Raw genomic sequence first — 72,089 nt, 5'->3', positions numbered from 1 at the left:
TCAGCTCTTCAGGGTTCAAGCCACACCCAGCCCTCGCCCCACTTCGATTTGCACTCTACCGGGCTGCAAAGTCTTGATCTCATAGTGCAACTCTCTAATCAGATAAGCTGACCACACAACCTTCTTTATTCTCAAGACCACTGCTCTATTAAAGCCTCAAACTGTCCTCAAGCCATCTCAGGGTAGCAGCAGCAACCTTCAAGAGTTACACAGAGACTGGTAGACTCACACCATCAGTGCAGGTTTGCCAACCTTCTCAGGTCACTGTGAATGATTATGTGTAAAATCTGCTTTGAACTTGGTGGAACAGGCAGACAAGTATAATGTATTTTGCTCAGACAATTCATTTTAAAGGATTTGGTTCCCCAATTTCCTGCCGTTGGAATCATGGCCCATTTTCACACTCACTAGACCATTAAATCCTGTGTATACAAAATAAAGAACTCGGAAAAATAGTAACCTAAAAATCTTAAATGAAATGATTGTACAAATGTTATCTGGGAGCCAATAAATCAATATTCAGAAAAATCTTCTTACTGTCAGAAGCTAACTAGAACACAGACTGTTTTTGCCGTGTTTCTAGATAATGGCAGAGATTAAGTCCAGCATTGTTTAGAAATCACAGGCTTGCAGATCCCTTCTTTTCAGGGATTAAAGAAAATATAACCTCCACTGCTGCATTTAAAATAGAAAAAAAAAAAAAAAAGGACTTTCTTGTCTTTTGTCTGCACACCCAGCCTGGGGCAGAGTTATTCATCAAAATAAGGTTTCTTGTGTTTTAGGGTTTGTTTACAGAGTGTTCTCTAACACATTTTGGTTCTGAAGAGTTTTTTTCCATTTTGCTGAGTTCATCTTCTAAAAAGGGAAGTCAAAAATTAGGAGCTGGCTCCGCCTGGTGCTTTGGTTAGAAAACTACACCTCCATTTCTACAGATAGTTTGCCCTCTAGTGCACGAAAACAATAAAGATACTAATTAAATACTAATTTAAAATACTACAAAATACTAAAACTACCCCAAAATATGGCCAATTAATGCACCTGCCAAGAACTGTGCTAATGTACTAAATGTGCTAACATACACTGTACTAATGTACTGTATGTATTATTGTTTTAGTGTCTATTGCTATGGACCAAATTATCCTAAAACAGAGGAGCTTAACACAACAGTCATTTATTATATCTGTGAGCTAGGAATTTGGGAGCAGCTCAGCTGGATAGTTCTGCCGGAGGTTTCTTTCTCACAAGGATGTGGTAGGACAGTGCCTGAGATCATCTCAAAGCCTCGTTCATGCACATATCCGGTGGCTGAGCTGGTAAGATGGAACGAGCAGGGTAGGAACATCCAGCACCTCTTCCTGTCTCTGTGTGGTCCCTCTGTATGCTTCCTCCACTGTAGCCAGACTTCTTCCATGTTGGCTCAGGGCATCCAAGTATTTATAAACCCAAGTATTTATAGGAATTTTGCATATGATATAGCAGGTATTTTAGGTCTGTAGAAAAATGATGGATGATTCAATAAATGTTTTGGGACAACTGTGTAACCTTCTAGAAAAAAATCAGGATCTCTACTGAACTCCTTAAATTAAAAAAACTTTCCTTCCCTTCCCCCATCCCCCCCCAAAAAATTTCAGGTGGACCAATGTTGTAAACATAAAAACAAACAAACAAACAAAGCATAATATTTCTCGAAAATACATAGGCGATTTTAAAAAAATCAAAAATGAGAGAAGGGAATATACTTTAAGAGCATGAGAGAAGCCTCAGATATCATAAGACTGACAACATAAACATCAGAAGTTCCTGCATGACAAGAAAAACTTTGTTAAAAAAGTTAAAAGACAATTGACAAACTGAAAAGATTCATACTAAACATGTCACAAATGGTTTATTTGTTAAATATATAAAAGCGACTACACGTATTTTTTTAAAAGATAAATTACCCAAAAGAAGAAAGAGCGAAATTCATAAAAAGTCTCTAGAAAAGGTAATCTAGTGTTCCTATACACATGAAAAAAAATGTGTAATCTCACTTAAAATCAGTGAAATACCATTTTCCCCATTTTGTTCTTAGAATAGGTTTCCTTATTTTAGCTCAATAATTAAATAATTTACGAATCTAATCTAGTGTGGGTTATGTATCATGAATATTCAGGTGGTGTTTAATCAACCCTTACTTTACGTGAGGCCTTCTAGCTGTAATACAACCAGGTTCGATGCAGGGTAATTTTTAGAGATGATTTTTTTAGGGGAGAAACTTAGTCTCCTATATTGCCAAATACAGGATTCTCTCTGTGTGTATGATTTTCTTCAGAATCTTTTTCTTTTTATCCTCACATTCCGACTTCAGAGTATAAATTCTCAGGATTCAAATGGCATTATGTGTTCTCCCTTTTTGAAACCGTGGTAATGGGCAAGGAGCTATGTTGGGCAGAGGGAGTGGTAGCTGGCAGAAGATGGAAGGCTAGTGTCTTGCACCCACAGGTAGAGAGAGGGCACAAGAAGGAAGTGGAAAACGGAGGGAGAGGCACAGGCTGTCCTTCCATCTCGAACATGCCCCTGTTCCCTAAAAAATTTATGGAGAACAAGAAAAATGCTGACTTATGTATGAAGGGCATGTAATTATTCATTCAACAAATGTTTACGGAGCATCCTGTACCAGGCACTGGTCCCAGGTTCTGAATGTTTAAAATGTATGCTATTATGTTTTAAATAATAGTGTGTAATCATTAGAACCCCAATCAACTCCATGTAAACTAACTAAACGTTCCTGACATGAGAGATTAATGAGCTCCTGCTCAGAGAGTTTGCTATGAACCTTTCATTGACTGTGGTCATATCCCCTAACATCACTAATCATATAATGATGCCAAATCCCTTAATGACACCATTAGATAAACTGCACCTCTCCATCCAGAACCTTAAAGTTAGGAAGTTAATAGTGAATTAAGAAAGATAGTATGGCTGCTAGAAAGAATAACAGACTAGGAATTCAGAAACTAGATTCTGAATTGCTATAGTATCTGTCAAGTCACTTAATTCCACAGTCAGTTTTCCTATTGGTAAAATAAAATGAATCAGAAAAATGTTAAATCCTCTTTTATGTCTGATATTCTATAATCTTTTTTATTGAAAAATAATTTATTATACATATTTGTGGGGTAGAGTTGAATATCAATACCAGGGTACAACGTGCGATGATCAAATCAGGATAATTAGCATCTTCTGATAATCTATAATCTTAACACATCTAATTAAATCTAAATTATAGGAGGAAGACAAACTCTACATTATGAGTTTTGGCTCAGTTCCTATTAATGATGAAAACATTTCCCTTTCCTCTGCTGTGACATTAAGGAGACAACACATATAAATTTAAAAAGTATATAGTATGAGAGTATAATTATTTTTTAAGTGATCACCAAAAGTACCATTTTACAGGAGATTCAACCCTTCAGTGCTTTGCCAAATATACTTGATGATATGGCTATAGGATGTATTTCTTCACTTCCCTTTGCAAATTTTCTTACCAGATGCCAGAAGATTTGAAAAAAGACAGAGTTGGGGCGGGGCGGGGAGCCGCTGGCCAGTGCATACTTATGTTATCGCCAAAACTTAATTTTTGTTTCAAACTTCAAGCAGGAGTGTAACTTGCTGTAGTTGGATTTTAGACGCTTCCTCGGGCGTTGGACATAAAAGACAGCAAACCATGGGGGAAAGATGAGTTTAAATCCTGGGGGTGGGGAGCAGGGGAGATAAGATTTACAATTTAGATAAGAGGAAGACCACGCTAAGAAGAGCTAGAGCCTGTGATGGCGCTGAGGATTGGGACACCGGCCCAGTCCTGCGTCAACAGACGATTTCAGACCCTGGAGCCACGGGAGGCCCAAGTTCTTGCTGCGGGAAGAAGGACCGGTTGAATGGTAAGGTGCGTCCATTTCTGTTTCAGTGGCTTTAACATATATTCTGCAAGTAAGTGACCTATCCAGATCACTTGACAGACTTAGGAAAAACCCGGAAATTAATACATCAAAATGTTGAGATTTTTAAACCATTGAACAAAGTTGTCTGCAAACATCCTTATCAAAAGCGAAATGCAAACATCGGGAAGGCAAATATCTGAACTGATACAACATGCACCTCACCACGGCGGGTCACGACTGCCCCCGTCACCTTGGGCCTTCCGGCGTGACCTCGGCCTCCTAGCGTGTTCGGCCTCCGCGGCGTGGCGCTGCCCCTGAGAGGGAGCGGCGGCAGCGGCCTCCTCCGCCCCGAGTGCTCGCTGGGGGGCCCCGCGGGGACAGCGCCCGGCCCCCTCCCCTCCCCCGTCCGCTGTCCTCAATGTCACCCCGGCTGGGAGGGGGCAGCCTGGGAGACACGCTGAGCGGCTCCCCCCTGGAGGCCCGTCGGCGACAGCAGCAGCGCCCAGCCCGGCGCCTCGCAGCCTCCCCCGGAGGCGGCGGTCTGGAGGAGCCGCGCAGCCCCCGCCGCCCCCCGAGGGTCGCAGCCGCCGCCGCCGGGGCCCGCCGGGGAAGATGAAGGAGGAGGGGGCGACTACTCCATGATCAACCTGTCGGTGCAGCAGGTCCTGAGCCTCTGGGCCCACGGGACGGTGCTGAGGAACCTCACGGGTCATTGATGCGCCCGGGCTGGGGACCGGGGTGCGGTGCCGCCCCTTGCCTCCTTTCTCCCTGCAGAGGAGGGGAAGCGCTCCTCGCCGCCCCAGCCCCGTGCGCGCCCCGCTCGGGAGCTCACGGCCCCAGGTCCTGGCGAGGAAGGAGTTAATCGCCTCGACTGTGCGCGTGTTCCGGGGGCGCCGGCGCCCGCCACCCTCTTACCTGAATCGCGGGGGATCGCCCACAACCCCTGCCTCCAGCCCTGCACGGGGAGGGCTCCAGGCGGCCCTGCCCCTGTAGTGCGCGCGGAGTAGCCTCAGTGCTAAGACTTGAGCACAGTTAGCTTTTATTTCATTACACTCCTCCCCTCCCCCTTTCTCCCTCACACACCGCTCCTGGCTGTTTATATCTTTTACTGGTTTAGCTCTTTTTCTTTCTCACAAATCTGAAACCAAATGCAGGACTTACATTCCCTGCTCACAGTGATCGGTTTGCTTCGACAGTTAATTTTTTGGCAATAGAGATGACTGCGTAGATTATAGTGGGTCAGGAGCTGGGCCAAGGTCTAGTTCATTCTAAGCATTTCAGCGTCACGTATCTCCTCCCCCTCCCATTTCCTTTTGTCTGTCTGTCTCCTTCTGGCCTCAAGCTGCTGCTTCCGTGACATTTGATAATTTTGTGTATTTCCCTTCATTCGTCAAAGCTATCAGGAATTGGACTTAACTACATTATAGTAACATCAATTTCTGTTTATTAAAGTGAGCACTAATGTAATTTTTAAAAAATCTAATTTGTAGCTTTGCTTTGTGAAGAAACTTCTGGTTTTGCTCATATTATAGTCTTGAGTTCTGAATTTTAAAAATTTCTTCTAAAGAGTAGAATTTTCAAGAAAGATTCGGTTGCAATTTGGTGACTCCTCAGTGCCTGCTTTTCAGCAAAAATACTTAATATACTCAGAATTTAATTCTTGAAAATGTGCAAGGCAGTTAATTTCAATAGAACATTAATATTTCAAAATGCATTTTGTCTGATTGTTAGGAATATTTTACAAATACAATCTGTGTCGACAGGATATACAAGGGCATATAAACTATATGTATAAAATATGGCATGATGCAGAATTCAGATGTTCACAGAGAAAAATTTATGGAATGATATACCACAAGGACAACATTAAGGACACTGGTTTCCATGACTTTAGAAATTACAGTTGAGGTAGATTCTGGATTGATTCATGGTATCTTCACTTTTAAGGTGTGTTTATTAAAGCAAACTGACTTTATGTGATGGTTGCAAGTCAGGGACATGTTTTTATAGTTCTGAAAAACTAAATATAAAGAAAATTCCATGATGTAGTTGAATTTAGACATCGATTGCTTTATCTTACTTGTGTATTTACTTATATCTATCCACTCTTTCATATTTCAAAATTATCAGTTATGTTTGTTAAAGTGAAATGAAAAATAAGGACTTAATAAGAATATTTATTTGTGAGGGCCGACCAGGTTGCTCACTCAGCAGAGTGCGGCGCTGGGAGCGCCGAGGCCGCGGGTTCAGATCCTATATAGGGATGGCCGGTGCGCTCACTGGCTGAGCGCGGTGCAGGCGACACCAAGCCAAGGGTTACGATCCCCTTACCGGTCACTCACACACAGACACACACACACAAAAATATTTATTTGTGTATAGCTCATCAAAGGTTATTTAGAGAAAGTTAGCTTTGGGTGCCATAAAGTAAATGTAGCTTACTTTTTGGCCAGATTTAACAATATTTTAATCATTATAGTGGCTTACAGTTCCACAAGTCAACCATTACATTGATAATAGCTGTTATTAACCCAGAGTTAGCTCCAGTTATCTTCCATTATGATCTTACTACTTGTCAGTTGCTCATTGGACCTTGCCATTTCATAAAGGATATGCCAAACATCCAAAACTAGGACTGATGTAGGACTGCGGTAGGACTAAGGAACAAATAACTAGCATCTGAATATGCGAAATTCTATGTGTCAGGGTAAAGATACAGAAAGAAACAGATTAGAAATACGCTTCCCCAGCAGGTGAGTGTACAACGTGAGGAACCACATCTTTTCTACAACGTAGCTGTCTAAGTGTTAATAATCTGATGTGGTTCACTGTGGCTTTATCCATCCAGTGACCTTAGTGATCCCATATGTAGCTTAATCATTAGTTAAGACATGCTACCTACAGTGCCATTTACATCTTAGTCTATTAGAAAATAAGCAAGCAAACACAACTCTTTCTAAAACAAGACAACTACCATGTATTGAGGGCCTGCTATGTATTAGGCACTTTACATATATTGTTTCTCATATTCAGAATAACTCTTCAAAGTACGTTTAATGGATGAGTTTGTTATTCGGTGGGTTCAGGTGATCTAGATCACTTCAGACTCCGTTATGACAGAGGGTGGTTCAGTTAACACAGACTCGAGACACAACAGTAAATGAACACGGTAGTCTATCCCAAACAAATGCAATCTTTTCCTGATCTTTTTTTTTTTTTCTTTTTCCTAATCTGGATAGAAAAGGCCACATTCACCAAACTGGTGATCACATACCATGCACCTGAGGCCTTGTGAATCTGCATTAGCCACCATCCCACCTCTGGTACAGCAGCTGCAATCAGGACTGCTACTTGGTTAAACTGATAGTAGTAGTCTGGTGTCCTTCTCCAGAGTCCACCCAGTTCCTGCAGGGGAAGACTAGCCATTAAAAAAGGATATGATACTAAAATAATGAAACATTTTGGCTTTAGTTATGAATTGCTTTAACAATACAATTGGTGTAGCCATACAATTGGTGTACTCACCTAGCAATACAAGTGGCCTCCTTGTTGCCCACCCCCCTCCAGGCTTCCCAGGGGTGGGGGGGTGCTGTGCATCAGGGCCACTCATCCTTTATACTTAAGTCCAATAGCCCAGCACACCTGGGTGCAAGTCAGACAAGCCAGGAACACCTACGCACCGATGCGCATCTACATCAGACAATAGCCAAGGAAGACCTGGGTGCGCAGGCATATTTACATCAAATGCTCAGCAAGGTTCTGAACATCTGAGGGGCCCTGACCATTTATATTTCATTTTCCCTACAGCTGTATTCCCTAAGAAGCACTATTATGAGCAAATATATATAATAATACATTAAGGGATTGTATTAGTCCATTTCTGTTGCTTTTAACAGAAATATCTGGAACTGGGTAATTTATGAAGAAATAGAAATTTCTTAGTTTCAGAGGCTGGGAAGTCCAAAGTCCAGGGAACATGTCTGATGAGGGCTTTGGTGGTGGCTCTACAATGATGCAGGGTATCACATAGCAAATATGACAGGAACAGAGAGAGAACTCACATGCTCTCCTTTTAAAGCCATCAGAACCATGCAGATGACCACTAAACCACCAATAGATTGATCCAGTCACTAGGGCATCGTCCTCACAATCCAATCACTTCAAGGCCTCACCTTTCAATTATCATAATAGGACTTCCCACCCTCTTAACACTGTCACAGTGGGGACCAAGCTTCAATGAGTTTGGGGAGACATCCAATCCACAGCAGGATAACCACTTGATTTGCAGAAGGTTTAATATAGGGTTCCTGTGAAGAAAGGATGAGCTAGGGAAATGAAGATATATTTACTGGTAGAGTTTGGATGTGTTGTCCCCACCAAAACTCATGTGGAAATCTGGCCCCCAATGTGGCAGTGCTGGAAGCTGTTTGAGTCAAGGGGGTGGATTCCTCATGAATGGATTAATGCTCTCTCTGGGGGGTGGGGTCCTTAGTGAGTTCTCGCTCTATTAGTTCCCATGAGAGCTGGTCATATAAAAGACACTGGCACCTCCCCTCTCTCTCTCTTGCTTCCTCTCACATGTGATCTACTCATACCCACCAGCTGCCTGCCACTTTCTGCCATGAGTAGAAGCAGCCTGAGACCTGAGCCAGTTGCAGCTGTCCCAGAATCATAAGCCAAATAAACCTCTGTAATTTTATCAATTACCCAGTTTCAGGTAATTCTGTTATAGCAACACAAAACAGACTAATACATTAATGAAAAAGTCAATTTATGCTTTTTTTCACAGATGGCTCAATTCTATTGCATAAATAAAACATTTTACTAAAATCCAGTTCCAAAGAACACTGAAGAACTGAAAGAACTTAAGGGTTTTTGTCTTTTCTTCGCATATATTGAATACTTCTAGATGCCAGGCAATGTTCTAACTGCTGGGGATGCCACAGGAAATAAGAAAAACGTACTTGTGCTCAAGATGCTTATGTTATAAGTTAGAGCATATAGAATATAAGCATCAATGGGGAAGCCTCAGAAACAAATACCTGTAATGAAAACAAGCAAGATCGTGTGATAAAGTTAGTTAATTTAGATTTGGGGAATCAGGGAAGGCTTACCTGAGGAGGTGACATTTAATCTGAGTCCTGAATGGCAAGAAGGATCCAGCCGTGGAAAGACCTAGAGGAAGAGCATACCAAGTAGTAGGAGCAGATAGTGTGAAAGCCACAAGAAGCAAACAAACTTGGCCATTCCTCTAAGACTTGCCACTTTCTCAACCCTCAGTGCACATTTTGAGTCACCTAGGGAGATTTAACAATTACAAATGGCCAGACCTCATCTCTATACCAAATGGGTCAGAATCTGTGGAGGTAGAAGCCAAGCACAGTGGTCTTTAAAGCTCCCAGCTGATTCTGATGTGCACTCATGTTCGAGAACGTTGCTCTAAAGCAGTGGTTCTCAAAGAATGGTCTCTGGACCAGCAGCGTCAGCATCACCTGCGAACGTGTTGTAAATGCAAGTCCTCAGGCCCTATCACAGACCTATTGAACCCCAAAACTCTGGTAATCTAAGTAAAAGGTAGTGGCTTGGTTTAGGGTAATAATCAATGAAGTGAAGTGGGTGAAAAGTGGACAGATTTGGAAAAGATTTTAGAAGGTGAATCATCAAGATTAGCAGACAGGTTAGATGTGGGGCAGATGAGGAAAAGAAAGGAATCAAAAATGACTCCCAGGTTTTTAGCCTGACCTTCTAGGTGAATGGTGTGCCATTTCTGGAAATGGGGAACACTGTGCAGACATCTCCTCAGAATGCTTTAGGAACTCCGATCTTCACAAACTGATCTGTAGAAGAGATCCTTAAATACCTGCCTGTCCTGTCGGGCTAGGGCTCACAGACCCTTCAAAACGCATTGTACAGGCTGGGTCACCAGATCCCTCACATGCAGGTCCATGAGCTAGGTAATTGGGAAAGATCCTGGGAGCCATTGGCAGGTTACAAGAGCTCAGTATTCAGCTGCAGCAGCAGCAGTGGTGGCCTCTGGGAGCATCCCAGGGACCCTGGCAGCAACAGCCTCCAGCAGCTGTAACGGCCTCCCTGTGGCCCCCGGGGGCATCCCAGGAGCAGGGGGCCCTGCGGATCAGAGCCACTCATACTTTATACTTAAATCCATAACCCAGGACACCTGGGTACACATGTGCAATTACATTAGACAATAACCAAGGAACACCTGGGCACACATGCATATTTACATCAAATGCTCAGCAAGATTCTGAACATGTAAGGGGCCCTGGCCACTTTCCTTCACTTTCCCTACACTACCTTTGAGGAAACTAAGGGTAAAAGATATTGTGACTGGGGCAAAGTCACACAGTCAGGAACCAAAGTCTCCTAACTCTTGAAAGTCCAAGATCTTTACTGCTAAACCACCTTGTCATGTCTTCTCGTTCACTCTATTAGCATAGGTCATTTGTCCGTGGATATATTTTGTGAGCGTTTTCAAGAATAAGGTCTTGAGGTTATTCTTGAGCCACGGTTATTTCTGGACTCCTGCTACTTACTACTGTTCTCTTCCCTGTATACTGTTCTGCTCCCTCCTTTCTGACTACCTCAGTCCTATTTACCCTGCAACCTCTGTCCACTTTCCTTCTCAGTAAGACTTTCCTGATTGTTGTTCACGTGTCTGTCTAGCTCCTCTGAGCCAGTGGTTTTCAGCCTTACCTGTACATTGTAACTGTCCTGGGAGCTTTAAATACAGATTTGCAGGTTTCACGCCAGGCATACTGAAGGTGGGGAAGGGATATAGATGAACTTTAATTTATTAATGTCCTCCAGGTTTTGCTACACAGACTTGAGAAACACTAGCATAAAGTACATTTAGCAATTATGTACCTTCCTAATGATGTTCCTTGGATTATTTTTGTTACTTAGTACTTCATATATACATCCAAGGGGTCTTCAAAAAGTTCATGGAAAGATTCATATTATCTTTTAATTCCATTTTTTAATGAACTTTTTGAAATACCCTCATATATGTAAATATCTTCGAATGTTTGGGCTGCAGTAACAAAATACCGCAGGCTGGGTCATTTATAAACCACAGACATTTACTGCTCATAGTTCTGGAGGCTGGGAAGTCCGAGATCAAGGTGCCAGCATGTTCAGTGTCTGGTGCCAGCTCTCTGCTTCACAGATGGTGCCTTGTTGCTGTGTCCTCACACAGTGGAAGAGGCAAAGGAGCTCACTCGAGCCTCTTCTAAGTCATGGAACCTTCACGACTTAATCACTTCCCAAAAGATCCCAGCTCTTAATACTAAGACATTGGGCATTAGGTTCTAACATATGAATTTGGGGAGGACACCAATTCAGACCATAGCAGTATGTCTACATACATGTAAATGTAAATATGCATATATGTCTCATTTCCCATATGCTATGGTTTGAACGTCCCCCCAAAGCTCACTGAAGCTTGATCTCTATTGTAACAGTGTTAAGGGGGTGGGAAGTCAGAGTATGGTATTTAAAAGGTAGAGACTTTGGGAGGTGATTGGATTGTGAGGACTCTGTCCTTGTGAATGGAGTAATCCGTTATGAAGACAGAGCTTTATAAGGACAGAAAGAAAGCATATGGAAATGTTCTCTTGCTCACCCCTCGCCATGTGATGTTCTGCACTGCGTTGGGACTCTGTAGAGAGTCCCATCAAGAAGAAGACCTTCAATGTGCCTCCCCAGACCTTGGACTTTCCAGCCTCCAAAATTGTGAGAAATAAATTTTGTTTCTTATAAATCACCCAGTTTCAGGTACTCTGTTACAAGCAACAGAAAACAGACTAATACACCATATTGGTTCTTAGGGGAGACACTTACTCCCCCTGTTATTTCCCTCCACGAGGGAGGAAGCTCAACCGGTAAAATATGTCTGGTCTCTCTCTGCTCTTTCATCTTTTATCCCTCTGTCCCTGGTCAGGAGACGAGTGATTTATATAATCGTGTTAGTGACAGCATGTTAAAATCTTTTCACTGGGGCCATCCCGTGGCTCATGGGGGAGAGTGTGGTGCTGATAACAGCAAGGCCCCGGGTTCGGATTCCATATAGGGATGGCCAGTTAGCTCACTGGGAGAGCATGGTGCTGACAACACCAAGTCAAGGGTTAAGATCCCCTTACTGGTCATCTTAAAAAAAAAGTGTTTTCATTGATCAATAAATGGGAATTCATGTCATATTTATTTCAGGACCCTTCCAAGTTATATCAGTTAGGGCACTTTCCTACTCTTGTGTTTATAGAGCTAGAATCACTCCCTTTTTCAATTTAATGAAATATTGGTGAGAAAAAAAAACTCTCAGGCATTTGTTCTCTCTTATTCCTTTTTTTGCAGTGACAGAAAAAAAAACATGAAATAATATCTTAAGAAATAGACGAGATGTGATGTGACTTTTTAGATCTCCTTCTGACTGTGGGTTAATGTATTTTTAGATAATAAAAGGAAAATAAAGATTATCAGGCTAATTGGTAATGCAGAAGAAGAGGGATAATTCAGAGTCTAACAGTTCCTTCTACATGTTAACCTGGTGTGCTTTGCAAAGTATAGATCACATCAGTGACACAATTCCTGTAAGCAAACAGCAGCAGAGTGCTTGGAAGTCAGTGGTCACTTTAAACAATTTTGTTTTCCTTTGTGTTGTCAAGAAAATAGACTAAAACTTTCCCTGAGTAGACGATGGACTTGTGTTTCTCAAAACAAAGTCCATGGGCCACCTGCCTGCATAGCCTCATTTGTGGCATGTGTTAAAAATTCATATTCCTGACGTGTACCTGAGACCACTGGATGGGTCTCAGGTATCTGTATTGTTTTAAATCCTCTGCTGCTATCCATACAGAATAACGCCAGAGTCACTATCTGGATAAAGAACCCACATTCTACTACACCAGATTAATGACAACAGGATTTTCATAGTTCAGTATAGGAAGAATTTGTAAGTTATTTTTAGAGCTTTAAAGATAAAAATAATACAAGTAAAATTATGAAAAATAAAGAGAAAATATTTTAAAAATAATTCTGTCATATTTTTACCCCAGGAAAAAACACTTAATATCTGGTGAATATTTGAGTAAATTTCCTTCCAGTCTCTGGATGTCACAGATCATCACAGGTTCTGAAAACTCCTAATGGCAGGGGCTGTGTTTGTTTCTGTTCATCACGGTATCCCCAGCTCTTACCACAATGTCTAGCACATAGTAGGCACTCAAATATTTGTTGAATGAACAAAGTGAATAAATGAAACTAATATCGAATAGTATATTTGATTTTGGCCCTCTGGGCACTTTTTATGAAAATATGCCAGCATTAAATAGAATATCACTTTCTGATTCTCATAGACATCAACTCAACAACCCATCAATAAGTAGTGCTTTTTCTAGTATTTTACTCATGTTCATTTAATCCTAACAACAACATATAATGTAAGTGCTCTTTTATCCCCATTTTATATATCAGGAAACGGGAGCACAGAGAGGTTAGGTAAGTAACCCAATACCACACAGCAGAGCTGACTCCTGAGATTTTAGGAGTCTTGGTTAACGAACACCTACTTGTTCATGAACTTTAGGTGATTATAGGACAGTTCAGACGCAGCCCCGGCTCCTATGGTTTTGCATTCTGCTACTTTCCACAACTCTGCAAGTACGGCCGCACCACTCGGCGGTGGAATGCTGGTGCACGTTGTAGGTACCTCCGTGCACACCCAGACCTGCTGTTCTCGACCCCAATCAACATGTTCGCCTTCGAGTGCATTTCAAGCTTACCACGTCCGCCAAATAAAAAAGCAAGCACACGTTGTTAAGGCTAAAGAGGAGGGAAGGTCATGCAACACTCACACAATTCTGCGTTTTCAGACACCTTTCACTCTGCCACACCAAAAATATAAAAAAACCCAGGATCTAAGATCCCATACATTCTGGTCACAATGAACTGTTGAGTAAACTAACCATTGGTGGCATTCGCTGAGAAGCCCGTGGAATAAAACCCTCCGGAGGAAGCGACGCGTGAGACACAATCTCCTGCCCAGAACGGTTGTGAGTACTGAGCGGCCAACGACCCCATCTCAAAAGGAACCCACCTCATTCCCTATACCCAGAAGCCCGACATCCTGCAAACCCACCTGAGTAAGATCCACTCCCCCTTAAAACATGCTTCAAAACCACGGAGACCAATGAAAAGCAGGCCCAGTGTCTCGTCCTCCACGTCGCTGCTGGCTCCCCAGGCTCCCGGGGTCATCGCTGCCTCCCGGGGCCGCGGCTGGGCCTGCAAATCGCCGCCCGGCGGGCAGGGGGCGCAGCGACCACGCGAGAGCAGCCGTAGGCCCGGGAAGGGGCCCGCAACGCAAGGCTCCGGGGTCGGGCTTGGGGAGGGGCGGGAAGGCGGAGGCGAGAAGCCCCGAGGCTGGGAGCGCCGCGCGAAAGCGGCAGGGGCTCGAGCTCGAGGGGCCGGGGAAGCGCGGGCGCGCGCGCGCCGGGCGTGGGTGCGGGTGGGGTGAGTAGAGCGGGCGCCGCGGGAGCGCGGGGAAGAGAGACGCCGGCCACTCTGGACCGCGCATCGCCGGCCGCCGGGTCGCCGCGCCGCAGCCACCAGGGTCATGGTGAGTGCGGGCCGCCGCCGCCGCCGCTCTTTCTTGCTCTCCCTCCTCGACCCGCGCGCTCGGCGGGAAAGGGTCGCGCGGGCGGTGGCGCGGGCGCTGCGGGCTCGACCGCTGGAACCCGCCGCTCTCGAGGGGGTGGGCCGGCCCGCGGGGGCGCGCGGCGGGGCTCGGGAACTTTGTCCCGCTCCCGGCTGCCGCCCCGGCGCCTCGAGGTGGCCGCTGGCGTCCAGCCCCCTGTGGCGGAAGCCCGGGATGCCCCAGGAGCCGCTCCTGCCCCTGCCTCGGCGCGGTCGGGGTCCGGCCTCCTCGCCCCCCTGCACGGCGCCCGCACCCCGGGGGTGTGTCCCGTGCCCGCCCCAGCCTCCCTGCGGTCGCACACTGGGGTCGGGGCGGGTTCCATCGCGCTCCCGCGTGGAGGGGCCTCTGGCTGCTCTTTGCGGCGACTCCTCTCCCTGCCGGGACTCCGGCTCTTGACGCTTTCTCCTGGACGTTCAGCTCTGTTCCTGGAGAGCGTGTGTGCGTCCCTGTCCCCGTGTGTCCTCTTGTCCGAGGAACCGTCAGAGAGTTTCAGCAGCTGAGCCGGGTTCTTTGACTGCAGAAGAGAAAATGTGCTTTGGCAGCTCAGAGAAGCCATCGTAGGCGAAGTGCGCGCCCCGCGTTTGTCCCCAGTGGTCCGTGTCCTGTCTTTGCCTCTCTGCTCTCCCATACGCTTCCTCTGCACTTGCTGAGATACGCTGAGCTGCTTTCTTTTCCAGATCTCGGGACACTAAGCCTCGATCTTGCCCTGGCTACTCTTTGAGGCACACACTGTCCACCTGATTCTGTGTGAAGCTGTTTCTGACCACTTCGTCTAAATTTTCAACCTTTCCCACCCCCACCCACCACAGCTCATATGCCCCTGGTCCGCTTCATTGTGTTTCGTCTTCAGCATTTATAGTTTGGCACACTACATATGTCGTTTATTTATCTTGTGTAATGGACGTCTTCCCCACCAGAATGTAAGTTTCAGGACAGGGATTTTTGTCTGTTCAGTAATGTATGTCACGCACCTAGGATGGTGCCTGATACTGTCTAGTAAGTACTAAACAGTAGCTTGTTGAGAAACTGAGTGCCAACTCTCCTGACTCCCAGTGCACGCTTTTTTTTCTCTTTAGATCACACTGATCATCCAAAGGGATGTGTTAAGAAATAAACATTGCTTTGCAAAAATACTCAGTATAATTCCTTCAAATAGCAATCTCTGTTAAAGCCTTTAAAATTATTTAATTTATCACAATTCAGTTTAGGTATGTTTCAGTAATATAGCTTCTTTATCAATGCACATATGCCTGTGTAGCCTTTTAGTAAATGATAATGTGTATGTATTCCTCCAACTTTATTTACCAACACAAGTGCACATATATGCATATATTTACATTTCCAGTAGTTATACTATATACAGTATATTGTTCAGTAATGTCTTTTTCCCATAATATATTTTAGACATCTTTCTAGCATCCTTTTTTTAAAAAAAAAATTTTGTGGGGGGGATGCTGTCTGGTACTGGAATCTGAACCCTTGACCTTGGTGTTAGAAGCCTCTGTCGTTCTTTGGTGCAGTATACTTTTTTTTTTTTTTTTTCGCACCTGGCTGGTATGGGATCTGAACTCTTGCCCTTGGTATTACCAGGCTGTACTCTAAGCAACTGAACTAACCCATGAGACCAATAATTGTCCATGAGACCAAGCATGGTAGACATGTTTTTAATCTCTAGATTATGACCAGCAGGTGACTATTTCTGCAGCATTGTGTAGACTGATGACTAAAAAGTCAAGAGATGACCTGGCTCATCAGTGGTTTGAGAATGATGTCATTGCTGAGGCTTTCAAAGAAATTAAGCATCGAGAATTTGAGACGATGAGATTCCTGGTCATAAAAATTTCTGTTCAGTTAGTATTTATTAAACTTTACTTTTATAAGAATAGTTGTAGGTTTGCAAAATAGTTGAGAAGATGGTACAGAGTTCACGTATGTTTGGCACCCAGTTCCCTCTGTTATTAACATCTTACATTACTGTGGTACATTTGTTAAAGTTAATGAATGGATATGGCTGCATTATTACGTATTTTATTCAGATTTCTTTAGTTTTCACCTAATGTCTCTTTTATTTTCCAGGATCCCATTGGGGCTATATTGCACTGATTCATCGTGTCTCCTTAGGCTCCTCTGCACTGTGAGTTTCTCAGACTTTCCTTGCTTTGGTGGTCTTGACAGGTTTGAGGAGCACTGCTCAGGTATTTTGTAGAACATCCCTCAGTTGGGATTTGTCTGACATTTTTCTCATTATTAGACTGAGGTTTCATGTTTTTTGGGAGGAAGGTCACAGAGGTAAAGTGCCCATCTCATCACATCGTATCAAAGGCACATGCTACCAACACGACTCATCACTGTTGATACTGACCGTGATCACTTGGTCACCTTGATGTTGGAGGTAGGGTGCAGGGAGCCTGGTAGTCAGCCTCAACCCACCCAGTCCTCTTACCAGGTTCTTGACTCCACCACAGGAAAGAATTAAAGGGCAGAGTCACAGTGGAAAGTGAGAACAGGTTTAATATAACAGATAAGGAATACAGGTTCCACAGAGAGACTGCAGCATGCTCCAGAGATCGAGCAGGGTCCACACCAAGTTTAACACAAAAGTGAGTTCAGTACAGATGTCACTTCTAACACGAAAGCAAGAAAAACATACTTAAAGTTCAGTACAAAGTGTAGGCTGGCTCAAGAGAATGAGAAGCTGCCTGCTGAAAGTAAGCTAGATGCAAAGTAAATTATACACACTTCAGCCAGCAAAGTGCAGGTTGTCACCAGGAAAGTGAGCTGCGACAACCCTGCCTAGTGAATATTCAGTTAAGGGGGGTGAGTCCCACTTGTATGCATCAGACTGTTGTGTGCTCTCTCTTGAGCACACCCAGCCACTGGATTGCACAAGCCAGGCCCCTGTGGTCTCATTTTCCCGTTGGTGCTAAAAATAGGTCTAACTGGCAACAGTTACTTTCCTCCAGGGGAGAGCTCAGAGGAGGGGGCCTGAGACCTCAGGGAGTGGCTGGAAACCCAGAGGCCTGTCCTGAAACCCCAGCCCAGGGAAACCGAGCACCTCCTGTATCAACCTGGCAGTGTTTGTCCACTTTCTCCACTTAAAGGTCCTCCCCCCACTGCCTACTTTCCACACTGTCCTCACTGTCCTCTTTTGAAGGAAGTCACTCTGCAGAGCCCATACCTGGTAAGATGCTGTGAAAAAGAACAGAAAACAGTAAAAGTAAAAAAAGTGTGAGACATTAGAACTTGGACATTTAAGGGAGGAGTCTACTTGGAACTCCCCTCATGAAAATTATTTAACACAAATGTAATGGTCTAATAGCATTATTTTTTCCTTTATCCAAATTATTTTCATGTTAACCCCTAACTGAGGACAAGCACTGAGGATCTGAGAGGTAGAAAGCAATGGAAGCAATCCTGAAAAAGTACATATTGCTTGAGAAAGGAATGGGAGAGGAAGCTGCCCCCAGTAACATGCTGGGGGTGACAGGGGTTGTTTGTTATCAGGAAGTTGGAATAGAAAATTAGAGGTAAGAAGGTGCCAGAAACAATCAGCCAAATTTACCATGCCTAAACTGCCTTGTGGGTCTGGTGGCAAATACACTGAGCAGATCACATGATCGTCCCTCTTCTTTTTTGCTTTGGCTTTGACCATGTGGTGAAGAACAGGACTTCGAGGCAACAGATTTCATCATAGGTTGTCTGGATTTCTTCCTGACCAGGATGATGCTGAAAGTTGACCTGCTCTGAGACAGGATCCAGACATTTGCTAGTAAATTACCCCAAAAGAATTGCCCTAAAAAATGGTTCCATTTGATGACTTTTTGTTAAAATCAGATTTTTTTTTTTATTAACTCAATTCAGAAATGTTAAATGTCCTGACAGTTTTGCTAATGAAAATAAATGGCTAAGAAATGTTTGTTTGTAGTTTTTGATTTGCTGGCCAGAAAAGATCATACCTCTCTTTCATCTACTAAGAACCTGGGTTTTGATCTCCCCCCAAAAGATTATAACCAGATCATATGGCTCATGAATTAAGGTGTTAGAAAGCAGTATAGATATAACCACATATCGACGCCACTGCACCTGTGAGAATTGTGCATTTGTTTGTAAAATAGGTTTCCCCAGGCTTGCAATGATTTTATAGTTTCTCAGTTGGTAGAAAACACATCATTTACTGAAATTGAATTGAAGAATGTTTGATTTGAGCTGGGTCACACAGCTAATTAATGGCCTGCAGCAAGACATGTTCCCAGGAGTCTTGATTCCGGACCAAGTGTTCCTCTAAAGGCCAACATGTCTGACAGAACAGAAATTTTCTTTGCTTTTTAAATTCACCATTAGCATCAGGAATAAACTATAGATGCAAATGTCTGCCTTGTTTAAACAATATGTCATACCACCATCAAAATATTCTGACTGGATGCCTGTTAATTGACTCTCTCATCATATGATGCTGCCTAATTTTTATGACTACAACTAAAGTCCTAAGAAGCTCAGTCTATAACAACAGTGGGCATGGCCTTATTCAGTAACATCCACAAAATGTTAGGAGGGAGCTGAATACGTTTTGTAAATGCCAATAGCGTCTCTCCGCTACCTTGACCTGCAGCACCACTTTTCTTATCTAGGATGGAAAGCACAGAACCTAGCTCTCCTCCCAACCCCCCATTCTGCACCTCCCCCCAAGCCCACCTCCAAAGCCATGGGAGACACTCGTCAGCCTCAGCCCTCTCTCCTGCTGGCTACAGCTCCACACTCCTTAGCAACACAGTGCTCCAGGAAGCCCCTAAAAATGAAATGGATTTGGCAAATGAAGGGAAAGTTGTTTAAACGTCCTAGTACTAAGCCCCTTTGCTGACATCCTGACACTTACTCTTTTCTTCTTCATACCTCACCCTCTTTATCCAGAAAGGCAGTGAAGCATTTATTTTCATAGTTTGGTACTTTCTTAATTAGAGTGTACAGAAGCAAATTAACTATTTTTTGACATAAAAATTTTACAAACAGCCATCCTGGTACTATGTGACAATAGAATGTTGAATTTCTAGGTTTCTTTTCCTCTGTCCATTGTTATGACTTCATTTCTTCTGCTACCAACAGCCTCCTGTTCCCTCCATGTCTACCCCTCATCCTCCAAGTCTTTGCATCTAGTATCCCATTTTATATGCTGAAAGCTATAAAGCGGTAGACTAAATTCATCAGGGGTGTATGTGTAAAGTTAGTATCTGTAAAGCTGTACAGGCTCCAGGTGGAAAGAATGTGGGACTGCTGTGGTTGCAGCTCATAGTCCCTTTTGTTAAGATCTGGGTGTGGCTGGATTGTGACACCTAGCACCAAAGACTGGGGCAGATTAAATGGAACCACTTAGCTCTGCTTCTTTCCTGCCTATGTCTGTTACATTTCCAACATCAATTCCCCTGATGCAGCGGTTTGTTTTCTTTTTGTGATGTTAGGTGAAAGCAGCTCTGACCAGAGGTGCAGCCGATAAGTAGGTTGTTCCTGAAGTGTATAGAGTGACTATGGACAAATCGAGTCTCCAACCTATTTTCAGAAGGAGAAGCCCAACTTTGGTAGAGTCAGGAGCTGGATGAAAGGGGTGGGGGACAGATAGGGGCTGGGGTGTGTGGCCTCAAGTGGAAGCAGAGTCCAGGTGTTGTAGAGAAGATCTCTCAGCAATCAGAGGACTTCAAGGGTGGAGGTCTGGTATGAAGGGGTTGTCTCTGAATGTTCACATTGGGCTCTATTTATTCTATCAGCTGAGTCTGTTTCCCAGTTAGTTTGGAATTCTGCTGTGATTTTCCCAAGTGTTGAGGAGGCCTCATGGAGCATCTGTCAACACAAGTCCAACATTGCACCCTCCCCAGCACCTGACTAGGAATAAGAGGTGGGTTGTCCTGTCCCAGGCTGGGTTGAGAACCCTCAGTCCTTCTGCACAGCTGTACCCCACTTTCCTCTGCTGAAGGTGAGCTCGTTATTGGGCTTGACTTTCCCTTCTTGGTTCCATTCTTGTTTAAAGTTAGGCTCCATTTCAAATTCATTAAAGAGTGTAATGACACAGCCACTCAAGACATCTCCCTGGAAAGTCATCAGAGCTGACCACGGCTGGTAAACGTGCTGACCTCCTGTCACTCCTCATCCAGCGTGAGGAAGCTCATCACCTCCTCCTCTTTGCTGGTTGTCACTAGATCCACGGACGTTCGCTGGTTTTACTGAGAAAATCCTGACAGTTACTGAGATTTTCCAGCCCTGTCCTGAGAACAGTCATGGACACAAGAATCACGTTGTCCGTCTTGTGAAAGTTGAGAACATTGATTGTGGCTCCTAGAGATGGTTCTGGTGCCTTTAAGAGTTGGTGTGGACGAGGAGACTGAAGCCTCTTTTATTGCCGTGAGTCAAGTCAGGGGCTCGTTTGGAAGTGCAGTGTCTTCTGGACGCATCCAGAGAGTTCTTTGCTTCCTGTTTTAGGCATCAAGGAGAATGTCAACAATATTGGGGGAGGTTCTAGAATGATTCTGAGTAGAAAATGGCTGTCTCCCTGGTGTGTGCTCGGAGGGTGTCCTTGAGGCTCCCTCAGGTTGAGGGCATCCCGTACTCCAGGGCTTCATGTGTTTGTCCTCATGGCAAGTACTTTGCTTCCATAGCCAGACGGACACCATGGACCATGTAGGACCGGCTATGACAGGCTGTGGTCACGGACCACTGGAAAGTGGTGAACTGGCTCATAGTGGAGTGAACAGCAGTTCAGTGCTAGGATAGGATGCCCATCATTAGGGGGCAGGCACAGAATTTTAATCTTTTTTATAATTACGTCTTCCAGGAACCCCCATCTGCAATTTTAAAGTGTCAGCCAAGGTGAAAGGCGCCCATCCCTCCTCTCCACAGGGTATTTGCTCACTGCAGATGTTTCTTATTCCAGTCTTACCACAGCTGCCAGACAACAGAACAAAGAGCTTAGACAAGTAGGTCCTAGATCACGTGGTGTACTTGGCTTGCCAAACCCAGAATCGACTCCTCAGTGTGGTTTGCAATCTTGGCAAACCCTGTCTTATCTTAAAATGGAAAGTATATTCTTCAGGAGGAGAAAGATAAATGATAGAACAGAGAGGAATTCAGGGAAGCATTGTTCTTAGACACCCACCCCGGCCCCTTGTGCTCAGGAGGTAGAATGTTGTCTTCTGCACGAGTCCAGCTCCGGCCCAACAGGCCCCTCTCTCCAGAGCTCCAAGCCCTTCCTTTCCCAGATGTCCAGGCCAGGGAGAAGCAGTTCTTGCTGAGCAGGGATGTGCAGCAATACACTTCACAAAGACACGAGGTAATTACTGGCCAGAGCTCTGCGTTTTAACAGACATCTCTCTTCCCGGACTGAACATCTGGATGTGGCTGCTCCTCTTCACCTTCCAGCTCCCTGGAGCTGCAGCCCTCAGGCCCTCCTCAACCCTCTCCTGTGCTTCACATGGGGAAAAGAATCCAGGGCAGCGAGGTGGCAGCCCCCCACTGTGCTGGGCATTTTTTACTTCAATGCAGGTGGTGGCATGGGGCAGCCACACCTGGAGGCAGGAGCAGCTGGGCTGGAACCATGCTGTGTCAATCTGCAGCCTTGTCACTGTAGAGAAGGCTCTTCCTCAGTGTGATCTTAGGGTCCTTGTTTATAATGCTGGGGACATCCAGTGATGGCCACCTCCTCCCAGGCTGGTCTGAGTGTGATCACACCGTGTAGAGCAGGCTAGGAGCTACCAAGTGCTTTGACTGAAGAAGTTGGCCTGGCAAGTGGTGCAAAGGGTCCTGGCCTTGGATACAGGACACCAGGGTAGTGAAACTGCTGATGGCACATGCATGTCCCCTTGGCATGCCTGAGTTCACCTGACACTTGGGGCAGCAGGTCCTCTGCAGGCCTATAGCACCTTCTCCCCAGACAAGTACACACACACACACACACACACACACAAACACACATACACACACCTCTGCACACCCACACCTATGTGCACACACACACGACTGCACATAAACACCTACAAACACACAACCCTGCACACACACACACACACCCAAAGACACAAACCTCCACACACTCACACCTGCACACACACGCCTGCACATTCACGCACCTGCCCACAGACATCTGTACACATGCACCTGCAAACACACACACACACACACACACACACGCGCGCGCGCGCCTGCACACAGGGCAAGAACAGGAAAGAGGAACACCACAGTGGACACCCACTGGGCTTTTGGGTGGAAGGACTGTGTTTTTAATGATATTCTTCATTCATATTGAACTACAGATTTACTTATAATCATTATCATTTATCTTTGTAATAAGTGCCTACAAAAATTGAAACTGGGTGATGTACTTTACTTAGTAGGTGAGTGTTTAGTGGATAATATTTAATGTGCTGTTAATGTTTATATAAATAGAAAATAATGTGCATATTAAAAATATTCACATATCACGTAAAGGAGAATAAAAGGTTTTGAAAGTCCCACCCAGCAGAGCTGGTCCTCATTCATGGCTTGGTCACGTCTCCCAGCCTGTCTCTCCCATTTGACTTCCTCTGTCCTGTGTCTGTCTCACTCTCTCACCTAAACAGTCATTTACATACAGGTGTGTATGCATGTTGACATCACATAGATGTTTTTCAACCTGAGACCCTCAATACAGACTGGCCTTCATGACATGTTTACATGACAATTTCTGTGTGCAGCTCAGCAGCCGCTCAATTTAACACCCAGCCCCTCTAGAAGATGTTAGAGACGTGGCCAGCCACTTGCTACCTCCACCAGTGCTGTGATGAAAACACTTCAACAGAAATCTTGAAAACCTGGGCCGTTGTGGTTGTGGAATAACCTCCCCAGATTACCACTACTTGGCCGATGGACACGCGTGTTCACTTTGATAGAAGTTGCTGAGTGGTTCCTGAGATGGGGTATCTACTAACATGTCTCCCAGGACATCCGCTGGCACCTCTTCTCCCACACTGTCACCAGAGCTGGTCATCACCAGACATACAGACCTGTCCATCTGATGGGGCAATGACATCTCAATAATGTGTAAATTGTTGTGTGTCATCATAAGGGATGTCGTGGATGTCTGACATTTACTGGCCATGTGAATTGCTTCCCTTTGGAACTGCAGGAATATATCCTTTGTCCCCTTAAAAACATGGATAAATGAAAACTCTTTGTACCACTAGGATGCATATTACCCTTTCTCTGCCCATGAAGAATTTTCCAATCTGGGGTTTGTCTTTTAAGCTTTGGACATTATTCTTGTTTTGTTTTGACCAGGAAAAGTCAGTCTTTTCCTCTGTGGTGTCTGGCTCTCCAGTCATTCAAAAGTAGTTCCTATTTCAAGAGTATGACAACAATAACTATCGCGGCTCTGTGTTTCTACATATAGTCTTTGATTTTTCTGTAATTTTCCTCTTACTAAAAACATACAATAAAAAATTAATCAGTTCCTTCTCATATTATGTGGCCAGACACAAAAGGCCACATAACATATAACTGTACTGATAGGAACAATCCACGATAGGTAAATTCACACACTGAGAAAATGGAGTGGTTGTCAGGGACTAGGAGAGGCGGGATGGGGAGTGACAGCTTAATGGCTACAGAGTTGATGAAGCTGTCCTGTCACTAGACAGAGGTGAGGGTTGCACCACATGAGAAATGTACTTCATGCCACTGAATTGTAATTTTGAAAATATTAAAACACTTTATTTTATACAAGGGATATAAGTGAAGAGAAAAGATAAAATTTGAGGAGATGCAGGACAAAGACAAAAACGAGGACAAGCACAGTGGCAGGGAAGGGGAAGGACAGCTCTGGAGTGGGGACTGGTGAGGGTGTTTGTGGGAGCTCTGGAGCCAGGGCTCGCCTGGATGCTGGCGTTTCTTCTACTGTTGATGTTTCAGCAGTGGTTAGGTGAGCTTGCTCTGGCTCTTCCTCTGGCTCTGGTTCTGGATCTTCCCTTGGCTCTGGCCCTGGATATTGCTCTTCCTCTGGCTCTGGATCTTGATCCTGCGCATGCTTTTCCTCTTGCTCTTGATCTTTCTCTGGCTCAGGATCTTGCTCGTGCTCTGGCTCTCGCTCTGGCTTGGGCTCTGGATCTTGCTCTGGGTCTTCCTCTGGATCTTGCTCCTGCTCTTTCTCTGGCTTGGGTTCTGGATCTTGCTCAAGCTCTGGCTCTGGCAGTGGAGGTGGAGCTGGAGCTGGAGCTGAAGATGTCATTAGCTCTTGGGGCAGTTGTTCAGCCTGGGCAGAAACTAGAACTGGAGGGACAACAATTGAAAATATCAACATGAGTTTCTATGTCTCTTCCAATGACACTGTCTTTCTGAGGAGCCCAAGTCCAGAAACCCAGCCTCAGGAAGTCTCCCCACACTGCAGAACACTGCATGATTGTTCTGAGTACTCATTGCTCCTCTCCCCAGCCTGCTTCTGGAAACTCTGCTCTGTGTGGCCCAGCCAAGCCCCCTCCTCAAACCCTCACAGGCACCCACCCCCTTCCTCCTCACCCTCAGTCTCCGCCTCACTGGGCTCCAGGCGCACCATCTTCTCCAGCTGGGCCAGAAAAAGATCAGCCTTGCGCTCCACCTCTGAGCCTGGCAGATTGATGTGTACATATGCCAAAAGAAACTTCAAGGAACGAAATTCAGGAGGCTCATAGAAATCAATGGAATGGAATTCCAGCCAGATATTTAGGATGGAGGACATGGCACTGGGGGAGACAGGTGGGCAGCAGCATCAGAGGTCTGGCCTATCCCTCTTTGCTGCCCTCCCAGGGCTCCCCTGAGTGAGCTGCAGTCTTGTACCCTCTGCCCCTGCCTGTCCATAGACCAGTCCCTCCAATGTCCACCCCCAGTATGGCAGCCCTGGCAGAGATGGTCCTGGCAACCAAGGAGGGGCTGGCGAAAGCCTCTGTGGGGAGAGCCTTCAATCACTGGTGTGACCACCTTTCCCTTCTTCAGGGAAACCTGACACCCTCCTCTGTCTGTGTCCCTGCCCAGTCCCTGTTGGAATGACCTGTCTGTCAGGGCAGGAGGGTGCTGTCTGCTCTGGGCATTACTCACTGGCACACAGGAGGTGTCCAGGAATATCTGATGAATGAGGAAACAGAGGGAGGCTCTGCTCCCCTGGCCTTCCCAGGGCCCTTAGAAAACCCCAAACTTGAGCTCACATGTGGATGTGCTGCCCAAGTGTCTACATCAATATCTGCATCTCCTCTTCCCCCTGACACTGATCTCCTGACCCTGACCACACTCTGCACCCTCAGCACCAGCTGAGCATCCCCATGGAGGCTCCAGCCCCGAGTGTGAGCGGGATGCTCTGCACACCTCCTGCTCTGGCTCAGCACGGGCTCTGAGGGTGTGGGCAGGGCTGGATGGGAGGGGGTGGGAATGGATTCTCTCTGGGCTCCCTCTGCTCTCCAGCCTCTTGCATACCCCACAGTGCCTGTGGCCCCATCTCCAGCTCATCTTGACTCTTTTTCCTGCAGGGAAAGCCCTGAGCCCTCAGCCCTGTAGCAGGAATCATAAGATGTGTGGCAGCCAGAGTTCTGCCACCCCCCCATACACAGGCCCCCACAGACCACATGCAGTTCTGTGGAGATGGGAGCCCCTCCATCTGCACCCAAACCCCACTCACCATTTTAGCTGCTCCAGGGGTCCATCATCCCCGTGACAATCCAAAAGGATTTTTCCATACCTAGAGGAGGCCAGGAGGGTGTCACATCCACCATATGGTGGCACTACCTGCTTCTCATGTCTACTGTGACTGTCTGACCTCTGACTAGAATGGAAGCCCAGGAGGACAGGGAATGTATTCTCCTTGGTTCATTAGAATATGGCCAGTGCCCAGAAAGTGACTGCACATAGTGTTGCTTCACATATGTTTGTTGAAGCAATGAACCCCAACCAATGCCTTCCAAGATATCTGGCTGCATCTGAAGCCCTCTGCCGGCCCCTGGTCTCTGTGCTTTGAATACACCCAGAAGCCTGCAAATAGAAACTCAAATTTCCTGTAAAAATGTGAAAACAGTGAAGCCCAAGTCAACGAGGTCAGTCTCATGTGACAGAGACTTCATCATGGGGGGGCAGGAATCCTGAATGAGGACGACCGTGGCCCCTCCAGCAGACCTTTCCACAGGGCTGGACTCAGGAGCAGCACTTTCCATGGGGGACCCACTGGAGCCTGTTCCTGTTACCACCCACTGAACACAGGTGGAAACTGAGGCTCAAAGGGGTGTGGTGACAGTCCCAAGACTCACAGCTGGGAGGCAGCCGAGTGGCACTGTGCGATTGAGGGGCAGAGTGCTCACCTGAGGAAAAGCAGATCCAGCACCTGCTGGGGAGCGGCAAAGCTCCTATAGTTTGAAAGAAAAGTGTGGACGTAGGAATGGTTGCCATCCAGGGCAGCGGGCAGCAGGAGTGCCACCCGCTTCTGCACCATGTCTGTTGGGAAAGGCCACACCATGTGGGTGGCATCTGGGCTCAGCGAAGAGTTGTCTCCACTCTAGGACATGACAGGGGAGAGATACACAGTGACAGCACCGTGAACCCCCAGGATGGAAGGGGCTGGAGGCTAGTCTTAACCCCAGGGAGGACATTAGAAGACAGCCTGAGGGCCCAGGGTTCATGTACAGGGTGGTGGTTGCCACCCCCACAGTCCTCTTTCACCCTCCAGCCATGACCTGAGGTGTGAACACACCAGTAACCAGCAGGTTTATAAAACCCCACCCTCTGCCCCTGCCCAGGGAGGGTGTCCCATGTCCCCATTCCCCACACAGTCAGGAGGAGGGTGTGTGGTCACCCAGGGAGGCTCACAGTGCTGGCCTGTCCTGGCCCACCCTCCCCTGGGACACCTGACTTTACCTTTGGGGACCTCCTGCCAAAAGGCCACAGGAGCCCAGGGCGAGGGCTGAACCAGCGCCGGAAGCAGCGGACAAACCTCTCAGCACAGGGCTTCCTGGGGCTACTGCCCCGGGACCTCGGGATACAGCACAACATCTCACTCTGCCTGTGGCCAAGTGAGCTGGGGAAGGGGCTGTGTATAGAATGTGGGTGCCAGGTTACCGAGTTCCGAGTTCTGTTGGGGTCTGTCGTCAAGCAAGTGAGGTCACTTCCTGGTACCTCAATTCCTGAACCCCTCCTCTGTGTACAAGACCGCTGTTGCCCCTCTGGGTACCTGACTGCTGACCCTCCTTCCCCATGAACTCTCTCTATTGCCCACATTTCCACCAACACTGCCTGACTGCACCCCTGTGCAAGGCCTGGGTGCAGCCAAGGTCACAGCTCGGAGGAGATTCATGTAGGTTCAGCCCTGGCTCCTGCTTCTTATCACTTATGTGACCCTGGATAAGCCACTTGACTCTCAGGACCTCCCCAGTCTCCCCTTCTGCACAGTGGTGATCATTCTAGCATCTCCTTCCTAGGGATGTCATCAAGCATGTGTGAGAAAACATCTGTAAAACCTATTGCCAGTGTAACATGTAGCTAATGAACAAGACTAGAGATAACATCCATGACGGTGTGGAAGTTAGCATGGAATATGACTAACGACAGGCCTGCGTCCTGTCATATAATCTTGAAAATGTTGCTTTTGCTCTAGGCCTGTTTTCCCTGTCTGCACCATTCAAGGGTTGGAATTTCATGCATTCACATACTGCTTTCCTCCACAAAACCTTACACTGGCTTCATGTGTATTTCGGTTTGTACTCAAGTGCCACATCTCTGTCTGTGTGGTGGGAGATTCCTCAGTGGCTCCCAGTGGCCCCCACCATCTGCTGCACATATCCTCATGGAATCCCCTGCCCGGGAGTGGGGACTGGACTTAGTGACTCACTTCTAACCAATAGAAAATCAAAAGTGAGAAGATGTCACTTTCAAGATGTCATTGTAACGTGCCTGTTACTAGAGTCTTGTGCTCTGTCTCCTCTGCTCTCTCTCCAAGTATCTACCGTATGGCAAGCATGGTGCTGAGAGCTGGACAAAGAGCTGATACAGCTGCACCCTGGATTGGGAGATGATCCCAGCATAAGGAAGAAGAGAAGACGTGCTGTCGGGTGGCTGCCATTCTAAGAGAGGAAAGGGTAAAGTGATCCAGGAGGCCATCAGATTATTCTAGATGAGGAAGCTACCTGAAGGTGGTAGGAAATGAACACCATGTCCAGAGATGAACCAGAGGCGTTTGGTCCATTAAGATGATGGCAACATGTAACTTATGTATAAGATACACTAAGAAATACTACTCACAAATTTAAATCCTATTTTCAAAATCATCGAATGACAGGGATGAGTGCTCATGTTCAATGCAAACATAACTAGAATTGAGGAAGATTCCATTTTTGGAATAACTTTATATCTACATTAGATGAAAGTATGCAGATACATTCAGCAATTCTTTTCAAATTGTATAAAATATCCATTGTGGACATAATCAGGGTTCCACCCACATACTTTGACTTCATACCCCATTTTCTTTACACCAGACACACATCGCTGTGATGTAGATCTGTTGGTCTCAACGCTTTCCCAGCCCACAGCCTACTGGTCCTGGGAGATAGCAACTGTGTCACTGTTTTGTGCCCAGAATCCAGGGCCTGACACTGGGCTCCATAAATACCAAGAATGTATCTTGGTGTGAAATCTAGCCCATTAAAAACCTAGTGTGGGTTGTGTAACTAAAATCCTGTATTCCTCATTTGTATTGTTTTCTACATTTTTTTTTTAACTTTGAAAGCACATTTCACTTTTATTATTGGGTAAACGATTTGTGCTCTGGGCTTAGAATACTCTATAATAAAAATGATTATTTTGGCAGAGATTGCAGGTGGAGAAAGAACCAGGGAGGGGTTACATTTTCATAAATTTTTGAGTTAAGAATTAAGTCTTGGAAGACAGCATGCCTGGAAAAAGCTTGAGACAAAACTCTGAGACTTAATTTGACTATTTCTACTTCAATTGAAAGAAGTTAGTGATTTTTTTTTTGAAAAGGGCCAGAAAGTAAATATTTTAGGATTTGTAGTATACATATGATCTCAGCCATAACTACTCAATTCTGCCAAGATAGCCTGTCAGCAGACAGACCTAAACACAAACAAAAGCATAAGCCAGTGAGCAGGATTGTGTTCCAACTGAACTTTATTAATTGATGCTGGACTTTGAATTCCATGTAATTTTTACATGCTATGTAATGTTACTCTTCTTTTGATTTCTTCCTCACCATTTAAAAATGTAAATGGACCATCCAAAAATAGGTAGGAAGCTGGATTCAGCCGACAGATAGTTCACTCACACCTGGTATATAGAACGATTAAAATAAAAACACAATTTTGTCCTAATCTATATTTTTTTTATCCAAAAACATTTGAACTGCAAAATATTAACTATTATACTCTATATACCCTTTTAGGATAGAAATTAATAAAATATATTTTTAAAGTACATGAAACATAAGATGGCTTTAGTTACCATAAAATTTTAATGTAAATATTAATACCTACTTTTCTTGTTTGTTTCTGTGTGAGGTGTTTTTGTTATTTACACTAATGGAACTATAGGAAATTGTCCTAGGTCAGTTCAAAGGGAGAGAAATTTTCAATCCCACCCATGTTTAGCACTCTTTGAAGCGCTTAATGCTCAGTTAATTAGTGGCCGCCGGATGGAGAAGGCTATTTCTTCGTGCGCGTTGGTGTGTGTGCATGGTTGGGAGAGTGAGAGATGATGTTATGTGTCAGAACTCTCCGTGTCCCTTTTAGATGCCACTAGCTCATTCACTGTGGGTAATGGACCGTGAGATACTTATGTGTCTTCTGCCTGGCTTCATGCTTGATGCTTCTGATCAGACACAGCATTTCATTTCCAATATCACAGGTGACAGAGTAAATGCAGAATGTTTTGCTGCAAATATTAAAAGATCCAGAGAAGAAAAGATAGTTCTACCCCTAAGTATGGATTAAAAACAATTGAAAACAAATGGGAATTTTCAATTCTTTGGTCTTGTTTAAGTTTTATATGTTTGATATCTGTTAGTTATCACCTACACGTATCTAGGGATTATTTGCCTAGGCTGCCAAAAAGGAAAAAAGGAAGAGATATAGAAAATAGGCTGCTAAGGATTTAATCCAGCTTCATTGTGAAACCATAATACTAAAAGTGAACTTTTCACATAATGTTCATTGATAGTTTTATCTGATAAATACCCACTTGAAATAATAAACTGATAAATCATCACAATAGGAAAAGAACTTCAATCATCTATGCCAGCCTTCTAGACTACAATTATTAATTAATCATTTATGGAACAAAAGCTCCTAAAGGTGGCTTTTAAAATTTTATTTTCTATTGAAAGATTGCACTGAATTGAGGTGGAAGTCTGAAGCCTAGGAAAGAATACATTCATTTTGTGCTTTTGATTGACTCTGAAATTTTTTAACCCTCTTACCTAGAGGAAGAGTGCCAGTGTATTTTCCCCAATCATCTGTTCCGAAAATTCCACAAATCCTGCAAACTGTACTTGAGAGAAACTACAAAGTTTTAGAAATCACAGACAAAAACCCCAACCCAAAATAAAACAGAAAAATGCTATTATTCACATAAAGCAAAAATTATTAATGCATTCATAAATTGCTTCAGGATGCCTCCCCACCCCACCTCTTACACACAACCACCCCCCAAACTGCAAGCTTTCTTCTGTATCATATTCGAATTTTCTTTTTCCAGGAAAAGCAGAGTATTCTGAGTGTGCCCATAGTTAGCGTAGTAGCTTCAATTGTTTTCCCCTGTGGCAAGTGGACAAACAAGAGCGTTGCTTTCTCCTGTCTGCTGTAGATGTCTCCATGGGAGCACTGTTGGTGCAGAGAGCACACTTTCCAAGTTTGCCAGAGCAGATCTGTTCATCACCAGCCAGAAGGGCTGCCAAAGCAATATGCTTATGTTCTACATAAAGCAGGAACTGGCTAATAGTAAAAATAATTTATAAAAAGAATATTTGCCCCTAAAATATTATGAATACCTGTGGTGAATGGGAAGTTGTGTTCTTTTGTATTTACTGTGTTTTATCTAATAAAAGGAGGAATCATAAGCAATCAGAACATTATGCATGCAAAAGGCTGTTTTGACCTCCGCCAGTTCTACTTTCTTTCTTCTCCCGCACATTCGTTGCCTTTTAATATTTCTCCCCTTGCTTTCTTCTCCATTTCCTTCACCAGTTTCCCTTTCCTAGTTCTCTCTTCTTTATTTGGTCTTTTATCTTTCCTGTACTCTCCTCTTATTCTTCTGTCCACTTCATACTCTCTTGGGATGAAGAATGGCTTCTGGCTGAGGCGTGGCTGTAAGAAGGGGACATTTTAGAGCTAATGTATCTCATTAAAGACAACATAGCAACAGAAGAAAGAGACAGGTACAGGCCTCCTCGTGGCCAGGATTTCTTCCTTCTCCCAACAGTGTGGTTCATTGAAATAGCTCCACAACCTCATTAAGGTAATTTTTGTAATATTTCTATCCCTAATTTCTTTTCTTCATGAAAAGATGAAATTTCTTCTGAGTTCTTTGGGTTCTCCTATTTTCCCCAATATTTGCTGGCAGTGGAAATCCTATAAATCAGTATAAAGTTCTGACAATTCTGCATGCCACCAGTTAAGTGTAATGGTTTTGAGCTGCAAGCATGATTCTTTTTAACTAGGCTTTAACTTTAGTGGAATTTGAATTTGACAGTCCCAATTCATGTGTTTCAACGTTTGAGCAAAACAGCCGTCTTTGAGTTCTAATGGAATGAACATAAAAAAATTAACCTTTTGCCACAAAAACACCCTATTCCAGGCAAAAGCTTTCATGCTGTTTTGAATCAGTTCTATGTAATTACAGTAGAATGAATAGTTCTAATATAACTCGTAGAGTGATGAAGGAGGTTATGGGAAAAGGATGTAAACCCAGGCTTCCTTACTTATTCTGTGAAGTGCCATCAGTAAGTATGGGATATTGACCTTGAACTCAATTCCATTATCACATTTTTAAAAATATTAGTTGTAATCTGTTAGACATTCACCGTATACCTATAAATAATGAGGCACTTGTGGCAAATGCTTGAGATTTTTCATTGCAATTATTTTTAACTTGTAATTTTTGAACTAACTTGTCAATTTAAAAAAACATCTTCGGTTAACCATCAATAGTCAACAAGCTTTTCATAAATCTTTCCCTTATATGTTTGGAAAAGAGAAAACATGTATAGGAATAAAATGTTTAGTTTTTAAATATTTAATATTTCCTTTTGACAATATTAAAGCTGTTAACGCCATTGGCCAACTATCAATCGCTGAGTGTACAAAACCTGGCTCAATAAAATATATTTGCATATAATTTGCTTAAATATATATATATTTTTTGACCGGTAAGGGGAACGCTACCCTCGGCACGGTGTGGTCTGCACCAGGCTCAGCCAGTGAGTGCAGCGGCCATCCCTATATGGGATCCGAACCCGCGGCCTCGGCGCTATCAGCGCTGCACTCTCCCAAGTGAGCCACGGGGCCGGCCCCAAAATGCTTAAATTTTATTTATTTATTTTTTGTTGTTGTTTGTTTTTGTTTTTGTGACAGGTAAGGGGATCGTAACCCTTGGCTTGGTGTCGCCGGCACCACGCTCAGCCAGTGAGCGCAGCGGCCATCCCTATATGGGATCCGAACCCGCGGCCTCGGCGCTCCGCCGCTGCACTCCCAGCGCCGCACTCTCCCGAGTGAGCCACGGGGCCGGCACCAAAATGCTTAAATTTTAAAGTTTATTTAAAAACCTTTATTCTTTTTAAAAAAAATATGTGTCTGTACCACTCGGTTGTACCTTTTTTAGTAAAGTAGTTTTTGGAGCGATCTTTGGTCCACACTGGACCGTTCTTACGAGTCACTTGTGCTGGCACTTCCATCAGCACTGGTGGCCTCCACTCCGGCCTGGCCCGGCTCACGAGCCCTCCTGCCAGGCCGAACTCAAACTCTGCGTTGCCGGTGGGACCGGCCCTGGTCGCCCCGTCTGCGCCCCGACTGGTGACGGCGGAGGCGGGGATTTTTCGCCCCAAGCCCCGCCCCGTGCCCCGCCCCCGGGACGCCGCGCGCGTGCCGCCATTTCCTGCGAGACCTTGAACCCGGCCTGGGGGGTCGCACCCGCTTGTCCGTCTGTGCAGACTTTCGGGAGAGCGGCTCGGGTACCTGGGAAGTGTCGTCATCGTATTTTAGGTCAGTTTTGCCTTTTCGGAGTTACTTAGAGGCTTCTCTGCCTCCTGCTTTGCGCCCCCGATCTGGGCGGGGCGTGGGGCCGCGTCGCCAGTGCTTTTGTCGCCGTTCGTTGTCCGCGTTCCGTGGAGTGGGTTTGAATCCTGCGGGAACCCTGAGCTCCGGAGGCGGGTGCTTAGCTGCGGAGCGCGGTGCTGATTTGTGTCCTGGAGGTTTTATTGCTCCGTGTCTTGAAAAACAAGGTAAGTGCCGCTTTGAATTCACGCCCCTGGGCACTACTCCAAGGCCCTCGCCCACCCCCAGTTTTTATGGAAACTTAATTCTTTAAACAGAGCAAAAGGGGCGTGCGTTACTTTCAATCTTGTTGGACTCCCTGATACAACATACGTTTTAAAAGAAAACAGTTACTTTTCCAATGGTGCGGTGTCACGTGCAACTATGACTAGGGTGTCCCTGTAGTACTTTGTCCTCCCCTCCCCCTTTCCCAGTCTAACTGTGATTTGGATGCAGAAGGTTCTAACGGTTTACAAATGTTGAGTATTTTAATAATTTCATTCTTGGAGCAGGGGTGAAAAGCAGCACCTCTATTCCCCCCTAAAGAGACACTAAAATAGTTGATTTAAAGGCACGGGAGTATTCACTTTCCGATGTAGTAATAACTTGGGTAACTGGTGAAAGGGTTAATACGTCGCCTTTCCTGAGCTGGTCGTTGAATCTTGCTCAGTTTCCCGTGGGCCTTTGTTACTAGAATTGAGGGCGTTACAAAAATGGTTGGTATCTGTTCAGTATTTACCACGGGCCAAGCACTTTCACATATTACCACGCTTGAATGCTAACAACAGCCCCAGGAAATTGGTACCATGGTTATCATGGTGCAATGAAGGAAACCGGGGTTTAGAGAGGGTGGGTAGCTTGCCGGTTACTTCTTAGCTACTAAGGGCTAGAGCTGGAACTCGGACCCACTTCTTTCTGACTGTTCGAGAGCTGTGCTTTTAACCACCTTTGATCTAGCTGCAGGTGCAGGCCTGGGGAAGTCTCCTGTCTGGACAGTGGGAAGAGAGCAACGCAGAAGGACACCAGCTCACTGTAAGTGCACAGTAAATGGGAACAGAGTAGCCAGGAGCTTCTCAAATCCAGAGTTCCTTCCCCAGCTGAAAAGAGCTTTGAGAGCAAACTGCCTCGGGCAGCATGGGGTGTGGGAGGAACACTGGACAGGCCGCTGGGGACTTGGGTTTGCGTTCCAGCCCTGCCACTGACTAGTCATCCAGCCTCTGTAGGCTTTGTTTTCATTTGTAGGGTGATAGGATATGTCTGGAATGATGATTTTTTATCCCATCCTATGACTATGTGGTTTGCTTTTAAACCATGATTGGCACTGATTTCTTGCTCTTGCCTTTTCAGAGTGCCTTTACATTGGTTTGGCTTTAGCTGTGCAGCACTGATTGCTTCTGGTGGGATCATTGGCTATGCAAAAGCAGGTAAGGTTTTGTAGGTTCTTAGCCTCTTGGAGAGAGTCCTCAGTGTTCCCAAAGAGCAGTCCCACTTAAGTCAAGTTTGCCATAGGCCATCCAGCTTGAGCGCAGGGTTGGTTGTCAGTCCCGTAGCTTCTCCTGCACTCACGTGTGGTTATCTGGTCGAGCCAAGCCAGGCTTCTTGTCCAATCACTTGTTTTTGCCTCTTTATCTAAAGATAGGCAGGGGTGGTAGTAAGATATTATCACTGACTGCCATATATTAGCCTGGACCCTAAAGTGCCATCTCTGGGCTCTTCAAGTAGGAGGAAACCTCTAATCTTCACATACTCGTTTTTTGACGTCTCCTCATTAAACTAGGTAGAGGCGTGTCAGTGAAAGTGCTTGTTTCTACCTCATCGACTCCCATCCTTATCTGCATCCCCACCCCAATATGCACACACCACAATTCTTATTCTCCAATTTTTTTTAACTGACTGGCCCTGTTTCCCTTTCCTTTTGTGATTTACACAAGGTCCTGCTCATACACAATTCCAGCCCTTGGTTCATCGGGCCTGGTTTAAGGATGGAAGATCTTTTCCCTTCTTAGATGGAAGTGCCCTTTTCCCTCCTCAGATGGAAAAGTCCTACCTGTTAGAGGAGAGGGGAATGGGATGGGAAGACTCTGGCTTCTCTGGTAAGATAGCAAACTCCTCCCAATGCACTCTTAGAAATATGCATTATCTATGAGCTTTGTAACAAATTGCAACTGAGTTTGAAGGCTTTAGCATTGACCAAATAAAAAGGACCTTTGTTCAGTTTTAAGGAGATGTCACAGTTTGCTCATTCTGCAGGTGTGGGTGACTCGTCTGGGAAAAGATACTTCTCATATTCAAAGTGAGCTCATAAAGTCCTGCCCTTCAAGTGCTCAAGGACTTCCAATTTTGTGTAAGACTTATAATGTATCTTGATTCTTCGGGGGAGAGATGTTAGATGGAAGTTTAGTTCTCTGCATAGTTCAAAAAGACATATATTGAGGAGAAAAATTCCCTTAAATTAAGGTGAACTTTATGTACAAATGCACAATTCTGGAACATAATTGTACTTTATTGAGTTTTTGATGGAGAAACCAGAGGTATACTCTGCCCTAGAAGTATCTTTCAAGGCTTGGATGTATGTCTGTTGTATGTGTGTGTGTGTGTAGGCAAGGAATAAAAGAAAGTGAGAAGTCAGACTTTATCTTCTTTGGGAGGTTTCATTTCCTCTAAATCTATTTTTTTACTTGTTGGTAGACAAATCATACCACTAATATATAGCAGTTATTTGGCTGGTATCTGAGCGTTGCTCTGGGCAACTACATTTCACAATGCCTCAGATTCCAATAAGGGAAGCCCTTGGTTCCTTAGCCAACAGCTATTGGTGTGTGTGTGTGTGTGTGTGTGTGTGTGTGTGTGTGTGTGTGTGTGTGTGTGTGTGTGTGTGTGTATTTTGTAATGACTCAGTGTCTAAGAAGGTACAAACATTGTAGTTAATCTATTTCTGGTTCTTATATTACCTTTCAGGAATGGGGCTGGAAGACCTGGCTAAGATCTTCGAATCATTTCCTACCAACGTTTCGCTGTGTCCCATTTTGGAAGGTAGAAAATGGTCCTTCAAGATGACATCAACAGGTCCTGCTAAATTTCAATATTACTTGAGTTTTTCGAGTGCCACCTCAAAGCAGTACTTGCCCCAGCCTAGACCATCATACACATTATAATGGCAGGCCATTACATATTTTATTTATTGATTTTTATTGAAACATAATCAATTGTACATATCTATGGGGTATGGAATTGGATTTTAATACCTGTGTGCAATATGTGATGCTCAAATTGGGATAATCAGTATATTTGACATTACACAATGTAATCGTTCTTTGTAGGCCATTACATTTTTAATGAGCCCATGGGCTCCCTTGAGATCACCAAGTGTACCACATTTGGGGGCCATAGACGAGAGAAATTGCTGGGTTGCAGACAAAGGCTTCACAGAGGAGATGAACTTTGATATGGGTTTTAAAGAATGAATAGGAATTCACAGCTAGAACACGGGATAAGGCGTTCTCGATAAATCAGAGCACCTGCAAAGAAGCCCGCTCACTCTTCACTAGAAAAAGCCTAGTTCTCCTGTTTAGGTGGCTACAGAAGAGGTATCTAATCTCGTCTAAACTGGGCAAAATGCACGAAAGTTAGTCCACCAGACAAGCCCAACCTTACATTAAACATGCTTTGCTTCGGTTGCTCTATTATTGTGTATAGATAGTTACAATTACAGAAAACAGGTGCTGACATTCTCAAAGGCCCATCTGAGGGGAAATTACTGTATAAAATCTGACACCTACACACCAGACTGTAATGAGCTGGACGGGCAGGGTTTGAACAGTGTGAGATGATAGATGGATGATAAGATCAGAACCACCTTTCAGTTAAAGGTTAACTCAAATTGAATACTTTGCTTCTTGCTTTTATCTTGTTCATTCGTTCACTGGGTTGTAATCTGTATGCTGAAACTTTGCCATGTGCCTGGGCTATAGCAGTAAGGAGACAGTCATGGCTTCTGCCTTAATGGAGCTTATAATTTGGCCCCAAACTGATTTTTGGAAGGAGACAAAGCAAATCTAATTCTACCAGTTAGAATACAGAGCAACATATTCAAAGAATAATCAGAGAAACACATAAAATTCGCCATGCAGATCAAGCATGAAATGGATGAACTCAGAAGGCAGTCTTACTAATCTTTGAAGCAGAGAAATGAAGCTATTTTCAACCTTTGTAGGCCTTTGGCTTTTGGACATTTGGAGGCTTTGCCCCAAACCATAGTCCTAAATTAAGTAGAATTTTTGCTTTTAAAATATTGAAAACTTTTTTCTTTTTTTATAACTCATTTTTAAATTATTTGACTATGAGTAACTCATTTAATTTAGAATTGCCTGTGAGTTCTTGTCAATCACGATGCATATTTAGAAATCTTAGCAAAGTGAGAAAAACCTAATGGACAGATTGTTTTTAAGTGTAACAATTAATGGGGTTGACATGTTGTTTCCTAGACATTTGTCTAAATGTTTATTAATTTCTATTTTGTAGTTTTTGCGTTTCATATTTTGGAGCCAAAACTTTTTCTTTTTCAGCTTTCAAATATTCTCATAGGCCCTGGGCATTCTGCCTACAATGTCTAATGGATAATACAGCCCTGCATACAAAATTCAGAGTGAAAAAGACCAATGAAATGAAATAAAGGTGTCTGTGTATATGGTTTCTGGAGAACTTTGAGAGTTCTTTTCCACCCTCTGAAGAATTCCTGCGGAACTAAAGGGCGATTCACACACTCAGGAGTTACAGCGTACGTGCTAGCAGTAGAACATTTGTACGTTCATCCCTTTAATACCCACAACAGTTCTATGAGGTGGTCATGATTATTCCCATCTTTCAGATGAAGAAACCAAAGCTTAGAGAAGGTCTGTAATTTGCCAATGGATATACAGCTATGAAGAAACAGAACCAAGAGTCGGCCTAACTCCAAAGCCCAGGCTCTTTCCACAATACTCATGTTGTCCCCCAGTTTCATAAAAGGGTGGGGATTATATGACTATTGCTCTTTGTCTAAACGCTGATTTAATCAATGACGAATGTCAGTTAATCTGGATGGGATGCAAGAAGGTGGGTAGAGGCTGGACTTTCCCAGAGAGTAAAGTCAAGGTGATAGAAGGCAGAATTCACTATTTTTTTTTAAGTGATTCATTAGTAGAAAAAGTCATAGTGGATAAAACTTCTAAAGCCCACAGTCTGTAACAACATAAAGGGAATCTTGAACTATGGAAAGTCCCAAATCACAATCAGACTGGAAGATATCCAATCTCCTTCATGGTCTCTTTACACTGTTTCTTAAAGTGTAGTCCTGGACCACCTTCCCCAGAAATATGCAAAGGGCTCAATAAAATGCAGATTCCCGGGCCCCAACCCAGTCCTACAGGATTAAAATCTCTGATGGGAAGGGCCTGGGAATCTGCATTTACACTCACCTTTCAACCTCTCTGGGTGATTCCACATTCATTAAAATTTTAAATCACACTTTGGTGGTTCAAAACAAGATCCACTGACTCCTCGTTTTCTTGTTTAATAGTTTTAGGGACCATATCTTAAACTACCAGAAATATGTAGTTGTGGGTTCACCACCATTTCACAGATTGGTAATTAAAAGAGAAAATGAGCAAGTGAACAAAGAGAAAATTAAAAGAAAAAATGAGCCAATTGTTTTGTTTAGTAAGTCAGTAAAACTGCTAAAATGAAGGGAAAGAAAAAAAAAAAAAGCCTGATCCCCACTGCACTGGGATTATCTCTTGTGCTGTGGCTTAAGTCACGAGTATGATTCCCTTCCACTGAGAAGATCCTAAAGCCACGAAGATGTGGACAGAAGTTTTTAAAGCAGTTGCTATTACCTGGAAGGTTAAAATCACCTCTTAGCAGCCAAGCCATCTCCACCATGAAAGGAAGGAAGGAAGGGAGGGAGGGAAGAAGGGAAGAGTGATAGGAGGGGAGGAAGGGAAAGAAGGGAATGGAAAGGAGGAAAGAAGGGAAAGGAAAGGAAGAAAGAGGCAAACTCACTCCCATGGGGGTGTGAGCCAGAGGTCAGGGGAAGTGGACAGAGACAGGCAGCCTAGAGACCCAGAGGCACTAGGATGCTGTCAAGGGGAGGTCAGGATATCTGGAGAGCGCTTGGTATTTGGCAGGAAAGCAGCTGGGACCACCCCCCTCCCCATCTTGGCCATGTTACCACCTCACACCCCACTACATGAAGACCCTAACTCCAGGCATTACCTGCTCCCCAGCTCTGGTTGCTGGAAGGGCTGACAGAGGTGACAGAAGCTGGCTGCCTCTACAGGACTCACCTCCCTTTTGCTAAACATAAAAGCTTCCACTAAGTGTAAAATTAAAACAAAACAAAACAAAACATGGAGTTTGAGTGCCCAAGGGTCACCCCAACTTCTTGACATCAATCCAAGGGAAGGCGAGTCAAAAAGTCTCTGCCCCCTAAAAGCGGGGAGAGCCAGGGAGAAAATCTGCAGTGCAGTTATGGCAAAAGCAACGGGAAGAAGTCTGAGGTCTCAGACTTCTCAGACTTGGAAGTGAAAATGTTGCACCTAAAATGGAAAACTTGTTACCTTCCTGCAGAAATAAACTATGACTTAGGTTTAGACTCCACCACCTCTCAGCCAAGCATCTCCTGTTCTGGCCTCGCGTCTGCCTCACCTAGCTCAGATGAGGGAGAGCTGTTTTTAAGGTGCGAACAACCAGGACTGAGAATGAGAGAAGTTATTTATTTATAGTGACACCTTTCAACTGCTCTTTTTCCCCTCGGGAAATAGAGGCCGGGTTCGGCTTACCCTTTGAATCTAAAACTGCTGGGGTAAGAAGGACGTTAAAGGGTCATGGCTTAGTCTGTCCCCTCTAGCCAGGGATTGTTGTTGTCCTGAGCAATGCAAATGGGAAATCGATTGACCACCTCTTGAGGAATTCCTCCTAATGGACATACACTCAGTTATGCAACACATGTGCTCTTGAAAAGTGCTTTGTAAAACATAATTTTTGTACAGAAGGTGATTTGAAAATGCATTAGTGGTTTTATTTAAAGGAATTCAACAATAAATCTTTATTTTCCTTTTTTTTTTAAACAAAGGATTCTAATATCATGCAAATGGATATTCCCTAATTTATATGCATTTGTAAATTTAGACTTCGTATTAGATTTTCTTCAGGCAAGGCACATCTGTACTTAGTGCTGTCAGAGTCAACAAGCTGTTTCTGGTATCTAACTGCATCTTTCCTCCTGTAATTCTGAGATATTTTCTTATTCTGTTCAATTGACTCATTCTTACTACCAAACCTTGAAGGAGTCATTAGAATTTGCTAGTAAATGAAAGAGAAAATCCATCCCTTGTAACATTCACAAAAGCATCATCTTGGTTTTGGCCGTGACCCCTAGAAGTCCACTGACATTAATTTCTTCCCAGCACGTATCCCCACCTGACATTGTCATGTTCGCTTGTGTCTCCCCTACTACAATGTAAGCATCCCCAGGGCTTTGTTGATTCTTGAATTCATCACTGTATCATAAGCATCAGAAGTATACGAGGCATTCAATATTCATTTTTCAATTAATGCATTTCTATTTATCTCAAATTGCTATGGTATTTGGGACTACACAGGGTGATGAAGAGCTCCCCACTTTTTAAAATTCTTTTAACACTGATGCCTTCCTGCATGTCCACGCTCCTTATTATCACCCACTGCCTTAGGCATTATCATAGGAATTACTTTAAGGATAGGAGGACAGCTTCTTTTCAAACTCAAGTGTATCTATGTCTTTTCAGTGAGTCAAACCATAAGAGCCAACAGAACAAATTGGTAGGCAGGACCTACTCCCGGCTTCTTTTCTCTCTCTACTTCTGGTGGGCTCTTTGTCCAGCCAAGCCAATGGGGTCATGATTCAGTTTTTGGCCAAGGAAGGGTCCTTGCTGCATTACTGTGCTTGTACAGGATTTGGTGTCTTGTACCATTCAAAGAAGAAACAGAAAAGACTGGAAACAATGTGAGCACAGAACCTGGATCTAGCAGCAGATCTATCAGAAAGAAACAATTTAATGTTCCAGTATGACCCAGAATGACACAGGAACTTACAGCAGCTGTGGATCAATAGTACCTGGTACTTGCAACTCAGGAAAGTTTTGCTGACTGATGAATGGTGAAATGATGCAAAAATGGTGCCTGAGCTAGGACACTCAGTATATTTACTTCTTTGCACTTTCAAGTTATTATTTTGGGAACATCCTATTGCTCCAAGTGCAATGGGAAAAAAAGAAAAAGAAGTTGGAACAAAAATCCACTTAGTCACTTACTCACCTTTTTACTTAAGTGGGGACCATTGGTCCTCCCAGTGCTTCTCTGTACTGATGGTGGCACTTGATATACACTCTGTTCTTGGCTGCCATGGCCAGTGGGTACTTGGTAAATTCCCTGACTTTGGTAGGAAGGTGGTACTTGGAAGATGGTGTCGTGAGGAGCAGCCTGTGGGTTTGGCACTTGTTAGAGCTTCTGTTGGCCAAAGGTCTGGTGCATTAGTCCGGATGCAGGCTGGTCGTGGCTAGAGGAGGTCTCCTGCATGGGGCCAATCAGGAGCTTCACCCGGTTGCCTGGGACAATGCCTTGCTGACCGTGCAAGGAGCACAGCCACCATCCTTCCAGTTCCCCTGTGTTCTGCTCTGTGACGGTCAGGATGTCTCCCTTGCGAAAGGCCAGTTCCTCAGCACACTCGGGGACATTGTCATATAACGCCCTTGCCATAAGATTCTAGGAAGGAAGGAACAGAGGGAAATTGTGTTAGAATACCAGCTCAATCTCTTTAACACCTACAGCCCATGCCCGTCTGGAGAGGCACCCTTCCTGGAAAGAGAGAAAAATAAATCTGAACAATAGCCTGTAAAGAGAAAAACAGATGGTGCAGACAAAAGACAGATACATACATACTGTGTCTGCCACCAGTGACATCAGACTGCCTCCTCGGAAAAGCTCAAAACACCAGAAGAGTTCTTTCCTCTAGCAGTAGAGGCTGTGCCAAGGAATTCTGAGTAGCACTGTTAAAGAGTTAGGGAATGGTTCACGACACAAAACGTTTCTCTTCCTTTTTAAAAGTGAGCTTGCAGGGAAAAAAAATTCCAAGATATCCAGATGTACCACAATGGACATTTCTCAATTTTTTCATATATTGGAAGTGAAAAGACAAAGATAATCCCAAAGACACACACTACAAATGGCATTTATATTTGGTGCTGAAATATAAACAAAAGCACACATGTATGCCTTGGCAGGGCTTAAAAAATCTCATTCTCTGATGGTCGAGAGGTCCTTGGATCTGCAGAGAGTCTACAAGTGAGGCACACAGATACGCATGACCAGTGAGCACGGAGCACACAGTGACAGCAGTCTCCATCTCCAGGTTTGATGGCAGGAAGCTACAAGGACTTTATTAGGATGCAGGTAGATGCCAACTCTTTCTCTTTTGGTCTTTTGCTCGTACCTTTCCTGAGGGCCTCCCCACCCCACCACTTTATCACCCACTTCTTGAACCTCACCACTCACGTCTGAAAGCCTGAGCCTTCCCCTTTCATGGGCCCACAACACTCCCTCTCTGTATGAAGGCCTGTCTGGCACATTCAGGACTAAGCAGACAGCCAAAGTCAGGCATTCAGCATAGAGTGGGCAGGCAGTACGTGCTGACATTCCTGGAAGCCTTTCAAAGGCTCTGAAGATCTCATTTCTTAGCGTTAGTAATGTTTCCCAGCACGCTGGCAGCCCTTACCGCAGGCCTGCCCCTTCCCAGCGTGCGGAGAAGCCAGGGACCAGTGTCAATTCATCGCAAGCGCTCGGAACACTCCAAGTGACCTCCCCAGTTAAATGTCTGGATGCATTTAATGCCATTGCGGTGGGGCTCACTTATGGGAGAAAGGACTGATTGGATGGAGTATGTTCGTGACTTTGTTTCACACCATAAGAGATTCATGGAATTTTCGGCTATTGTTGTTCAGACTTTTGCCCCTCTGTTTTCTTCTCTAGAAATGTGGACTTGATCTTCCAGCCTTGTGCTTTTCATTTCTTTATTGCTGACATACATTAATCATTTCCCCCGTACTCTGCCCCATAACCCCAGGGCTTGCACTGAGTGCTGTTCTCCGCTGCGGAGTGGCTGCGCGACTCTGTAAGGGGTCTGCCCTCTGCTTGGTAGTCAGCAAGGGGTCCCATTCTACGACTGTTAGCCAGGCTCCTCTTAGTCAGTGAAACTACTCGACTTAAGGAAGGGAGATAAAGCCATAGAGAACTATATTCAGGAAGCTTTGTGATAGTCGTCAAGGATAACGCTGATGTCCTTTTTTGTGACAGCTATGAGATCCAGGAAGTGTGTGACATGGACAGGTGAGTGGTGAAGGAAGCTAAAGGAAACTGCGGTGTTTGTGTTTCAGGTGAAGAAGGTTTACTTAGCAGTTACATTCTAGGAAGCTTTGAGTTTCTTCTAACAATTGAAAGTTCACATACGTAAAGATAAAATCAGGTAGGACTCTACCCCAGGTGGTGGAACCATTTAAGGATATGTCACAATCCTAAAGTCTCCTCTGTTTCTCTTCTTCCATCTTTTGGGTGTTCTTTAATTAAAAAAAAAATCATAGAGTTACAGAGGACAATATTCTGGTCTTTTGTACCAAAATGATCTCAAGGAAATGACTCCACCAGATTTGTCTCGTGACTATAGAGTGGGGAGAGAACTGACTGCTCTGGTCTCTGTCTGTTTCTTCTGGGCCTGTTCAGCAATTGGCAATGGCTGGGAAGGAAGCCCCCAGAGGAAATCAGGAGAATAGAGTCGGGGCCAGTTCTATGGGAGCTGAGGGCTGATAGCTGTGCAACTATATTGGTACAAAGAAGGGAAAGAAGAGAAGCGGAAACAGACTACAGACCTAGTCCACATAAATTAGCTCAAGGCCTTTGGAGGTGGGCCTCTTCCAGCACCTAGGAACACCTTGAGGCCCTGAAGTAGAGCACGGGACCATGCTGGATTAGAGACAGACAGGAATCCCCGCACGAGAGTCCTTCTGGATGTTCTTTGTCTCCGGCCCAGTATCCTTCCCACCAGCTGGGAAGCAGCAGGTGAATGTTTCTACACTTGCCTCAGGAGCTGATTGTCCAGGACTTCCCAGCAGCCCTCCCCACTGCCCACCGAGATTGGGATTTAGAAAGAGGTCACGGCAAGGATTTAGTGGCACTGATCCCAGCACCTTCCTGACACCTATTCAGTATCCTCTGCCTTGGCTGAACAGGAGTATGAGTTATTTAATATCTGCACACGCTGCAGAGAGTCAATGTCTCCACCCAACCACTGTCTGAAACAGAAGGTTATAGCTCCAGAGACCTTTAGAAATCACCTGAGCCCTTAAGTCCCTGTTTTACAGATAAGGAAACAGGTCTGGGGAGGCCAGTTTATCATTTGCCCAACACCACATTGTTGGTGTCATACATGGAAACAGAACTATGGTCTTTTGGTTCAATTCTTCTTCTAGAACACTATTTTAGCTTTATTATACAGTAAAGCTAAAATAGTCTTTCTGACTGGCCCCAATTCCATGACCAGTTCTTCTCTGCCTACAGAATAAATAGATTCTTGGGGTTTTGGGTCCTGGCTATATTGCTTGAGCAGATCACTTCTCTTCTTTTTGCCTTGACTGCTTCATCCTTACAGTAAGAATGAGGATGATAATACCCATCTCGTGAGTTTGCCATTAGAGAATTAACTCTGTAGTGAGTCCTGGTCAACATAACCTCTTGTCTAGTATTTGCTGGCAAACAGCAATAATGAAACTATTGGTTGCATTCCAGAGATCTTCTGAGACAAAATAAAAGTAATTATAATGACGTTACTGGAAAAATTATGTATAAATCTCATCAGAAGGGGAGATAAGAGAGCTATGCAATTCTAGATCCAATGGATGTTTGGCAGAGATTGGCAGCTAGAGGCTGGCAAAGCACCAACACAGTTGGGGCACAGAACTTGAAAGCCAGAAGGAACTTTAAACAACTGTAGCCCAGCTCGTTGTCTTTACAAATCAGAGAAATGAGGCTTAAGAAGTTAAAGATTTGCCAAGTCACCCGGCAAGAAGGCCTTAGAGCTGGGACAGGAATTCAGGCCTCTTGTCTCCAGGCTGTAAAGTCAAACACATATGCTACAAAAGCTGCAGCTTTAGTCAGGATAGGAAATTGGCATTTAGGGTTGTAAACCCTATCTGGGGGGACCCCAACTGTAGCAGCCTCTAGCATTGATCCCCATCCTGAGCTCTCTTGACACTCTTCTCCTTTTGGCTTCCATGATACCACTTCCTGGTTTCCCTCTTCTCTTGCCTGCTCAAAGTCCTTCTCCATCACAGACCATTTTCCCCTTTTCCCCCATACGGTCGTGTTCCAAAGGGATCTCTCCTTTGCACTTTCCTCCTCCTCTGTGTGCTCACTCTCCACAGGAAATCTCATCCGTGGGCATCTGAACACACAGACAGTACCTAAATCCATAGCTCCAGCCACGTATTTCTCCTGCACTCCAGTCGCTTATTTCCAGTTGTCTGATGGGCGTCTTCATCTCTCACTCAACAAGGGCAAGGTCCTCTTTGCCCTACTCTCCCGCTCTCGGTTAACAGCACACACACAGCTGCCCAAGGTCGGGGCCTCCGAGGCTTGCTAAGGCTCTTCACAGCCTGAAACCCAGCCAGCGGGGTCCTGCCTTCCACCTCGCTGCCACTCCGAGCTCTGGTCCTCTGTGACTTTCTTCTTCTGAGCACAGTACTTGCTTCCCAACTAGTGTTCCTGCACTCACCTTCTCCCCACCTCAAAACCCATCTTCCACATGACCAGAATGGTTACCTTCTCCCCACACCCTGTCTCCACTTCTCTGCCACACCGTTTCTTGTACTGCCCCCTTCAAGACTGCAAACTCCTTAAGTTCAGGGGTGCTGTCTAACTCCTTTCGTCTAATTTTGGAACTTTAGCTCAGTGTCTGGAACAAAATGCACACTTACTAAATGTCTGATAAATTGAAACGGATTCTGGACGCTGATTTTCCAATTCTCTGCAGGGAGGGCAAAATTGTTTTTCTAGAGAATTCAGTAAGACATTCAGTTAAAAATTTCAGATGGAAGGGGGGAAGATGAACTAACCAGAAGGACAAATGGCGTGTCCACGTCTCTCAAGCCTCACAGCCAGAGAATATGGGAGACAGCAAGCAGTAGAGTGGCTGCCCCTCCCTAGTAAAACAGGATAATGACATAGATGTCTGCAACTACCAAGCAAACAGGAAGGCCAAGAACTGACCATCCCAGTGAGAAGGAATACAATGGCTTCTTTAAGAGCCACTTCTCCCTTCAGTGTAGCCATCTGCATCTGGAGGTGGGTGACAGAGCACCATTCAGATACGTTGCCAGAACGTTTGGGTTCTGTTGTTCCTGGTTCCTGAGCTAGGCCTGAGAAGTGGAGAGAAAATCCTGTGCAACTGGCCAGAACTGCGGATGCAGAGAGCGCCCGGTCATGTGACAACTTCTACCCCGCCACTCCCACAACTCCTCCTGCTTTTTTTTTCCCCCAATTGCAATCAGAATGTCAAGAAAGCTTGCTACTCCTACTATCAGGGAAACTATCTGCTTTTCCAAATACAGAGAACTGTGACTTGTAATTTCCATGACCATTCACGCTGTTCTTTCAAGAGAAATGAGACACAATGGCTAATGTGTCACCCACTAAGTCTGATAGCATCATCAATGGCCCAGCTTCCTCTTATTATTTTTACTTCATTCTATATTTATCACACAGGAGATCTCGCTGCCACATTCTCAATGACATGACTTTCCTGTACCCAACCCGCCCCCAAACTGCAGCCCTGGAGTCTGGTGGGCTTGCATGCCTGCGTGCGCACATGCACACGGAGGACAGATGCTGAGAAACACACACACTAAAGGAAATGGCCATTGTCAAGAAAATCAGTCCTAAAGGAAGCAGCTGAGGGATGAACAACAGCAAGGTCAGTCTCAGGGCATACCCGCGAAGAGAAAGAAAGGCTCGTGAGCTTTTGTGCAAGCTGACAAAAGTCAGCTTCTGTCTGAGGACAGTTAAAGTATTTTGGCTATATTTCTTCCCTCCCTTCCGCCATCACCTTTGGGATGTAGAGGGGAATGTGGGCTGTCTCCAAAGAAGGAAAACAGCCATAGTCAGAAAACATGGATATCTACAATTCTGGATTTTGATTCTTGGAATACGTGGTTTATACCTAGGTACTTGCAACCAAAGATCTGGAATGTTGAATTTTTTGAGTTGGATTCTCTTGCGTTTGCTAAGTCACAGACACAAAGTTTTCAAGTACAGGAGTTAGAAGATATGCTACGATCTGAGCTTTTCCTCAGTAATACTTTCTGCTTGCATTCTGACACACTTTTCATTAGGTGATCCGAACTGGTCCACAGAAAGGCAAAAGCAGGATTGCACCTGCTCCCACTAATCCCACTCATACTTCTGACCACTAGTGAGGACTATCCAACATTTCTCACCATTGACTCCCCTGGCACCTGGATTGCATTTCAGCCAATGATGTATATATTCTGGAAAGTGATTCTTCTAAACCCCTGTGATGGTCCAAAATCTTACATGAGTATCTTAGACCCTCTCTGAATCTTGGGACTTTTCCCCAAGTCCTCTTAGATTTTCCAGCTTTGTGAACTTTAGCGATAGCACTCTCTTTTGAGGATTTCTAAGTGGGAGATGCTATAAGAAATGCAACCTTAGACACCTGCCCAAAGGTAGTTTTTCACACGGCATGAAACACCATAAACACTCCCTGTATGAGCTGTGGGGCAGTGCCCTGTGTGTGATTGCCCATAATGCTTTTAGGCTTCTTCACATCTCTTCCTCACCGGCTTATTCTGATTTGACAAGGGATCATTTGGGACCCAGAATTATTTTGGTGGTTCATACACCAAAGTGACGTTATTTCTTCAGAGCTGGTGAAAAGATCTGTTGCTCATTGCAAATTTGAATATTTGGATCTCAGAAAGAAATTTCTGTCTGACCAGATTTGGTAACATGATATGGATAGCTTAGCTGTGAGACTAAAAAGTGTTTCCTCAACTGCTGGGCTCCTCTTCTTCCCTGCACTTGAATGGATGCCATCTACACTCCCTTGGTTTAAGGCTGATGCAGGACAGAAACATTCACACATTGGGATTTGTTTACCACGCACCAACAAAAGCAAATCCCTTGCTTTGTATAAGAAAAATTGCAGGGGGTTGGTAAACAGGCACGCACATGTGTGTGTACGTGTTCAACCTCATAGTCAACTTTTATTATTTCTTGGCCCATGGTGGAAGATGAATTTGACTTCTGACAGTATTTAAAAAAAATAAATTACTTTCTCCCCACAAGACTGATGATCATAAATAATATACATGTTGTTAAGAGTTTAATTTCCCATTCATCTGTGGTCTTTGAGATTTACCTAGGCAACTCCTGAGGGTCTTAAAGAAAGGAGAAGAATGCCGAGGTTTCTATGGGTATGAGACCCAGAAGTGACCCACAGCTTGACCAGAACTGAGTAGAGTTTTAGAGTAAGAAGGTACCATTCTAATGACATCTCCTTGTTTTACGGCCTAGAGGGTCTCATCTCAGATTAGCAGCAGAGCCAGAGCCACCATCTGGTTCCTCTCTCCCACCGGATGAGGATGCCCTTCCTGAGAATCTTCCCCATCTTAGAATTTAGCACTGCTGTTATTAAGCCTTGGAATTTATAAGCATTTGTACCAGGTTGCCTGGTTTTGATAGATTTCAGTACAGTATATTGGCTAAGGATCAAAAACATGGGACAGGCACAAACTCTTTTCAGAGTTCTGTTCCTAGATAAATCTGACTGGAGCCATATAATGATGAAGGCCTGACACCCACTCACCCAAAAGATAGGTCTTATTAATAATAAAACAACCGTCTGGATTTCAGCCAACATTATGGTGTTGGCACTGGATCACATCTATCTGCCTGTCTAGACAAATCCTTCTAGCATCCAGGTATTTGGGGAAGAGAAATGAGAATTAAGTTATAAAGGGATAGGAGACTCCAATCCACTATATTATATTTCCAAAAATGATATCATTTCTTAAAAGGCAAAATGCACAAGTTATAACATCTAATAAAATATTTGAAAGAAGGAAAAGATCTTTCTATTTTTACATTCCCATCTGTCTTATCTTTCTACACCAAAGTATGCAGCCCAGGGTTATATCTTAACCCATCAATACAAATACCTATGAGGGTACTTCAAAAAGCTCATGGAAAAATTCAGTCGAAAGATAATACAAATCTTTCCATGAACTTTTGAAAGACCCCTTGTACAGATACTGGCGACCCTTGACTGTCTCCCAGCCAGAACTCAGTTGATGTAGCTGGATGTCACCCGTGCTGGAACTCTTTTTGATGTCACCTGACCAGGGTTTGGTGTCTGCTTGCTAGAATCCACCTAATCTGTGAGGTCCTCAAAGAGTTGTAAAAAACAGATCCACCCACTTGGCTGAGAGGTGTGTACAGTCCTATACTATCCGTACGGTAGTTGCTGAGCTGTCTCAAGGAAAATCTTTAGAATCTGCAGCTTCTCAGCCAGCAGAGAGAGGAAAGATGCAGGAGCAAATGGGACAGATGAAAGCTCAAAATGGAATCGTTCAATGCCTAGCTGTATAGACAAGCTCTAACCTGTACGTGTTGTACACCAGTTTATGAGAGTCAAATAGCTTTCTTAAAGACACAGTTCTAAATGCATGTTCTGTGATTAGATATACATGCAGAGGAAGACTTTGGAGAATTAAAATTGCCTTACAGATGGTATGATGGTTTTACATTTAACAGGGTGAGACTCTATGCTTCTTAGTATTTCGTGGTATTCGTGTGAACAAATTGGGGCTAAGCATGTAAGAGGAAGTTACTTTTTGGTTAGGACCTGTTACATTTAGCTCAACCTAAGTTGCAATAAAAATTACGGCAAATAGTTCTATGCGGGTATTTTTGTGCTCCTACCACATAAAACCAGTAAGGCCATTATTTTTAAGCAGAAGGACGTAGAAGAGATTAGATCAGTGGTTCTCAATGGGGGGGTTCTCCCCCCAGGGGACATTTGACAAGGATTGGAGACATTTTTTTGGTTGTCACAATGTGGGGGTGTATGTGTGTGTATGTGTGTGTTACTGGCATCTAGTACATAGAGGCCAGGAAGGCTGCTAGACATCCTACAATACACAGGACAGTCCCCCACACCAAGAATTATCTGGCCCTAAATATCAATGGTGCTGAGGTTGAGAAACCCCGGATAGAAGAATGGCACTGGACTGAATTTGGAGAATTTAGTCTCAGTCCTCGTACTGTAAGACTATCGACAATGAAATTACTGCCTTTTGTGCCCCCATTTCCTCACATGCAAAATGGGGATAATAAACATGATCTTAATAAAAATACTATGAGGATTCATGAAATTATATATGCAAAATGCTCTGATTTCTTCAGAAGAAAGGTTCTCCATAAAACCAGAGCACACTTCTTATGATTGCTCTATGATGAGCTCATGAAATTCTGTCTTAAGAACTGTATTCCACCCCCTCAAAAAAAAGATTCCTCCGGGAAAAGAAAACAAACCAGAAATGATCTCATCATGATTCCACCTGCCACACCAAAAACACAGTTCAGAGAAACGAAATTCTTTCCCTTCAGCAATGAGCTAAGCGGAGTCTGTAATTAAGATCTTAACAAGGGAGGCAGGAGGCTGCTGCAGATGCTGGAGGCTACGAGGCACAGAGCTACCATACCAGGTTAAAACAAGAACAACTGAAACACAATCCTCCTCCCTGCTTAGCACTCCCAGGTGTTCCAGACAAGTCCACAGTTCCAAAATAGGCTTGCCTTCATTTCTAACGATGCCTACTTCTGCAAGGAAAAAGAAAAGGAGTACTGTATTATTTACAAGTAAATGTTATTTACCACACTATGTGAAGAATTTGCTTCAATCTACTTTTAAAAAGCCTCTTGATAGTTTCCTGCAAAGGCTGTCAGAGAGAGATGGGGTAATGTCATTGACAGTTGATTGATCTCTGGAGCAGCTTGGGTTCACTGTCTATAGAGTGGCCATGTGTCCCTGAACTTTTCAAGACAGTCTCCAGTTTCAAATATCCTTCCCATTGTCAGACCATATGTCCCATTTCTTGGTTTGTAAAATGTAGATGCATACCCACAGAAAACATATATACTTTAAACCAGAAACAAAGGATATGCTGGCAAGTATATTTCTTTTTAATGGATTTGCCTTGGTTGAATCTAGGATGTGGGAGAAACAAAGGTAGGTGCTGTTGAGAGTCACTGACTCAGACAATGCGTGTGTTCTCAAACTGGCCAGATGGTCTTTATAATGAAACAAGATATATTCCAAGGATCTCCGGACCTCTGCAGATTGTCTAAAAGTCCAGCTTTGCAGCGAGTGGGGTAATGAAGAGGAAGGAGGCTGTGGGCTACCTGTGTTCCTACTGTACCCCTCACTGAGCCCCACGTCAGGGGATGCTCACTGCACTGTGCTAGTGCGGAGTGGGGAGAAGCAGAGAATAGCACTAAATTTCTATCTCAGGGGAGCACTGCAGAGAAACAGGGCTTCAGAATTTTGCTATGCCTGTACTGCTGTGCTAGTACAGCAGTACTGCTGGGCCAGGACCCATTTCCTGCCAAACTCTAAGTCATACCACATATGGCTAGTAACGAGAACAACAAAAAAACTCATCAACAGATGACTGACATGTCCTCACACCAAGAACTCCAAACTCTGAGAAGCCTGCAGTGTCTAGAAGTCCACTTTGCTGTCATTGCCTGTGTGCTGGCTTTGCTTGTTACGGTTATTTTGGGAGGAGCAGGGTGTTGGTGGTGGGCAGAGAAACCTAGATCATTCTATGTCAGTACAGTGCAGAGCTTTGGGGACAGAGAAGCCTTGATGAGTTCTGAGTTAGCCACATCTCCCATGGGAGTGAGGTGCCGAATCAAGGGTAAAAACCTGACTCCCACAAATCAAGAGATTAAGGCTAACTCATAATCACCAAGAGATAGACAGAATTTCTGCCTAAGGAAAAGAAATTAGGAAAAATATTAATGATGCATCATACTGACTAAATACATAATACCTTAATAAGTAGAAAGGAGATCTGGTTTGAATCTTAACCTTACATATGTTTTGGTTACTGTAATTTTTTATTGAGCTTAACAGATAATTCCTGCCCCCCGCAAGAGTAAAGAAAGGAATTAAAATTAATTTCAAAAGAAATATTCTTGTTGTTTGCCATGCTTGTACTTTTACATAACCACGGTTGCTCAGTCTTCACTTCTGATGAACCTTAACGTCAATATCTTACATAGGGAACATTTCTGGTACCATCCTATAGCTATCAGTTTGTGCTATGGGTTGAATGTGCCCCAAAATTCAAGTTTTGGGAACTTGATCTTCATTATAACACTGTTAAGAAGGTGGGAAATCTGATTATAATATTGGAAAGGTGGGACCTTTAGAGGTGACTGGATCTTTAGGACAGTACCCTTGTGAGCAGATTAATCCATTCATGGAATATTGGGTTAATGGTTTCATGGGCAATCATGGGTGTAGACTTGAGACTTTATAAGGAGAGCACATGAAAGCTCTCCTGCCATTCTTGCCATGTGACAACTTGTGTTGCCATAGGATTCTGTGCAGGGTCCCTGGCAAGAAGAAGGCCCTCAACAAACATGGCCCCTGGATCTTGAACTTCCCAGCCTGTAAAACTGGAAGAAATAAATTTCATTTTCTCATAAATTATCCAGTTTCAGGTATTTTGTTATGAACAACAGAAAATGGACTACTACACCTGGACATATTAGAAATATCAAGAGGAATTCTAATTTGCAACACCAATAAGATTTGCAAATAAATACAACACCTCCAAATCACTGGACCCAGCTCTTGAATAAACATCACAAACCACCTGTTTAGAAATCATTTGAGATTAATGGCTGGGGAGAACCTTGGGGGGAAGGGACTAGCTGGGCTTTTTAAGAATAAAGTGGGACTTAGTACTACATGGTGAGGCCCAGGCATATGTACTGGAAAATATTTCACTGACGATTTTAGTATCTCCATGATCAGCTGACTCTTCACCCCACCTCAACCATGAAAATGATTGTCACACAATGTCACTGTTCATATTTTTCTGGAGTGCCCTTTCCATCTTCCTTGAATTCTCCTAGATGGCATTGTTTACCCAAACTATCTTCTAAAAGATACACCTTTCCAGTGGAGGGTGGAAAAGGTCACCATCAAGGCCATTTACGTTAAAATGAAGATTCTTCAGGAAGACAGCCTTTTGCAGCCAGGCTGTAATATTCCCCAGCCATGCGGGGAACTCATTAGCCCGTAAGGATTACCGCAGAGAGATGACTGGAATGTTCAAAGTAAATAAGATGGAAGAGGTGCTGTTGACAAAGTATAAACAGGGATTTTCTTTTTTTTTTTGTCCCCTTTCCATGCCCACCCTCTTTGCAATCATCTATCTCTTAGGAAACTCTCAGCTATTCTCTGGCATTGTAAGTTGGAAACACAGCATTTCTTCCCGATGGTCCCATTTCATTTGTCTTGGCAAGGAGGCCTGCTAGTTAAGTCTACACGTCACTCAGACCAGTGCCACAGTTCTGGTGCCTGGTACATCAAACCAGTTTGTTTAGGTTCCTTTGTAGCCCTTAGATGATCTAAAAATGGATAACCAAGACCTCTTACTTTACATTTCTGTCACTCTAATGACTGCAATAGGACATGTGATAGAGTTTACCCTGAGCTTCTCATATACCCCCCAACTCATCGTCCTTGGGTTTCACCTTTGGTTTTTGAAATTGACAACTTTCTCTTTTCCCCACTAATATTTTTGTTATGGGTGAACAATTCTACCCATAACGATGAATGTTTCCTCTTAAACTTTTATCTGTATAATGCTTCTATATCTACATATCTATATATTTGTATGTGTGTGTATATTATATGTATATAACATAATAGCTGCCATTTATTAAATGGCCTACTATGTGCTAGAAACTGATGGTTGTCATATATTATATTCTTACCACTATCTGATAAGACAGGTATTATTATTCCCATTTTATAAATGAGGAAACGGAGGTCTAAAGTAGCTTACCTAAGATTATACTGTTGGAAAGTACCAAAAGTGGGATTTGAAATAAAACCCATGTTCTCTCCACAATGCCATAGAGCATTAAGACCCTTTTAAATGGCTATTTATATATATATTTTATGCAATTCAACACGGAATTCAATATTTGTTGAATACCCACTATAAGCAAGGTCCTGTAATTTCAGGAATATCAAGTCTTCTGAATAACAATGAAGAAACCAAGTCATTGATACATGAGCAAGCAGGGCCCTCTGCTGTAGGTATGCCTGCAGGTAAGCTGTTAGGTCCCTATATTTAGGACCTACATTTCTACAACACATCTAGGCCTGTAAAATACTCAATACTCAAACATCTTAACCTACTAACTGGGATCTTGACATAATCCTGTCTTTAAGTCTTGAGTCTACACTGTGCTTTCAACATCTATTGAGCACCTACTATCCAAGGAGAGCTGGGTCAGCTGGCATTGTCTGTGCCAGGGGCCATGGTGAGTACATCCTTCACATATTCTCTTGGGCCTTAGAACCAAAGTAGGAGGCAGTTATTATTATTCCTATTTTACAGATAAAACTGAGGCTCGGAGAGCTTAACTTGTCCAAGATCACAGAGCTTTAGGCCACAAGAAACAGAAATGCCCTTCCCCAAAGCCTGCACCCCATCCTGTCTCTGATTACAAGAGCATATAAGACTGAGTCCCTGACCCCTCAAGGCGTAACAGATCCTAAATCATGCATTTTAATCAAGGACTTGTCTGTCAATCTGCCTGTGCTCGCAAACAAAGGATGGGTCTCTCATATTCAGTGGGGCTTACTTAAAACTGGACAATGAAATTGGCAACGTGCGTGAGTTCCAGGTGTCATTTAGATAGTCATTTGATTGAAGGGGGTTAATAAGTAAGGTAGTGCTAACAGAGTAGGGATTATAGGACAGTCCAGGAGACAGAGGTTTAGGCTTTTGACTGTTCTATAGAGTGGACAGATGAAGATGAGTAGACTTTACTAGTGGGAAGACAGAGACCACTCAACTCAAGCAGGCACAAAGAGACGGCAAATGAACGTGAGGTCTCAAATTTCCCACGGCAGAGTCCAAGCAGAGGGAAAGGTTAGGGGTGCAGAATGTGCATTAAGGGTGTCATATCCATGTGATGGGAGATATGAGCTCCAGAGAAGTCTGATATTAGAGAAGCATCAAGCATGTTTGAATGAAAAAATAAGAGCCCAGGAGAGGCCATAAAGGCACAAAAGGAGAAGAGAATTTTCAAGGGGGCTTAAAAAGTAGAGAGGAAGGTTTTTTTCTTTTGAAGCCTGGGAGAGCTGGTGGTGGAGGGGAGGGGGGACAGGAGGCCACTGAGGAATTGTGAGAACAGGACTGATGTGTATTACGGCAAGGAAAGGATGCTTAAGGAATTCTTTGTATGTTATACACTGCGCAACCGGCAAAATTCGGTATTATCAGATCATCTTCAGTTCAGTAAAGACTTTGATCTCTGTGTAGGTAAGTCATGTAGCTCCACAAATGGGTTTGCGAAATAAATAAATACATAATTAAGTTAATATTTTTCAAAGCATTTTTTAATGCTATTAAATTCATAGATCTCATATAAGATTCAAAAAGGAGAGGGGCAGGAGACCTAAACTTGGATTGGGGGCAACAAATCATTTAGAGAAAAATAAAGAATTTAAAACCAAAATTTCAAAGCAAGGAAAGTATTCAGAACTCTATAGGCTATAAATGATTATACTGACCAGAGTCGATTATACGAGTATAATTAATTTATGCAGCAGCCCTACTACTCCCGTGGATACCCTCTTAAAATAGGCCAGGACACTGGGGCTCAGACCTTGCCCTTGAGATCATCAGCAGTCTCTTTGGGGGGCATGTCCTCCTACCATTAGCTTGAGAAAATAAAATTATTTACGAAGTTGCCCTCAATAGCTTTTTATAACATACATTTTCTCCTTTTCCTGTCCTACCTTACCTCCCCATTAGACCAGAATGCAAGTCTGAACTTCAGACTATAGTTTTCTTAATTGTATTGTAAATTCTATTTATTGCATGATAGACTAGGTAAATAATTTAGAATTTTAACGTAGGCACATAAAGGTTCAGAAATTTGGCAAAGGCACAAAAACTGCTCAGCCATTAGAGGTCAGACTGGCAGTGCCAGCTGTGCACCTGGAGCAGGCCTGGGCCTGGAGTGGGCGGGGCTCCAGGCCTGGCCTGCTCAGCATGGGCAGGGCCTCTGGGCTGCGGCTTAAACACAGCTGCCTGGAGACCCTTCCATCGCCCTCCTGGCAAACAGCTACAGGCATCCACCTCCAGACCCTGAGGAGGGAGCTTTCACTGGGCCAGCAAGCCAAGGCCATCAAGGCAAATCCCATCCCCCATTTAGAACATGCTTTGTATATTAAGGAGATATGTGGAAAACTCTTAATAAACTAAGCCCCCATAATTTACTATCCCATAACCACAGCAGACTGAATCCTTTCTAAGAGAAGTGGAACATTAAGTACACACAATAGTGACTGCAGCCTTCCCATGAACAAATAAAAAACATAAAATGAAATAAAATAGACTAAATATGTGGTAACCAAAAAAGTTTACCCAAAGTAATGGCTAACATTCCATAGTTCTTGTGATTATTGCAAATACATTGCTGCCTGGTCTGGAGCTGTTTATATTAAGTGCAAAAATGAATGGAGGTTGGTTGTTCTCTAGTTATGGTCCCCAAAGCAGCCAAACCAGATAATCTGGTTAACAACAACAAAAATCTTATAGGGCCTGATTTATAAATCTCTTAATGAACAGTTTTAAGTCTGAGCTAAATTTATGGTGCATAGAGCAATGTAAGATTGTACAGATAGGTCCTGACTCCGGGATTTTACAATCTAATAATTATCTGATTTTACTACCTAAGTGGCTCAAATTAAACAAATAACTGCCAAATGTGCATTTTACATTGCTTTGTGGAGTTACTAACAAAAAATAAGAATCTATCCTGCAGGAATATTTGGGATGAAATAGAGTACTGAACTTTCTGGGAGAAGAAAACACTAGTCAGAAGGGTATTTTAGGGAGGTCAAAGTTGGTTCTTTCCCTTTTTCTTAATAGTGGTTGTGAGTTCTGGAGCCAGATCGCCTTAGTTTGAATCCCATCTCACCAGTTTATCGCTGTGTGGCATTGGATAAATTACTCAGCTTCTCTGAGCCACAATTTCCACATTTAAAAAGGAATATAAAAATAATATCCACCTCATAGAGTTACTGGGAGAGTTAAATCTGACAATCCTACATTGCCATGGTAATTTATCATGCCACTACTTTTGTATCATCTCCTCTACTTAAAATGACAAAACTCTCCTGAAATAAAGTTGTTCATTATTAACTAGAGACTTTATAAGACTTTATAAGAAAGGGAAAGTGGACTGCTTCAGGTATTGGTTCATTTTACAGTAACTATAGGGTGTCAAACTCATTTGTTCGGTAGGAAGAGTCAGTATTTTTGCTAGTAAAGGGGTCCACAAGCTAAAAGAAATCATGCATTTACATCATTTGGCAGGGTGTTCAACACTAGTAAGACCCAGCAAGAGGCAGGCTTTCTCCATGAATGCCAATTGCAATTCACAGCATCAGTTGCCATGATATTTTCTTTCCACAAAGAGTAAAGATAGACATGATGAAGTCACTGAATAAAAATGACTTTAGACTTGGTCACTTTCTAGATTGCAGCACTCAGTGGTAAAAATGTATAAATGTCATAGATGGAAAGGCACTTACACTCCCCAGTAATAAACGTATGAATATATTTCCCTTCCGCCTCCCCCACAAACCAGTTTTTATTCAGCAACAGGGAAAGGGGGGGACAGAGAAATCAGTCCAGTCTCATTAATATCTAGTCCTATCACTGTTCTAAATAAGGCAACTGTGGAAATACAGGGAGAACCATTTCAAGAAAGAGAACTTCCTGCCAGGTAGAAGGACTTGTTACTGGCTGCGACCTGAAGTCAGATATTAGTAGCCTTCAGGGTTGTCCTTCCATCTCAGCGTCCCTACTGATGCAGACACTGGAAAGCTGACAGTACAGTGATAACTGATACCTGTGTCTTCCACAGTTGTAACCTTTTGAGAACTATAACTCATGTATTACAATAAAGACTTCCAACATTTAGATTTAGAACAAGTTATAGCTTTTGAACAAAAGATTTATCACTGAGGTTAGCCAGTGGCTATTAGCTAGTCCAAGTATTTCCAACCTTACATCAAAAATGGAGGAGCCAGAGCTAGATAATTTGGAAAGAGTTCCCAGCTAGCACAATCCTGAAGGTGAGACGGTTAATACAAATTGTCAATCCCAAAGCATAGCCACCTTGCCAAGATTCATTTTAATAATAACACTTTTGTTTAAAAGCAGTGGGACCCAAGTCTATTCACCATCCAAGAAAAATTCATGCCCCGCTCATTGCAATCTGCATCTGTACCGTGTGCCCTGGAAGCTGCTTGCCTCCTTGGATAGGGGCGACTTAAACAAATGGGATATGCTGAGCAAACTAATTTTTTTTTGCCAAGATAAACACACAAACAATGGTGCGAAACGTATTGGAAAATAACGCTGCCAGAGTATTATGACTATGACACTAAGCTCTGGGCACAATAAGCCAGCCGGAGCCTTCATACTCTTCAGTCCATTCAAACTCCAATGAAAGTGTTTTCAAGAAATGTCTAATACTCGTTTATTCTTACATCCATCACCACCTAGGATGTCACAAATCTCCATCAGCTGTGTAATAGTATCTGGGCTTTTAATTTCTCCCACCAAAAGTGGGCAAACTGCCTCCTAGACCAAACGCTTAAAAGCAGAGGCTGAAAACCCTTAAGAGCCAGTCTGAGACTCAGCAGTTCCGACTCTCTTACTACGGCTCCCCAGGGCAGTGGAGGCCAGGCCGGGGGCAGCCGCCGAGACCGGAGCTCATGCGTGCTGCGATGCAAGTCAGACACCCTCCGACCCGCGGGGCGAGTCTGACTTCTCACCACGTCGTTTCCCCGGCAACTTTCAGCGCGGACGGGCTCGGGTGCACGGTGAAGACCCGGAGTGGGTCTCGGAGACTGGATCTCTGCTGGCATACCAACCTCAGGGACCCAGTCCCATCTCAGACCCCTCCCGGGCACAGAAGAGGTCCGCGCAAAGAAGTTGTCACAGTGGGAAGCAGACACAGCCTCCAGCTGCCAAGGAGGCCTTAGGTAAAAGGCACTCTCTTACCTTGTACTTCATTTCGGCGGCGGTGAATGGAGCCGTTTTCCTACACTAGTTAGACAGCATGAAGCGCTGGAGTGTCCGCCCCTCCATTGTGTGCAGTGCCGGGCGCAAGCGAGAGGGGTCCCCGGGCAGAGCCGGTTCGTCAGTCGCCGCGCGCCTTCCCAAAGCCTCTGAGCTCACTGTTTGGATTGAGGCAGACGATCACAGCCTTCATTTGCATACCGCCCCGCCATTGGCTAGTGCGGCAAGGTAATACTCAAGCCCCGCCCACTCCTTAACTTCTGAAAAACTCCTGACAAAGGGCTTGTAACGTGATCATTTCTTTTTACATTATCAACAAGGGTGGAAAATAAAACAGAAAGTGGGAAACCGCGCCCGAAGAAAATAAAAAAACTACCCCCCCTTGTTTCCCCCCATATACGAAGAAAGAAAGGAAGGAAGAAAGAAAGGAAACCAGGAAAAGGGGATAAATTCTTTTTAAGATTAACCTAAGTTTTAAAGAAACCGAAGTCACAAAGCGGTCTGACAGTCGCGCTTCCTGTGACCTAGCAACTCTTTCATAAACCCAGTTCATTTCAAAGCCGTGCACCTCGCAATCTCTACATGAAACACTCGGGAACAGAAGGTTTTCTGTCTCTGGGACCCTTTTTACTAACCTCCCCTGCTGATCTCGCTCTCTCTCGCTCTCTCTCTCTCTCTCTGTCTCCCCCCCACCCCCGCATTTTGTGGCTGTTTGCTTTTTTTGTTCTTTTCAGTGTTCAAAGTACTGTGCAATGTCAGTCTGCACGGAGCTGGAATACAATTCTTCGTCAGTGTAAAGGAGCTCTCCTGCATCGGCACCAGGGGTTCCCTGGATGGCCTCTCACTAGGGTCTCACAGAGTTGAGCATCAGACACATTCAGGACCTTCACTGGCTTTGCAGAGGGTAAAGGTTAAATGTGACCTCTCAGATGGGGCTGGCCAGTGCACGTCCTATGTCATCGCTATCCACTGAGTGCTGTGTTTCTTCATAGCTGATATTTCTAGTCCCAGCTTTGAACACTGCACTTTTTTCCTTCTGACCTCTTTTCTAAAGATGACCCATTAACCCACCAATACTTATTATCTGGGGGAACAAAAAATGCCTAGTCTTTGATGAGCCTGGTTAAAAAGACCAGGCTCTCTCCAGTGAAGTGCAGAACATAATTTCTATAGAGGTTCCACTTCACGATTTCTGTAGAGAAAGAGAATCACCGAGGAGAAGACAGAAATGGTCACCTTCAGCAACTCTTCTGAAGGACAGAGCAGAGCAGTGAGGTGAAAAATTCCATTTTCCAGGGCCTTAGGATTGAGACTTGGAGAATCCAGACAATAGCTGTCCCCGAGTGGGATGCACTCCAGCCAGACTACATGACTTGGATGAAAAACTCAGCCCTTATTTTTTTTCCTGACTGAGTTGGATCCGAATCAGTTTGATTTTTTTTCTCTCAAATTCCTGATGGGTCGAAACTCTACTTTTATGATCTAAGGAAAAAGAACAGAAGAGCAGCTGTCTTACAAAAGTGGTTTCCAGATACAGGGTTTGCAGTTTAGTTCACAGTTTAATGTGACACCAATTCCCTGGACATGACCCCCAGGTGGTCATAATGAGGTTGACAGCGGCTTTCACAAGGCCTTGTTTTTCCTCATTTTGCTTTACAGCAAAAATGAGCCTGAATGATTTTGTAAGTTCTTTCTGAACATTGCAAGATCTTCCTAACAGTCCTGCAGACTTACAGGAGAGTCATTAGTTTGCAGAAATGGTTTTTGGTGTCTGCCTGGATAAGAAAGGACAATGATTCAAAGGCCTTTCCACCTGTAAGATGAGTCTTGGGGCCTCCAGGACATCTAGATAACATTCCTAGACTTCCTAAGCAGGAAAGCTGAATCCTCCTTCTGTTTTGTTTGATGAGCGCCATTGAGTACTGAACACTATCCCATCCCATTTTAATGTTTTAAAACCAGTTTCCCAAAGCCTGTGCTAGAGCTTTTTTGGTAATTTTGTTCTCTAGCTAGAAAGCATGATCTGCACCAAGTGGACCTCCAACTTTCTTGTTTTTATCTTGTAGAAGAAGACAGTTAAAATCTACCCAAAGTCTATTTCAAGATGGTTTGGGTCAGTGTATAATTAGTTGCATAAAGGACAGCACCAGGCTGTTGGAATCGGGTAACCTGTATCAAAATTTCAACACATTTCTTAACTTCTTGATTTAGTGTCCTTAAGTATAAAACAGAGAAAATAATACCTACGTACTAGGGTTATAATGAGGATTTCTCTGAAGGTGGGCAGGAAGTAAAATGCCCACCAAACTGAGACGGTATCTTAAAACCAAAAAACGAAGCAGGCACTTTCGTGTAGTACAGCAAAGAATTCTATTGAAAGGGTAATTTACTCACAGGATGATGGATCGGACTGGGCGATAACCCAGAAGCACTAAGTGAAGTCTCTGCATGCCACCTCCTGGTCCAGCCCCAAGTTTATACGGGCATTCACACAAAGCCAAGAAGCAATTGCTAAGAAACAAGCTAATATCACTAACTCAGATGTCTTATGACAACGACCACTATCTTTGGTGGTCCTGTGATTCAGGTAGCATGTCATTTCTATGTATTGTTCTAACTACCTTACCTCTAGTTACTGTATGACATTTGTGGGCAGGGTTCACACAAAGACATGGCAAGTGGTAAGGGCTTCAAGTTGGAGTAAGTGAGGTCCACAGTCTCACAGGTTTAAATGAGATAATGTGGATAGAAGTTTATAGTATTTAGCATAACACAGGGCTTTAATAACTGGTTGCTTATTATTATTTCTCTCATTATTGTTATTTTAATATTAATATTAGAGTTAGGATTATGATGTAACATTATTGTTATAATATGTTATACAAATAATGTTAATATTTAATTATTATATTAGTTATAAGTACGATTAGTATTAGATGGTTACTGATATTACAAGTGTGGCAGGTACTCAGGCAAAGGTGGAGGAATCTCCGCACTTGTGTGCCATCCTTTTATAGGCAGCTTTCTAATTTAACGAACGTCACTTGCACCTAGCGTGTGCCAGTTACCTTTCTAGGTGAGAAGGAGACAGCAGCAGCCCAGACGGACAAAGTTCCCGCCCTCATGGAGCTTACAGTCTAGTGAGAATAGAGGACAATCATTAAATGAATGCATAATATGATTTCAGTGATAAATGCTGGGAAGAAAAATTAAGCAGGGAACATAGCTAGAGAAAAACAGACAAGGATGGGGAGGTGTGTGTCATTTTAGATAGAGTGGTCAGGGGAGCCCTCTAAGGAGATGATATTTAAGCAGAAATCTGAATAATATGAGGAATCCAGCCACTCAAAGATCTGGAGAAAGAACATTCCAGAAGAAGTGAGCCATGGAAAGGGCCCAAAGTGAGCATGAGGTTGGTGTGTTTAGGAGCGACAGTGTGCCTCTCTTGGGGTACAAGGAGACCAATGGAGAAGACGGACCCAGAGAGGTAGGCAGTCAAAAGCTGGGGTTTTTCCTGAGAGTGACAGGGAGCCACTGGAGCATTTTGAGCAGGAAATAATCTACTTCTCTGTTTTCATCCTTTGTTTCAACACCGAGGACAGCAGGCTACTATCTAAAATTCTGTGCTCTCATCATAATGCTGCTTAAATAATGCATGCATAGTTGTTACTTTATTAGTGTCATTTAGAATGTTCTCTTCAAAATCGTTTGGGGAAACACACATTCTCTCAAAGAACAGAGAAACAGCCCCTTCTCCATCTATTACCTGAGATATTGGGTGTAAAAGTGATGTTTAAACTGGGCTATACGAGAATAATTGATTTATGCAGCGGTTCTAGTTCTCCCGTAGGAGCCCTCCTAAAACAGGCCAGGACACTGGGGCTCAGACCTCGCCCTCGAGCTCATAGGCACTCTCTTTGGTTGGGCATCTCCTCCTGTTGGTCTTGCCACCTGCCTGCTTGTCTGCCAATGCCTCCGTCTTCCCAGACCCTCGTGCAGGCAGGAGCAAGGGAAACGGCACAGAATGCCATCCCAGTGATTTTCCAGCTGCCACCGGGCACTGTCACAAATACAGCAAAACATCAAGAGGATGCTAGAGGGAAGACATACTTCTGTCCACAGCTTGGGAGAAACCCACGCAGCAGCTCTCCAAGAGTGAAGGGTAAAGTCCCAGAACCAGAACATGCGACAGCAGACAGTGACCTCAGAAATCATCTGGCCCAGCCCCTCAAAGAGAGGATGAAGCTTTGGCTCAGATAGGTGGAGTGCCTCACACAGGGTCCCCCGAGTTTGAGTCGTAAGTCAGGGCAGTCCCCTGAATCTCTCGTCTGATTTATTCCAGTACTTTCTTTTTAGTTTCCCTGCCTGAAATCTCTCCCTGCCCCCATCTATCCCTGCCCACACTGCTACCTGTTTAATTCCTAGAGCGCAGAGCTGAAGACATTATCATCATGTTTAAAAACCTCTAGTGACACTTTAATGTCCTAAGAAACAGAAGCTGGACACTTTGGCATGGGCCATCATCTGTGCCCACCCTCCCTTTCTGGCCTCATCTCCCCCGTCCGCTGTCCCCCTTTCACACTCCAGCCACACGGGGTGGGGGATGGGTGGAGGGCGACTCACCAATCCTGACAGGCTTGCAGCTTCCTGACTTGCACAGGCAGGTCCCTCTGCTGAGAATGTCCTCCCTTCACCCCTCTGCCATCAAGCCTGGCCTTAACACTGACTCTTTTGTGTATCCTCGTCAACAGCTCCCACCCTGCCCACTTGCCCTTTCAGAATGAATTCCTCCCTCCCTTTACTGTGTCCCCGTTGGATTCAGCTTGTCCACCTGGTGTCATGATGATTTGTTGATGTCTGTTTCCCCAACATCAATGTGTGCTCCAGAGGGACGGGATGGTGTCTTGTTGGTCTCTGTGTCCCTTGTCCTATCTTATCCCTTATAGGTGCTTAACTGCTCGCTGAATGAATGACTAAGAAAATAAAGGTAACTTCAAAGAACATATGTTTACCTTGAGGTTCTGCTTGGTGCCCAGGAAGGGAATGAGGAAAACGTGCGTTTGAGGGCAGTTGTCCGGTTTACATCTATTAAAAATGGACATAGGATGCTCCTTTTCAGAACCAACTCAAGGCCTGTTGCCAGTTTAGTATCCATAAGCTAAGAAAAGCCTTTACATTTTAAATGGTTGGGAAAAAACCAAAAGAAGAGTGATATTTCACGAGATGTGAAAATGATGTGAATTCAGATTTCTGTGCCCATAAATTGAGTTCTGTTGGAACACAGCCATTCCCATTTTCTTACACGTTGTCTTTTGAGCTGCAGGGGCAGAGTGGAGCAGTTGCCACGGAGGTGATAAAGCCCACAAAGCTCCCCTCAGTGTGGTATCTGGCACTCTGCAGAAAAAGTCTGCTGACACATGCTCTTAGAGGAGGGCAAAGCTTATCTAGTTCAGACTGAAGTCTTTCATAAGCACCGAGGAACAATCTAGAAGTTGAATGCATACCAGACCAGAAGAACAAAGGCTAGTTCCTAAAGAAATCACCATTCTAGAGCCATGTTCTACCATTTCTAGTTTGATACTAGGTTTTGGAAACAATCTATATGTACCAAAGTTATTTCAAAAAATAATCATTGGCAGCAACTGTTCCATTTTATGGCAATTCTCCAGAAACCTCCCCAGACAAATTCCAGGTATTGAGAGTTTTCTCCTTCAATCCGACCAACTCTTGGCTCATTCAGCCTTGGTTGAAACCATCCCAGGTGCCAGGTCCTGTGCTAGATATTTACAAACCTGACATTTCACCTAATATTCATCTCATGTCCCAATCCTAGGAAGTAGGCTGTATTGTTCTTATTTTGCCCTTAACGAAACAGAGACTCGGAGAGGTTCTATGGCTTGCACAAAGCTACATGCAGGTGAGTGGTAGGTTTGGTCTATGAACCCAGGCATTCTGGTTCCTGAGTCTGTGTGGCACTAACCCAGTGCTATACTGCCTCCCAGGACTCATCTGGATGCACTCAATTTTTGGAGGCCCCATTCGTTGGTTCCATAAGGTCGAGTCTCCACCCTTGTGGGACTAAGCCTAACTGAAAATTGGGTATTGTTCGCGAACCGTGAGAGAGCTAAGAGCATTAACACAAACACACATGCAATTCCTCTTGCATCATTCTGCTTACCTAAAGCCCATCTTGTCCCCAGCTAGTACCCATCTCCTTCATGAAAGCTCTAAAATCTCTCCGTCCTCTCTCTCCTCCCTGCCAACCCTCCTGTGTCTCTAGACTCTCCCATCACTTATGGCCTAAGTCAGTGCTTCCCAAATCCTGCTTTTCTTCAGCAGCAGTTATGAATGCCTTGGCTTCTCTCATTTAAGTTGGATTCAGTAGGCTTGGTGTGAGGCCTTGAACTCTATCCATTTAAAAAGATCCCCATATGATCTGCAGTCAACTTTATGTTCTAACATGCCATTTAGTGCTTAGGTATTGCCTTTCAGGGCTTCATTTGTGAGAATTTCTTCTCCAAAATGAGATTTCAGGCAACTTGTAAAAGAGAATCCTTTCTTTTATTCCATTGTATTGTCTTCCACAACTTTGTAGGTAACTGAATTTTGCCTCTTGTCCTCCCAAAGCCCTGTGGTCTTGTCTGTGCACATGGCATTCACTGATTTCAACAGGAAGGAAATAAGCCACTTCTCACGTCTCCCTTCGAGGCAATAAGCCTCTTTTACCTGCTGAACTGGTCAAGCTCTTGGAATGAAGGAAACCCTCCTATAAGAGAAAAGCTCCAGGAACGGTCTCTAATGCTTGATATTTAAGTAGTGTGGAATGGAGCTCTCACTCACTTGCCCTCCACGAATATTTTGGCACAGGAGACCTCAAGAAGGCCACCCAACCTCACCCCCACCCCTCTTTTAAAAACAGTGCCCTGGGAATAAATTCTGCTTTCTGAAGGAGTTGTTAAGGAAATATTAAAAAATATTTCTTTCTGCAGATGGAGGGTGGTGTTTACTAAAAAGGCTTATTGGCTCACGAGTCCTGAATATTTCTGATTTGGTTCCTCCCTAACTTATTTCTTGTTTCTCACTCAAGGACAAGCCACCTGGGGTGGGGTGAAGCTCTAAACAACAGAGATTGGAAATGGGTCCTCTAGATCCTCAAGATTATTGCATGACCTGGTACATCCCCACACTGTGAGGACTTTACGAGGTCCTGCTGCCCCTTGGCACTCAGCCATGCTTAAGGAGTGTGTCATTTTACAGCCCTTTAAAAATCCACCCACCCTGTGTCCCACTTCCTCCTGCTCTCTGCCCACCATCCCAGACTCTTGGAGATGGCTTGCACTTTTCCCATGGGTAAAGTGCTAAAATTGAGTGTCTCAGGCCACTTTCAGTCCTTGATCAACCATTAAAGAGCACATGTAATACTGTGTCACTACCATGCTGCTGAAAACGTAGCTAGATGGAGTAATTGTGAGCAATATCTTGACTTGATTTTTGAAAAACTCTGCAGTGTGAAGTTTTGATGTTTGGTGTTATCATAACTTTGGAATACTTAATTGCTACCTTCCCCCCTGCTCCAAAGAACTAAAAGACGTTGACATTAAATTACATGTTCAACAAATTCACTCAACTCTAGTGAAATGTGACAAGCAACTGTGAGGCTCCATTTCAGCATTTAGTGTTTTCTCTATTTGAAGGATTTGGGGGAATAAACTTAGGGGTGAAGTTATAAGAAAAATTAGAAACACATAATACAGATATAGGTTTATTTATCTCCATAAATGTGCAAAGGTTCACATTGCTAGTATTTATATGTATCCAGCAGGGCAAACACATGGAGTTGAGTAGAACAAAAAAAGTTTAGTAGTACTATTGTGCGAACTGCGTGGCAAAGCTCTCTCCTGTTTCCCTAGCTGTGAGGTATTTTGTATTGCATGCTTTAGTTTGTCCAAATAAACAACTTGTTATATGAAACTGTCATGGAAATATTTTCTGCTGGATTTTTACAAAGGTCAAGGTGATCTGCCAAGACTAAATACACAGGAATTCCACGAATGCACTGAGAATGGACTTCTCCTCTCTTTGGAGGCACTGCCTGACACAATAGTCATAATATCGGAACATCAAACTTATTAAATGAAAAAGGGCAAAGGCACCATGTCTACTTCATACTAACCTTTTCTATATTATTAAATTTGAAAAGTCTTCCTGACTTCTCCTTGCCTATATACACATTACCACTTTACAGATGATATAAGACATGATGATATCGTATGATATGACGTGGCATGACATCATATGATATGATGGAACTTTGCAGTCCCCTCCCTCTTTCCACTTTTTCTACTGTCTAGGTGGAGTAGGCAGAAGAGGCTTATGGATTGTGTACTCGAAATGCTTGATGAGGCTGGATGTTCGGTTTCCAATCTACTCCCGAGCTTTGCCAATCTCCAGGGTGCTGGCTGCTAAAAGTCATCTTCCACCTCCAGCTTCCAGCACAAGTTCAGGGGCAGAGGTGGGGTGGGATAGAATGCGGGAGGGAAGTGTTTTAAGCACCAATGGCCACTTGTAATGCACAGGGTAAACCATTTCTTCATGGGTTGGAGATGCGTTTTTCCCCCTCCTGGCCTGAAGAACCCAGCCAACCGAGCCCTCAAAGAAAGCCTGTATCCTGTCCCGATTCCCTCATCACCTGAGGCCATTCGATGTCCAGCGTGCCTTGACCCACAGCCTCTGGACTATCTGGCCAGCCCAGGAAGCCGCCAGCTGGCGCTGATGAGCGAGGGAAAGGAATCCCAGTAATGCAGGGCTGGTGCGGGGATGGGGGGTGCCTGCAGGGGAGAGGAATGTGGTGTGGGCACACAGCACACCCTGCACGGTTCAAGCCAAGCTTTTGAAGAGTTTGATTCATTTCAGAAAGCAAACCAATTAGTCCAGCTCTCAGCAATCTTTTATTTTGTCTGCTAGAGGAATGTCTCTCCCACATGGGGCAGAGACGGTGGTGGTGGAGACACCAGGTCCACCCTTGACTTGCTGAATGGTGTGTGGACGGAGCATTTCTGTTTGCCCACTGAACCTGAGCAGTTCTCTTCTGGATCTGAAAAGCCGAAGGGGGGCCCGGCTAACAGTATGCCCAAGAATTTAAGTCTCCTTCACTCACACCACTGAGGTTGACAGATGTTAAATATAAGTTCCCTTAATTTGCCAAAGTCTTGGCACCCTGTGATTTCAGACTTGAGGATGTAGACAGGGGGTGTTGCAAAGGTTTTCTTGAACTTCGATGCCTGCGGTTCTCATGACTCATGCTCTAACCAGCATTTGGAGCTTCTGGTCTTAGGAAGGGTGGAGAGTTAAAACCAGAAGCAAGGCTTGTACCCTTCATGACCTTAGGTGCTGGAGGCCACATGTTTCCCCAGCTTTTGGTTACGCCATCTCAGAATCACTCTGTATTTTCTAAAGCCATCACCTGTGCAGTTCTCATCTCCAGAAAAAAAAAAAAATCCATCTCCTTCTCTAGACAGCTCTGTGTTTTTTATTCTCTCCAGTTCTCTACAAGAAAATTTAGGTATTCCTCTCCCTAAATATAGATTCACAGCTCCTTGTTCAAAAACCTGGAAGCCAGACGAGTTGTGGAATTCAGAATATTTCAGATTTAAGACAGAGATTTAGAGCTTATACAACATATTACAAAACACTCCCAGTGGGATCCAGGGCTGTATCCCACAAGCAAACGCATTCATGTTTGGGCCGTCAAATGTACGAAGATTCATACCAAGTGGGGTCAAGGAAGAATGTGTCACCCCGAGCCTATCCTGGTCAGGTCTGGCTGGCAAATGAGTATGAACATTCTGTAGATTTTCACATTTTGTAATTGTGGACGCGTGAACACGGGCTTCAGGATCTTCCCTCTGCCACGTCTCCTTCCCTAACACCAACCGAGCTCCGTCTCTCTGTCACCTGCCATGACTGGAGGGTGAGCGGTCCCGAGTCCAGGCCTCCCACTCCGTCCCCCACACCTCTGCCTCTGAACCCCTCTCTGTTGACAGCCATCCAAGGCATCAACAACAGTGTAGTACCAGTGTTTAAATTAGTAGAAAAATGAAATGAAAAAGACTCACAAACTGCAAGCCTTCATGACGACGATGATTGAATTCAGCTCCCATAAAATGACTCCTGTCTAATCACTGTCCGAGTTTCAAAGGATCCGCTCTCAGCTTCCGCCCCTCCTTCCCTGGCACCTGTGCAGCTGTGGCCTGGTGCAGGTCTCCAGATCCCATTTTGAGGACCCCTGCTCCAGCAGGATCCCCAACCTCCACTGCCGAGGCTGGGGGCTCTTCTCTGTCCCACCCGCCCCCTGCCTTGACACGGGCTCCTCCTTTGCTTTCTACAGCCTGACTTCTTCCTGTTCTTCCTCTCTTGCCAATATTTTTCAGTCTTTTCAGACAGGCTTTTCCCAAAGTTTCGTCCTCTGCCCTTTTCCTTCTATCTTTTCCCTCTTTTCTATCTCATCCTCTCCAATGACTTCTCCTCTTGTTTCTACACTGATGACAATCCCATCTCCTGACCTGTGCTCTGAGTTCCAAACTTGAATTTCCTGCTGCACCCAAATCATCCAGAGGCATCTCAGAAACTCCTCATATTTGCATATGGTGATGGCTAATTTTATGTGTCAACTTGGGTAGGCCATGGTACCCAGATATTTGGTATTTTCCAGATGAGATTAACATTTAAATCAGTAGACTTTGACTAAAATGGATCACTCTCCATCACGGGGGTGGGCCTTATCCTATTAGGTGGAGGCCTTAAGAGAAAAGCAACTGAGGTCCCTCAAGGAAGGGAGAATTCTGTTCCAGACTGCCTTCAGACTCGAGATGCAATGTCAGCTCAACAGGGTCTGCAGCGTGTGGACCTGCCCTGCAGATTCTGAACTTGTGAGCCAATTCCTTAAAATAGAGATTCTCTACACACAAACACACGCGCGCGCGCGCACACACACACACACACACAGAAACACGCATACACCCATCGGTTCTGTTTCTCTGGAGAACCCATGTATGAGCTTCCCATTGAAATAATGTCTACTTTGAACTATTTTCTGTCTATTTATGACACCACTGTTGTTCTGATCACCTAAAATCAAAACCAGACTGGTCTTTTGTTTTCCTACCACCTACTTCCCACACCTAATCAGGTGCCAAGCCATGTCAATTACATACCTTTAATATCTATGGCATAAACCCCCTCCTTTCCATGTATCTTCTGTTGGAGAGCCCCAACCACCTCTCAGGCCTGGCAGGTCACAGAACACGTCCCCTTGTCCACAGTGATTGGATCCAAGAACTTGGCATGTGACTCAGAGAGAGCCGAGCTGAGATCTTCTTTGAGATCTTGTATAAGAAGCCTGGGGGAGAGAGCACCTCTCCTTTGGGTCACAGACTATAAATGATGCTTGGCCGTGAATATCTTTCCCTCCTTGTAGAGAGTCTATGGCTAGAGAGAATGAGTCCACATGCAAATAGACATTTAGAGTGGAAGGTTGAGAGAATCCTGATCCTGTTGTCTGTTCCTCCGGATCCAGCTTTGCCTGAAGTCTACTCTTAGACAACTCAGTTCATAAGGCAATAAACACACCTTTCCGCCTAGCCTAGTTTGAGTTGGGCATTTTTCACTTACATCTACA

The 72,089-nt window shown here is 44.2% G+C and overlaps 2 protein-coding genes across 2 annotated transcripts; one reads left to right on the top strand and one right to left on the bottom strand.

Moving 5' to 3' along the window:
• The first annotated feature begins 27,086 nt into the window (after nucleotides 1-27,086).
• LOC134378904 (uncharacterized) lies at nucleotides 27,087-38,601 on the top strand. Its single transcript, XM_063098210.1, has 7 exons — nucleotides 27,087-27,112; nucleotides 33,705-33,860; nucleotides 34,869-34,943; nucleotides 35,259-35,335; nucleotides 35,843-36,004; nucleotides 36,870-36,977; nucleotides 38,477-38,601. The coding sequence occupies exons 1-7, from the start codon at nucleotides 27,087-27,089 to the stop codon at nucleotides 38,581-38,583; spliced, it is 711 nt and encodes a 236-aa protein (XP_062954280.1). The 3' UTR covers nucleotides 38,584-38,601.
• Nucleotides 38,602-40,946: 2,345 nt separating this feature from the next.
• LOC134378060 (enhancer of filamentation 1-like) lies at nucleotides 40,947-60,547 on the bottom strand. The gene is made up of 2 exons (XM_063096982.1): nucleotides 60,395-60,547; nucleotides 40,947-42,692 (listed from the first exon to the last, which is right to left on the bottom strand). Exons 1-2 carry the CDS (start codon nucleotides 60,404-60,406, stop codon nucleotides 42,429-42,431), a joined length of 276 nt encoding a protein of 91 aa, XP_062953052.1. The 5' UTR covers nucleotides 60,407-60,547; the 3' UTR covers nucleotides 40,947-42,428.
• Nucleotides 60,548-72,089: the final 11,542 nt, after the last annotated feature.

This window comes from Cynocephalus volans, chromosome 5, assembly GCF_027409185.1.
Source record: "Cynocephalus volans isolate mCynVol1 chromosome 5, mCynVol1.pri, whole genome shotgun sequence".
In the NCBI taxonomy this organism is placed as follows: domain Eukaryota; kingdom Metazoa; phylum Chordata; class Mammalia; order Dermoptera; family Cynocephalidae; genus Cynocephalus; species Cynocephalus volans.
This window is presented reverse-complemented; position numbering and strand designations above follow the sequence as displayed.

Bases quoted from the DNA above. Each gene is read 5' to 3' on its own strand.
- LOC134378904 (XM_063098210.1), top strand. From the start codon at position 27,087: ATGTCTGTTGGGAAAGGCCACACCAT. The intron at 33,861-34,868 runs GTCAGTTTTGCC...CCTTTGATCTAG, and splicing joins GTGTCGTCATCGTATTTTAG to CTGCAGGTGCAGGCCTGGGG. The intron at 35,336-35,842 runs GTAAGGTTTTGT...GATTTACACAAG, and splicing joins CATTGGCTATGCAAAAGCAG to GTCCTGCTCATACACAATTC.